The sequence below is a fragment of the Ambystoma mexicanum genome, chromosome 4p (assembly GCF_040938575.1).
Source record: "Ambystoma mexicanum isolate Mex_15411 chromosome 4p, UKY_AmexF1_1, whole genome shotgun sequence".
Classification (NCBI taxonomy): Eukaryota; Metazoa; Chordata; class Amphibia; order Caudata; family Ambystomatidae; genus Ambystoma; species Ambystoma mexicanum.
Window position 1 is genome coordinate 183,916,945 of NC_090927.1, and position 72,089 is coordinate 183,989,033.

Here is a 72,089-nt window from a genome sequence, read left to right on the forward strand (position 1 = left end):
GCAGTTGTAGGATTGTTTTGTTTGTTCCCTTGTCTGACCGTTTGTTTGTCAGCTTGGGATTGTAGTAGTGGTTCTAGGGTTCCCTGGTTCACTTGGATCACATGGTTCTCAGCCTTTGTGGCTATTTCAATGGCGTACCGGATGCCACTTGGGTAGGGGAAGAGGAAGTATTCTGGGGAGAGACAAGGAGCTCCATTTCTCCTCAACGGACTTGGACGATTCACTCATGATTGATGAGGAGCATCGAAACTTTGTGCTCTTTTTCATTGCCGGTTCACTGGTCTGGGCTGCAGAGCTCTGCATAACCCCTGCATCGGTGTGGGAGGTGGAGGCTTTGGGAGAGGTCTCAGGAATGGGAGAGGAGACCGTGTCAGTAACAATCACAGAGGTAGGGGAGGGAGGTCTCCACTGAGACAAAGGTGGAGCATGCAGGCTTCTCTGTCATGTGTTGGAGGGGATGTCTCCAGTCAGCATTCTGGAGGAGATTTTTGGATTGAGTGATGACTGGGTAGAGAGGCACAGACTAGTAAGTTTCATCTACCCAGCAGTACAAGGTTGTAGGTGTGGAGGAGGAGCAGGACTGCCAGGAGGAGCACAGGGGATGACCTGCCTGTGGAGGTGCCACAGTAGAAGGTGGAACCACCTGAGGTGAAGGAGGAGGAGGGGAAGAAGCGGCAGGTACAGGAATATGTGGTGAAAAATGAGTCTCCTCCTGCCATTGCAGAAGGGGGAAGCCAGGAGGAGCATCAAGGAGCAGTGTCCTCTGCCCCCCACGCACATCCAAAAGAGTCATGGGTGTGGGACTATTTGGCCCTACCACCAGGGAAGATTAACAGATGGAGCAGCCTGTGATCCTCTCCATGGTGGAGGACTGTGGGAAGTGGGTAAAGGGAGTGGAAGTAAGGAAATGGCAGGGGGGACATGCCCTAGGATCCCTGGCAATGAGGTACCATGTGTGCCGATGGCACAGGAAGGTGTATCAGGTGTACGTGTGACCATGAAGCGACCGCCACTGCCCCCTCCAGTGGCAATGAGGTGGAGGAGTAGGGTCTCGGCATGTCTCAGGTCTGGTGTGCAGCATAGACGCGAGATCAGGCACGTAACTGCCAAACCCCCACACCCATCTCGTCTGCCCAGTTGTCAGTAGCAGTGGCCACTAAGGCCAGTGGCCGGCCCCTTCTGTCGGCACCACCCCATAAAATGATTGGAGTGGAGCACCCCTATAGAGAGCATGAATCTTTGGACAGGATCCCCTGGATGAGATTGTGTGGCGCGGGGACACCTACTGCCTTTATTGCAGACTGTGGGTGAATGCTGGGGAGTTGGAATGTACAGTGGTGCTGGGCAACTGGAGGAGGCATTGGTAGCTCTACATCCCTTCAGTGCTGTATGGCTGTTTGGTCTGGTGCAGAGGGGCAGAATAAGAGAGGGACTTGTCTCATAGGTGGACTTCCTCAGCATGAGTAGCAGCAGTATGTGGGAGAGCCTTGGAACTTTAGGAAATGCTCTGTTGGGGAATTTTAAATCATTAGTGGGTGGCTGCACTCTGGGAAAACACGAAATAACCTTAAGCTAGAATTACTTGTAGAAATACCTGAAAACTTTAGAGGCCATCTCGGCCCTGTGAGAGAAAAACCCAAGATCCATAGGGGGCGCTGCAACCTGTGAAAATACCAGAGACGCCTGAGGTGTGACTGTGCACTGTAGAACATGAAAACGTTTGTAAAGTGTGTGATCAGGAGGAGGAAATTTTATGTGCTGCATAGTCAATGTGATGGAATGTGCAAGGCAGCAAGCGGTCACTACCCCAGCTCTGCATTTCCCATTCACACATGCCAGGAATAGGGGCAGACTGCCCTATCGGGAACTCTGAAGATTTCCTGGTAGGCCTATGTACACTGGACCACTTTTGTGCATTAACCTTTTGTATTTCCAAATGTTCCCATAGGAAAAAGGTTGGTCTTGCTGAAAATGTGTTATATGGGGCCACTCTTAAATATATTTCCATGGTCGCATAAAACAACATTATGAAGCAAAGAGTGGGGGGATACGTACCCAAGTGGCCAGGGCTCAAATTAAGAATCATAGCCTTTACAGATGACATCCTTTTAATGGATTACACCCCAGCCGGTCTGCAGCGCCAATTGAATGGGCTTTACACATATTCAGAGGGAACCTCTTTACAAATAAATACGGCAGAATCCTACATAATGGTGAGCTCTACTAAAAAGAAATACGCGAAGGAACTGAAAAACACCCCAATCGAACAAGTAGATTCAATAAGATCCCTTGGATACGACACGGCTGTAAATAAACAGACTGAAATGGACAAGGCCTGAATAGATGAGAAGATAGCCTCATCCCTGTGTTTGCTGAAAAGGGTAAAGAGTAAATTATGTGCCTACTCGGCATTACGGTTAATAGAGTTTTACAGAGCGAAGATCTCACCAATCGTTCTGTATGGGTGCAAACTCATGAACATTTCGAACAGGCAGTTATTTGATGTACTGGAAGGGAAAATCCTAAAAGAAGTATTGAGGCTCCCAGTCTCTACACCTATAAGAGCAATTAGACTGGAATTGGGTTTAACGTCTTGGTGGGCCCAGTACATCACTAGAACTATTTTGACGCTTAATAGCATAGCAAAATCAGACCAGAATTACTTAGGGCGCCATTTAAATATTAAAATAATGCAAAATGCTAACCCTTATTTAAGGAAGTTGAAAAAAAGATGCAATAGTTTTGCCACAATGACCGATCTTTATGGCTCAGAGTCAGAAATAACCCTAAAGAACAAAATCAAAAGATGGGACAAATCGATGGACTTGTCGAATCAAAGTCGACTAAAATGTTATGAAGGCAAGGAATTACTGTACCTCCCAGAGCCTAATTTAAGATCTTACTTAGCAAAATGTCCTAGTTCCCACTATAGTGAGTGGTACTTAAGATTTAGGTTAAACTGTTTGGCAACATTAGAAGTGGTTGGTCCTAAACTAGGAGTACCCCATGACCTGCAAAGGTGCAGAATGTGCGACTCATTTAAGACTGAGTTACTCTTCCACTTGGTAATGGAGAGCCCTACATTTCTGAGCCATAGGATAAAGCATCATGAGCGGTTTATCCACTCATCCTCCACGGTACTGTCAAATGATCTGTTGCATCGACTCATGACTACCTCACAGCTATCACTACTGCTATCTTTAGTAAAGCTGCTGTTTGACATTTTTTCAGCCATTGATAAGGTCACTGAGCAAGGCATTAGGGACTGGGCAATGGTCAGTTAATTTCTATATTGTACTGCAAAAAAGGAATGACTATTATCTTAGTTGCTATTTTAAAAACTCTATGTGAAGTTCTGGAATGTGGAAATTGGTTTTAGGGTATTTGGATTATGTTCATAGTTCCGGTTAATATGACAATCTGTAATCAGTTCATTGGTATGAGAATTTTAAAAATGCTTTTTGTGTAAAATGTACAATTTGTATAAAAGATACACAATAAAAATATCCAATAAAATCATGAAAATATTGAAATGATTGTGATATGTTGTAATAAAGAGTACACATTGAATTATTTTGACTCATCCCCATTTATAGATGTACATGGAAAGTACAACTGCATGGTTGATGAGACATCATGACCCCACAGTGATTGTTCTTACTAATTCTCACTTGGCATAGGCATTGTAATTAGAGGGTCTATACAGTGAGGTGTTACTCTAGATGCTTATCATCCAGCTCATGATCACTGTCTCATGATGAGATGACAGCGAAGCTAGAAACCTGAGACTCAGCCCATTCCCGCTCTTCAAGTGCTCTGCCTTTTGTCCTATGCTTAACTTGGTTAGGCAAGATATGCACACTTGCCCCTTGTGACCCGGGGATGCTGGAAGGGAATGAACGTGCACCCTCCCCTCTCAGTCTCATTGGATGGTCACTGTCTTGCTGCAATGCCTGGGTGTTTTCCTGGACTTGTGCCTGTATCCCTGGGTGACTTGTAAAAGGGGAGTGGATCGCGAGGTGGGTGATTCCCCGAATCCCCCACATTCACTTCTGCCCTCCCCAGTGCACACAGCAAGTGCTGCTCCGGGAGTGAAAAGACCACGCGCAGCATGTCTCCCAGTGCCTCTTACTCGTTTAGGTATGGCACAGTGTTTCACGTGGGTCCAACTGTGTGTGCCCTCCACCCTATTTCTCTGCTGCTCCCTTTTTGGTACATCAGGTGAGCTGAACTCGCCCAAAGCTGGCCTCAAGGATTCCTGACTCCTTTGCCCAGGTGTCACCCAATGGCACGTGCCTCTCCCACTTGCGTCAAGGGGAGGACACTGACTGGTGTGCCAGCCACCTCCCTGAATATCTGTCACTCCCTCCCAAGCAAATCGGGCAAGCAAGATGCTCCCTAAACTGCCCTCAGGGATTTAATGGCTATGATCATGGTTATCAGGGTCACATCTGGGCACATCTGCTCCCTTGGTCTTGGCGTATAGGAACAAGATGATGCCTGGACCCGCTAGCTGGGATACGTGTATCTTCTCACTGGTCAGACATGGTAGCACACGCGCCTCGAGACTGGCAATGTTAAAATACTTGGCTGCCATAGATTCAGTTAGTTGGGTCCCAAGCAGGACACACTCCTGGCTCTGTCTGGTTTCAGGTACCTGGTCCCCTGGGAGATGACTCTGATGCTGTGGGCTGAGAGCTCCTTCCAGATGGTGGAGTCGTCTGACTCTCATGGCGGAGTGTGAGACCTCCTGGAGACGGCATCAGCATCAATGGTAGTGCTCCCAGGTCAGTATTGGAAGTTGAGATGCTATGTAGAAGTGCTGTCGGTCATGTATGTCCTGTAGTGTCCAGTTTTGCGACTTCAATACTTAGGTCAAAGTATTGCATAAGTCATGGGCCTCGTCTTATCTTTGGCGTCTTGGTATAGGGCAACCCCCAAACCCTCCAAATCTGCGTGCAGGAGCAGGATGTAAGGCTTCTACGAATACGCAAGGGCTGCTGCTTTGGTGGAGGTTTGCTTTAGTGCGCCACCCCCCCCCACAGACCTCTCCCTCCCGAGCATACACCATGGTGTACTTCCAGATGACACTGCCCTGTTGCTAGAAGGCAATGTGGGCTCATTAGAGAACTTCAAAGCTAGCGGAGGCAGCCGAACAGCAACAGGTGCTCCAAGATGGATCCTGTGCCATCACACTGTAATGCAGACCCATCACACTGAGATGCAGGCCCATCACACTGAGATGCAGGCCCATCACACTGAGATGCAGGCTCATCACACTGAGATGCAGGCCAGCACACTGAGATGCAGGCCCATCACACTGAGATGCAGGTCCATCACACTGAGATGCAGGCCATCATACTGAGATGCAGGCCCATCTCACTGAGATGCAGGCCCATCATACTGAGATTCAGGCCATCTCACTGAGATGCAGGCCCATCACACTGAGATGCAGGCCCATCACACTGAGATGCAGGTCCATCATACTGAGATGCCGGCTCATCACACTGAGATGCAGGCCATCACACTGAGATGCAGGCCCATCACACTGAGATGCAGGTCCATCACACTGAGATGCAGGCCATCATACTGAGATGCAGGCCCATCTCACTGAGATGCAGGCCCATCACACTGAGATGCAGGCCCATCACACTGAGATGCAGGCCCATCATACTGTGATGCAGGCCCATCACACTTAGATGCAGGCCTCTGTGAGGCCCACCCTAGAAAGCAACATGCAGCACTAATGAGGCTAAATGAGCAAGCAAGGAAGAAGCACATGCATCCAATGGAATGCAGGAAAAGGATGCAGACGCAGAATGCCGCCCTTGCTTTCTCAAGCAGAGGTTTTACGTGTGCTGCCATATCTGCATTTGGCATCCGAGGACACTGTTTTCAGTTAAGAAAATCTGCTGTGCAGGCACGTGAGTGAACCTCCATGAGCCCTCGTGGGGTTAGTGGGCTGCCGTGGTGGAGATGCATATGAGCGGAGGCGCGCGGACGCCGCCTCTCCATGAGCCCTCGTGGGGCTAGTGGGCTGCCGTGGTGGAGATGCATATGAGCGGAGGCGCGCGGACGCCGCCTCTCCATGAGCCCTCGTGGGGCTAGAGGGCTGCCGTGGTGGAGATGCATATGAGCGGAGGCGCGCGGACGCCGCCTCTCCATGAGCCCTCGTGGGGCTAGAGGGCTGCCGTGGTGGAGATGCATATGAGCGGAGGCGCGCGGACGCCGCCTCTCCATGAGCCCTCGTGGGGCTAGAGGGCTGCCGTGGTGGAGATGCATATAAGCGGAGGCGTGCGGACGCCGCCTCTCCATGAGCCCTCGTGGGGCTAGAGGGCTGCCGTGGTGGAGATGCATATGAGCGGAGGCGCGCGGACGCCGCCTCTCCATGAGCCCTCGTGGGGCTAGAGGGCTGCCGTGGTGGAGATGCATATGAGCGGAGGCGCGCGGACGTCGCCTCTCCATGAGCCCTCGTGGAGTTAGTGGGCTGCCATGGTGGTGTTACACATGAGTGGATGTGCATGGACATTGGATCTTCATGGACATTGGATCTTCATGAGGTCTTGTGGGGCTAGAGGGCAGACATGATGGTGTTGCACATGAACGTATGCGCGCGGACATTGGATCTTCATGAGCTCCTGTGTAGCTAGTGTGCATGGACACTGGTCACTGCCACTGTGTGGTATTGAGAGGTATATTTTCCTGTATGCTGCTAATGCCTCGTCGAGTGATGTGAAGCACGGGCTGTCTAAAGTCACATGAGAGTGTAGTGTACAATATGCAGTGACCAATGAACATTTAGAGATGTGCACTGTGTGGCCTATGTCCCCTTACTACTGTGTGTGCCACTGAGTGTGCGCCCTGGCCGTGTCCTACATGGTGCACATGTTGAACTGGGGGGGCAGTCCTGCACCTTGGATAACCAGGTCATCGGTATGTATTAAACTCGCCTCTAAAAGTAATAACAAATTAATGCCAAAGCGCCTCCCCAGCTGTGTCCACTGCCACATCTTCATCACCATCACCGGCCCCATCTGCATCAGGTGGGAAGGTTATGCTCCTGTGCAAGGCCAAATAAGTGGTAAGATGCATCAGCGGTGTGCGATGCTGCATACCGTGCCAGGTGCACACACGAGCGCGAAGCTTGTACAGCTCAGGCACATTCCGGAGGTGTGCTCTATTGCACTGCGTGTCTTCACGTGCACTCTTCTGCGGGTTCGGCCTACTGGTGCTTTTGGGCTGTGCACAGGAGGCATGAGCCATTTTCTGCAGGGATCGGCTGCATCGCCTGCAGAAAATTACACACACGTAGAGTGTTCCTTGCCAGCGTGTAGCATGTTAATTGGCGTGACATCTGTACTACAGCTTGTCTTGTCAATACTCTTGCTAAGCAGCCATGTTCTCGGCTAGTCATGCTTCACATCGGATGTGTGCACTGCTCTTGTGCATTACCCTGGTGCCGTGCGTGGATCCTGGGAATGTGGCACGGATGTGCGTGAACAGCATGTTTGCATCACACGCGGCTTGCACGTTGATGCTGTTACTCGGGCGGGTAGGGTGGGGCGGGGGTTATTAAGGCCACGCGTGTGCCATAGATCACACAATATTGATATGACGTGGCATGTACGACGCGCCTGACAACAAGTGTTTCTAGGCGCGAATATCAGATAGGCCTGCCAGAGTGTAAACCTCGGTCGCATGTTGCTGGTAGTGGCGTGCTCTGTTAGCAAGTTATTGCATTTAATGACACGCATGAACATGGAGTCCAGCAGCTGTGATCGAATGGCGCAGAGTGCTGATTGGGAGAAGTCAGCAGTACTGACAACAGTGGCCTAAGGCGTCTGACTTTGGCAGTCATGCAGGACATTCGTCATCTTTAGCATTGGTAAGGGTGAGGTTATAATGTTAATCAGCGCCTCCTGTTCAAGTGAAATCCACGATGGTCCGCGGATCCAGGCGCTACATCCATACTCTCCATATCTGTAGACATGTCTTTAGTCGGTAGGTGGGCGGTCTGCATGTCTTCATGTCACGTGACCTGTAGTCAGGGCAGAACATATATCGGCCATGATAAATGTCGGATTAGCATCTCCCTCACAAAAGGAGACCCAGCCGGGGCTCGTGACAGTTTTCCAATCACATCCTCTAATTGGATTTGCCCGCCGGGGGCGGCGGATTAAAATGACCATCTACAACGTCACAACTGGAGGGGTGCTAAATGGCACCGATTAGTCCCAGTGTTGGACGCTCGTTCATTAAGTGATTGGTGAATGCAAGCATGGGTGGGGTCCTCAAATTCAGTAACCTGCACATGTGCAGAGCAGGTGTGCATGACAGGCTGGGCAGTGCCGCCGACATTGTACATACACTGGGAAGCACTTGCCTGGCCTGCTGTCTGCATGTCAACACCATTTACTCTGCATGTAGCTAATCTATCCTGCCTATACCCAACTGCCTGCATGCCACTGGGACCTGTAACAGCGCCTCATTGCCTGCGGGTTTGTGTGCGCTATGCAAATGTAAAAATAAATAAATAAACAAGTGGATCACTTACACCGCAAGGTGGTCGCGGGCAGTGATCCCCCAGAATAGGGATGGCAAAGGGTGTTCCCCTACCACCACCCGCCTTCCAGGCATCACAGATTCTAAAAGGATTCCCCCCACACATACGTGGCTGCGTGGTTGTGTTTGATTCCCTGAAAGAGGAGGGTCGGGGGGGGGGGGGGGGGGGTGGCTAGCCCCCCAACTCTTAGGGATGCCAGCCACCTCTTATTTTCACTTAACTGAGCAGCGGTGTCCGCAACTCGATTGGGCCCAAAGGAGGCAGGACGTAGATGAAGCTACTGTGAGTAGAGATGTCGCTCCTTGTATCTTGAAGGAAAAAAGTGGAAACTGTCAAGTGTGATCTGACTTGTCTTTAAAAATCGCTTCCGTTCCATTTGTACATATCTCACTTCTTCTCATGGACGTCATTTTAGGGGGGGGGCACGGGTGCTTGCCCCCCCGCCCCCAACTTTTGTGGCACATCATTTTGTCCCGCTCATTTGTCAGGGGCCGCGTCCATGCAGATGCTGTGTCCCCCCCCCCAACATTTTCAGCAAAGTCACTGCACTGCTTCTTTTATCAACCGAAACAAGCATCGCACCAACACATCACTCCGATATGTTGGCCCCGATGTATCCTCAATACACGAGCGATACAGCTTTGTGAGTCGCCAACCACCATGTATTCACTGGGTGTTTGATTGCTGTTCAGTAGGCATTGAATCACCCGTGCTTGCCTTTCGCGGCCACAAGCCACACAGACGCACCTTATTCCAGGGCATAGGCGTTCAGATGCGCATCATAGACTTGCGGAAAAGACTCACAGCTGTGGGCTGGGCACTGTTAATTCAGTTCTCCCGCCGGTGTGGACATTGTTATGTCTTCTCTGGATCATGGCAAAAAAAAATGTCACCCTGGTCAGATACATAAATGTTATTATTTTTTTTTTCACACGGACGCCTTCATGGCGCACTCACATTCTGCAACCTCACAGGGTATCAACTTGGTTCTCCATTTCTGTGCTCTTGGACGGCTGACGCAGTTTATATATATATATTTTTCCTAGGGGTCTAAAGTGCCTGCTTCATGTACTGCACAGGGCATGCATGTGACTATTTACAGTATCCAGTGATAAATTTCGCCGGGGAAATGGCCGCCAGGTGGCGACATTTACCTAAAAAGACATCCTCCAGACACTTTCCCAAAATATTCTAGCATTGGGGGCAACAATATATAATTATACCCCTCCTAGAATATTTGGGGAAAAATGTTTGGGAGTCAGGAAAAAAAAGTCATCCACCTGCCGACTTTTTCACAGCAACATTATCTCTTGGGACCCTATTTGCACAGCCATTTTGTTAGTAGTTGGGTATAAGGAAAAAAGCCCTTTCAAGCACGTAGGCATTGAGGGCGCTTCGATGGGTTGCATGCCTAGGAACCCCTCTATTAACTGGGGACAGGCACTGTTGGTTCAATCCTTCCCTGCCAGCTTGAACACTATTACATTTTTCCCCCAGGGTCCTCTATAAAATTATAGCAAACCGTAATGTTATTCTAAATGGTTTTTTCATACAGACATAAGCACAGTGCTTGAAGCCAGCGAATGCACCGTGGCAAACACTAGAATGTCTGCCTGCCACCCTCTTCTGCAGAACTGAGACCCCACGTAATGTAGTTTATAGAGTTTTATTCCGCCAGTGCTCAAGAATGCCAGTAAAGTCAAGAGGACAGGGTGTAAGGGCGATGGCTCCAAATGTCGGGGTATAATCTGAGAGAATGGCCAGAGAGTCTCAACAAAAGGGGTCAACAGAAAACAAATTGTCCCTTCTTGCGCGAAAGGGGTCTTTTTCCAGATGCTCAGTCTTTCAAAGTTCCAAAGGTCATGTGCAAAGCAATGTTTCCGTTGCTCAAAAACAACTAGAACGAGAAGTGCCCCCGATGTCGTCCCTCTTCAAGGAGGGCGTTCTTTTAGCGGTTCTATGTTCGTTCATTGCCAGTTTTTTTTTGCAGTACTTTTTGCTGAAAATGTTTTGCCAAAAAAAATCATCTATTTCTTTTAAATTTGGGAGTCACCCCAAATCTTCTCCTCCCCTATTATTTATTCCCTATACACCCCCTTCCCCATATTTTTTGATGTTAATTTTAGGAAAAACTTTTTTTTGGCAAAAAGTCCCCAGAAAACAAAAAACGGGCGATGAATGAACATCGTACTCTTTTCACTTCCCAGGGTCATGAAGAGAGAGAAAAGCATGTTCTCTGCCCTTCTAGCTGGGCCACAGGCTTGCTTCCGTGATTCTAGGACAGACAAGTGTTTCCGGGGTTACTGCTACCTCCCAAGGGTCTTCCACTGGTCTCTTTCCTAATGAACGTATGCCTACTTCTAAGCGGGGATAGTAATGCCCTTCCATTCCTTTACTCCCTCAGGATGAATCCTCAAAGTTCTTAATTTGTAGTAATCGGTGTGGTCCTGCAATGGAATTCCTCAATTCTCACACATCAGAAGATCCCAAGGATCAGATCTTGTCCACCTCCACCTGCTCATCAGAATTATTCGCAGTGATGGGAGATCAGCAGGTGCTACCGTGGAGACAAGGGCTTTTGGGGTGGGTGCTGTTGTCACAGTAGAAGTGTCGATGCTTTCGTCCGCAATTCCTTGAGATAAAGGGGCCACCTCCACCACGGCGGAGTTTTGTAAGTCCTGAAATAGATCAGTTAGCCATTGGCCAGACCATGTGGTCCTCAACATCGGATTGCCCTTGCGTGTATTTTTAGACATTCTCCTGCCTGCACCTGTAATGAAAATACACTAATGAACAGTCCAGAAGTGCACTTTCTGGAGATTCGTGCTGATGCACTCTTCACTGAGGAGATACCATGAGAAAGTCAGATCAATATCTGGTGCACTGGTGGCCCACTGGCAATAGCAAATACATGCATTCAGGGGCGTTGCTGGGGGGGGCTAAGGGGGTTATAGCCCCTGATCTTTTGGTTGTAGCCCCGGATAGAATCTCAGGAGCGACAGCCAAAAGACGAGCTAGCCCCCAGTCCCAACAGTTCCGACATCAGCGTAGCCCCGGGTCTTTCCCAGACCTAGCAACTCCCCTGCATGCATGCAATCCCGAAGGACCTTTGGACCTATCCTATTATCGCTCCTTGCCTGACCCGAAGAGCAGAACTTGGTATATTCTGCATGACGCAAAATTCCCTAGCAGAGTCGCTCAATCTACAAACATCGCAAGTGGTCTCACTTTGGAAAAATCAGTGGACAAGTTCTCTGAGTGTGGATCTGCAGTCAGTGAGTGAACTCTGTACATTGATATCTGTTACCCTGGCACACCACCACAGCAGCCTCTCTCTCTCTCTCTCTCTCTCTCTGTCTTTCTCTCTGTCTCTGTCTCTCTCTCTCTCTCTGTCTCTCTCTCTCTCTCTCTCTCTCTCTTTCTCTCTCTCTCTCTCTTCCTCTCTCTCTCCGTCTCTATACCATTGAATAGCAGCCTCTCTCTCTCTCTCTCTCTCTCTCTAACTCTCTCTCTCTCTCTCTCTCTCTCTCTCTCTTTCTCTCTCTCTCTCTCTCTCTTCCTCTCTCTCTCTCCGTCTCTATACCATTGAATAGCAGCCTCTCTCTCTCTCTCTCTCTCTCTCTATAACATTGAATAGGTGAAGGTCTTACACAGCTAGCCTGTGAAAATCATGACCTCATTCCAGTGGCAAGTTAGGACCATGGGGGCCCTTCAGTCGTGCTTGTAAAGGGCACAGATCGAGCCACTTAGCAAGCAGTCCCTTCTACACCGTTTGAATGGTTTCGGTGTGTGGGCTTTAATTCTGCACGGAATTCCAGGTGGATGCAAGGTTCCATACTGACCCGTGCACAAACACAAAAGCAATCTTAATATCTCTGCATTGCAGGGGGCATTTACATGAATCTCAGTGGATCCACCTTGTTTTTTCGATTGCAAAAACCAGGCAGAATTCCATTCAGATGCCTGCCTCTCCACCTGCATTAATATCAATGCGGGCAGAGATGCACGTGCATTTTCTGCATGCAGCTTCACAAACGTTGCATGCATCATAATTTACTGTCAGATTCGATTCCTCTGCCAGCAAATCACGATCATTAGTGTGTGGCTCAAAACGACCCCCATTGTAATACTGGAAGACACTAGCCAAGCTTGAGTGATCCGATTCCTGCATCTCCACCTGAATTTATATCAATGCGGGCACGGATGCACGTGAATTTTCTGCATGCAGCTTCACAAACGTTGCATGCATCATAATTTACTGTCAGATTCGATTCCTCTGCCAGCAAATCACGATCATTAGTGTGCGGCTCAAAACAACCCCCATTGTAATGCTGGGAGTTACTAGCCAAGCTTGACGGATCCGATTCCTGCATCTCCACCTGCATTAATATCAATGCGGGCGGGGATGCATGTGCATTTTCTGCATAAAGCTGCACAAAGTTGGATGCATAGTAATTTACTGGCAGAGTCGATTCCTCTTCAGCAAATCACGATCATCAGGGTGCGGCTCAAAACAACCCCCATTGTAATGCTGGGAGTTATTAGACAAGCTTGACGGATCCGATTCCTGTATCTCCACCTGCATTAATATCAATGCGGGCGGGGATGCATGTGCATTTTCTGCATAAAGCTGCACAAAGTTGGATGCATAGTAATTTACTGGCAGAGTCGATTCCTCTTCAGCAAATCACGATCATCAGGGTGCGGCTCAAAACAACCCCCATTGTAATGCTGGGAGTTACTAGCCAAGCTTGACGGATCCGATTCCTGTATCTCCACCTGCATTAATATCAATGCGGGCGGGGATGCATATGCATTTTCTGCATAAAGCTGCACAAAGTTGGATGCATAGTAATTTACTGGCAGAGTCGATTCCTCTTCAGCAAATCACGATCATCAGGGTGCGGCTCAAAACAACCCCCATTGTAATGCTGGGAGTTACTAGCCAAGCTTGACGGATCCGATTCCTGCATCTCCGCCTGCATTAATATCAATGCGGGCGGGGATGCATGTGCATTTTCTGCACGAAGCTGCACAAAAGTTGCATGCATAGTAATTTACTGATGGAATCGAGTTCTCTGTCAGCAAATTATGATCAGTAAGCGGCCCAAAACGACGCATATTTTAATAATGGAGGACGCCAGCCAAGCTTGATGGATTTCAGCAAAGCCCCCGCAACTGGTTCATCTAGCCGCGAGGCATGCCTGGCAGGGATGGAGGCTGAAGTATTACCACCTGGTACGTGGAAAGCTGGCAAGACAACAGGCCTTAGACACAACATACACAAGGAATTGTTAGCAAAGTATGTCTGAGACCAGAGTGGCTCACCCAATAGCTATAGTCCGAAGCCTTCTAAAGCAGTCCTGTGCAGCATTTCCTTGTGTGTGCACGCTTTGCAGTCTTGCAGTACACTCTGAATTTCGCGCAAATGCTCAGAAACTCTGGGCCCGATTCATGGATTTTTTGCACGGTTCATAGTGACTTTGCATTGCTGAAAAGTGACTTTGCAAAGCCGACACTTGCAACCCTGATTCATGGAACCGTGCAAAGCGTATTTTCGCAGGGCGAAGTCATTTTTGTAGTACAAAATAAGCTTTGCACTGCAAAAATACAGTTTGCACAGTTCCATGAATCAGGGTTTATGTCGGCAGTACAACGTCACTTTTCAGCAGTGCAAAGTCACTTTGAACTGTGCAAAAAATTCCATGAATCGGGTCCCTCTATCTTTTAGAGCAGGGGACTTCAACCTTTGGCTTTCCAGATGGTTTGGACTACAATTTCCATGATGCCTGGCTATTTACTATGCCACTTAGGGACGATGGGAGTTGTAGTCTAAAACATCTGGAGAGCCAAAGGTTGCAGACCCCTGTTTTAGAGGATTTGTCTGCACTGTGATACACCCACACTGTTTATTCACTCAAACAATAGCAGTAGAGCACAATAAAGCACTCCAAACTGTCCAGTTTGAGATGGCCGCACCAAGATGATATGCTTGCCAGATCTGACGGCTCCGTGCTTTGGAAGGCTCCGTGCTGAATTTGTATTACAATGTGTGCCGGCGCCTTGCATTTGTCATGGCGGCCCTGACGGAGAAGTGGAATAGGGAGTTTTTGCCACAGTAGAATTCGTCGAAGTAGATTCAGTCAAATTCTGTTCGTTGGATTTTGCTGCAAATATATGTGGGGGTGGGATTAGGAGAATAATGAGCGTAAGGGGATTGGCGAGGGGGTGCGGGGGTTTGCTGCAAAATTATCCTGCAAAATTATCCTGCAAAAAAAAAATGTTTTTCCACGAAATCTACTACGATGAAAAAGATTCGACCAGATTACATAGAACCATGAACAAGGGTATTGTCCCGAATGGCAGAAATTGAGTTTTTCTTTGGTTCTGGAACCTGCATCGAATTCTCAGCAGGTTAAACGTAGATGCATCATAATAAGTGCCCGGAAATGGGATACAAAATGGTGCATCGAAAAAGATTGTTGATCTCTGCAATTCAAGAAAACTGTCTACAACGTTCTGGAGACAATGCAATGCACGGTTCTTTATGTAACCCGGGTCTGGGCCACCGGGTGAACAAAACATCAGTGCCTCTGAGAAAGTTCCCTTTAACTCTTTCTTTCTCAGTGCGCATGTTTGGAAGGTTTGTGAGCGAACTTTTTTCGGGTGTACATGCAACTGAGGTAAGAGCCATGTTTGCGAGCAGGCAAAGCAAGCAAGCATCCAGAAATGTAAGAAGATCGGACCAAATTCTGCAGTTTGGAGCAACTTTTCCTTTGGCAAAATCGCTCCAGAACCGAAACACTTATGATATGATATGATATATTTTATTTGTATCACGCTCGTACACAAGTGCTTCATAGCGCGACTAGGCAAGGGGGGGGTGGGACAGGGAAGAACACAGCACAACATAAGAACGATCTTACTAGGCCCAGCAGGGGAAATCATGAAACAATCCAGTACTTTAAAATGTGGATCAGTAGCCAGCTTTCCTGTCACTGCGCCCACCATACGGAGCACTCTCCCGCCCCGCCCGCATCTGCAGGAAACCCTCATACACAATCTTCGGAAAGCTCGCCAAAACCTGGCTGTTCGACAAATATGACTAACTGCTATTCGGAGCACCGGGCAGGAGCCCTGACTTTGACCAAGTCAGCCTCTGCACCATCTTGATGCCCTATATGTTCCTTCCCCTCCATGATGTGTACAAACGCTGTGATACCTTAGGGTTTGGGCATTACATAAATAAATAAAGAGTCACAAAAATAGGAAAACATGTAATTGATTTACACATCAGAAGCCTTCTGGTCTGCGTTAGAAGGAGTTGCTTTGAAGCAGACCGCGTGGAATGGAGCAGCACGGCATAGAACAGTGTCAAGAGGGCCAGTGCTCGGCCTCTGTTACAAAATAAGTCCTGGTGCTGAGCACCTGACAGCCCTGGTACACATGAGACACTGTGGTATGTTCCCCAATAACGATCTATCTCTGGGATCGCACAGTGGAAGGCAGTGTTAAATTACACAACTGACAACCACATCATGCACACCTGTTCTGCATCTGCGCAAGGTACCGAATCTGGCAAACCCTTCCACGTGTCCATTCGCCAATCACTTAATAAACGCGCCTTGGGATCTGAGACTAATCGGTGCCATTTAGCACCCATCCAATTGTGACGTTGCAGATGTTCAATTTAACCTGCCGCCTCCGGCGTGTAAATCCAATTAGAGGATGTGATTGGAAAAATGTCATGAACCCCGGCTGGATCGCTTTTTGGGAGGGAGATGCTAATCCGCCATTTATAATGACTGCATAGAGTGCATGTCCGACCCCCAGTCACTGTTTACCGCTACATCGCTCCATTCTTTCCACAGAGCGTTTTCTTTCCATTCTACGTCAACCTCTCTCCACTTTCCTCCCCATCCCTCTCCTCCCACCCTCATGTAGACTCTCCCATATTCTTCTTGAAATGGTCTGTCCGGAAGGTCTTGTCTTGAATGCACCGCCCTGAACAAAGCTTGTCGACTGGTATAAAAGGACCTGTGCTCTTGGGGTAGGAGTTACGGAGAAACCAAGAGTGAAGCGAAGACAGAGAGACAGAGACTGAGAGAGACCACACTCCCACAACACCATCAGGTAAGGCAAATAACCTTGGGCTCTGTCTGCCATCGAAAGGACCCCTTGTTCCAGCCCGCTCTTTGTCGAGAACTGTTCAGGTGCAGTGACCTTTCCATGCTGACAATGTTTTGCGCGGATCAAAGTCTTTAAGGGGGCGACTTGTTGCTCGTGCTCTCCCATTCAAGCCTTGCAATGGTTGTCAGAAGTATGTTGCTTTCAGAACATCGCCTATTATGCGTAAAACCTTTCTTATTCTTGCACAGATCAGAACAACCTTGAGCGCTCATATAGCCCATAACGAGCAGAGAGACGAGATGCGTCGTCTTGGAAGCCGTATAAAATGTCCTCAAGTGCGTTAATGAAATGAGGCTTTGTTCTTAAATACACATGCTTTGGAAAAGCATGTCAGGTCTTGTTTGAGCTATAGGGCAGACTGGGTTTTGATAAATCGGAGACCGTCCATCAGATGACTTGCAAACTGTAGCCGGTTGCCTCTTCGTCTACTCGCCACAGTGACCTTGTCGATGGCGCGTTCCACGAAACAATCTCAAAACATTTGTCTAGGAAACACCTGCATACTGCTTGCAAATGTATCAGAATTGCATGCAGGTCTTTTGTTGCAAACGAGAGTCTCTGATCCCTCCCTGACGATGATGGCCAACCAGCGACCCCGATCGCCGAAAGCGACATTGTTGCAAACTCAGGTCTCCCTTGCTCACAAAAAAATGGCACAGCTAAAAACATAATTAACCACAGCCTCTTCTAAGAAGGCTATGACGGTAGAGTAACGATTTCAGGTAAAGAATGGAAGCTTTCATTGGATTCAGCTGGTATTTTTCCATACGTCTCGTGGATCTTGTCGACCGGGCATCTGCGCCATTTCCTATTATACTCACTGTTAAGTCTACCTTCTGACCCGCTACCAGATTCAGCTAATAAACTCCTTTTGTCTATGAAGGAGATTCATGTACAGCTCTTATGTCTCTAAACAATTGAAGAACATTATCTTGATGATAGTGTTTAATCGGTGGCTATGCGCCCTCAAGTACCAGCAATTTAGCGTCAAATAGATACAGGCAGGCCAATTGAGATCTCTCATGTGACCTCAGGTGCACCACAGTAAACGATCTCTATAGACGTAACCCTTGAGAGGCATTAGGCTTTGAGGAACACTTATGAACTGCGAGGGTTTGTAGCCAAGGAGACCAGGAGAGGTGGAAAGAAGGGATTTTGCGGGTGGGGATGCGTTATCACAGAAGTTGTACATCCATACATGAAGCGCACAAGCCAGATGGAGTATGCACAGGATCACACAGCATGTAAGGGGTGACCAAGGGCTAAAAGAACGGCTCACAATGCCAGGTCTATGGATTTAGCATCTGCACCATTACCGCATTACCAGCAGGAAAGGGACCCTGATGGTTTTGAGGCGTTGCCCTGCAGTGATATGATGTCATATGATACGGTCTTGGGAGGATAACTCCAGGGGCAACGCGCTTGCCTTGGAAGCAAGACAACACGTAGCAACACAGCTTCAATACCTGGGTCCGAGTTTAGAAACCTCTAGGTATTAAGCGCTTTATAAATAACCTATCATATCATATTTTATTTATAGCGCGCCCATACACAAGTGTTCCAGTGGTGCTCGGGTTGCCCATCCAACATAAAAAACCCATATATGATTCCTCGAAGTGGCCTAGGAGAACTTGGAGAAACTAGAGGGATTTTGGGATCAACGCTAGCAACCTTGTAAGAGGTGTTATTACACTCATTTGATAGGAACATGGACAAGAAATGTGTGCGTAGGATGCCTCCATGCCATCGCCATGGGTTTTATAGTGAGACATGCCAGCAATCACATGCCATGATTGAAAGGGAAGAGGAGTTGTGCTGAGGGCAAGCTGAGCCATGTGCTGGCGTGCAACAGGATCTCTGCTGGATGGAACCTTGCCTGCACAGGGAGGATCTCCCAGTCAGCCGGGTCTCTATGTTTCCTGGCGGAGGTCACAGCCTTCCAGGAAGTGGATCTCATGTGTTTCCGGTGCAGATTGTCACAATGTGCTCCATGGATTTGCCCTGTAGCAGACAGTGCCCACCCCTGTTCCTCTTCGCACATGTCTTAACATAACATACACAGGGTGCACCAGTGCAGGAGGCAACCGTCTCCAATAGCTTTAATGCAGATTCGTTTTGATTCTTGCGGGTTCTATAATTGGGGTGCGCACTGTTTTTTTTATTACTGTGGCAGTTTAGGGATTTGTTGGGAGCGCCTCATCGCAGCGGGGGTCATTTTTATTTTCTCTGTACTTTTTTAATTTTTAAAAATTTATTTACATGGTATCATTACTTTAAAGAAAAAAAGGTTTTTATCTTCCGTAAACACAACTTGGTACGTAGTTAATGATTCTATTACTTGTTAGAACCATATTCCAGTCCAAAGGGAGAAGAGGAAAAGATAGAATTAAGTACAAAAAGAACAATTTCCTGGCTCCCTGATTCCCCTGCATCGTCGGGGTCATTATCTTCCCATTAGCGTCGTTTCCACAATATGTTTTTCTTTGAACACTCCATCCAAGAAGTTCCGCAGAGCGATACATCATGGTGTCCTTTCACCTTGGAACTCTTCCGTACTGATTTTTTTGGGGTTCTGTGGATTTTGCCTGCATCCCCTTTTAGTGACTCATGGCTGCTCCATGGCAGAAGATTGGGATGGGATTACCCCGGAATAAGGGTAATGACGATTCACGCCTGTGAACCATTTGTGTCCAATTTGCCAATATCCGGAACACTCTTTCCTTCGTCCGCAAAGATAAAGAATACACGTCATAGGCACCGATTGGGTAGTCCAGGGGACCGCAACTTTTGGCTCGTCAGACATTTTGTAGTAGAACTCCCATCAACCCTTGCCAACATCGTCAATGATCAGGGGTCATGGGAATGGAAGGGCAAAATAACTGGAGAGCCAGTACTGGAGAGCCACTGGTGGCAGGCCCCTGGTGCAGCCTACGCATGTTCACTCAGCATGACCTGCCAGTACTGGAGAGCCACCGGTGGCAGACCCCTGGTGCAGCCTATGCATGTTACTCAGCATGACCTGCCAGTACAGGAGAGCCACTGGTGCAGCCTATGCATGTTACTCAGCATGACCTGCCAGTACCGGAGAGGCACCGGTGGCTGACCCCTGGTGCAGCATATGCATGTTCACTCAGCATGACCTGCCAGTACTGGAGAGCCACCGGTGGCAGACCCCTGGTGCAGCCTATGCATGTTACTCAGCATGACCTGCCAGTACAGGAGAGCCACTGGTGCAGCCTATGCATGTTACTCAGCATGACCTGCCAGTACCGGAGAGGCACCGGTGGCTGACCCCTGGTGCAGCATATGCATGTTCACTCAGCATGACCTGCCAGTACTGGAGAGCCACCGGTGGCAGACCCCTGGTGCAGCCTATGCATGTTACTCAGCATGACCTGCCAGTACAGGAGAGCCACTGGTGCAGCCTATGCATGTTACTCAGCATGACCTGCCAGTACCGGAGAGGCACCGGTGGCTGACCCCTGGTGCAGCATATGCATGTTCACTCAGCATGACCTGCCAGTACTGGAGAGCCACCGGTGGCAGACCCCTGGTGCAGCCTATGCATGTTACTCAGCATGACCTGCCAGTACAGGAGAGCCACTGGTGCAGCCTATGCATGTTACTCAGCATGACCTGCCAGTACCGGAGAGGCACCGGTGGCTGACCCCTGGTGCAGCATATGCATGTTCACTCAGCATATCCTGCCAGTACTGCAGAGCCACCTGTGGCAAGCCCCCGGTGCAGCCTATGCATGTTCACTCAGCATATCCTGCCAGTACTGGAGAGCCACCAGTGGCAGACCCCCGGTGCAGCCTATGCATGTTCACTCAACTTGACCTGCCAGTACTGCAGAGCCACTGGTGGCAGGCCCCTGGTGCAGCATATGCATGTTCACTCAGCATGACCTGCCAGTACTGGAGAGCCACCGGTGGCAGACCCCTGGTGCAGCCTATGCATGTTACTCAGCATGACCTGCCAGTACAGGAGAGCCACTGGTGCAGCCTATGCATGTTACTCAGCATGACCTGCCAGTACCGGAGAGGCACCGGTGGCTGACCCCTGGTGCAGCATATGCATGTTCACTCAGCATATCCTGCCAGTACTGCAGAGCCACCTGTGGCAAGCCCCCGGTGCAGCCTATGCATGTTCACTCAGCATATCCTGCCAGTACTGGAGAGCCACCAGTGGCAGACCCCCGGTGCAGCCTATGCATGTTCACTCAACTTGACCTGCCAGTACTGCAGAGCCACTGGTGGCAGGCCCCTGGTGCAGCCTATGCATGTTCACTCAACTTGACCTGCCAGTACTGCAGAGCCACTGGTTGCAGGCCCCTGGTGCAGCCTATGCATGTTCACTCAGCATATCCTGCCAGTACTGAAGAGCCATCGGTGGCAGACCCCCGGTGCAGCCTATGCATGTTACTCAGCATGACCTGCCAGTACTGAAGAGCCATCGGTGGCAGACCCCCGGTGCAGCCTATGCATGTTACTCAGCATGACCTGCCAGTACAGGAGAACCACTGGTGGCAGGCCCCTGGTGCAGCCTATGCATGTTACTCAGCATGACCTGCCAGTACCGGAGAGGCACCGGTGGCTGACCCCTGGTGCAGCATATGCATGTTCACTCAGCATGACCTGCCAGTACTGGAGAGCCACCGGTGGCAGACCCCTGGTGCAGCCTACGCATGTTCACTCAGCATATCCTGCCAGTACTGCTGAGCCACCTGTGGCAAGCCCCCAGTGCAGCCTATGCATGTTCACTCAGCATATCCTGCCAGTACTGGAGAGCCACCAGTGGCAGACCCCCGTGCAGCCTATGCATGTTCACTAAGCGTGTTCACTCAGCGTAATCTGACAGTACTGCAGAGCCACCGGTCCTGCCAGTACTGGAGGAGGCCTAACCATATTTTGCTCATTTGCAAACTAGCTCTCAGGTTATAACGTAAGGTCTGGACTTGCAATCTTAACGTATCTTCCTTGGCCATCACCCTGGTGCGATGTCTTCAGGTGATGAGGATGTGGGGTCACGCCCTATATAGTCCCTATGGTCCCTAATGTCCTTGCCAAGGGGGTGTACCCACAACTCCCATCACTGACCATCCAGGTTTACCCCGTCTCCCATACCTTATGTGTACCCTTATCTACCACCTGTATTTGCCTTGATGAGACAGCCGGTTCACAGCCCATTGGTCGCCTTCAGCCACTACTTGCCAGGGGCCTTAATTTATTCTTGTTCTCTGATTCTGGAGGCCTAGTCACAGACTGTTTTCCTTTATAAGGTCACCAGTAGCTGATGCCGTGTGAGCAGGAGCCTATAGCCGCATCCATACTGTGCCACTGAAACTTTACCTGTTTGCTTGTATTTGTAAACTCAACCTCTTGTCGCAGTTCTGCATTGTCAAGGCCTAACCTTCAGTACCTATGTTCTAGTAATGTCATTATGCAGCGAACTGTCACTCATCTAGCCTCGATGCCCTGCACTATATCCAACTCCCTCACAGTTTGTATAAAAGCAAGGGAAGCACATAACCCGTGGGCTATCCTCTGAGGCACCTGAGATGATAGCTCATGGGTTAAGCACTCCCCTCTGAAACTCCGGCACTTCATCCTTTCGAGGTCACCCCTGTTCATGCTTTTTTTCTTCCGAGCGACTAAGGTCTGGTTACCCCGTGCGAGGCACACTTAGCTTTGGACAAAGATTTGGTGCTTTGAAACTTCTACTGTGGTGATTTGGCACAGGTACAAAACGTAAGTGAGATAACATAATCCAGCATGCAGTGCAATAGGCTAATCTGATGTTATTATGACAGAACACGATAAAAAATAAATAAACAGATAGATGGACAGACAGATAAAAAGGTGGAAGGATAGACAGACACAAACAGATGGATATATGGATAGAAAGACAAACAGATAGATACACAGACAGACAGCTGGATCCATGGAGACATATGATTGGTTATGTATAACGTGCATAATAACCAGAGGTTTCTAAGCGCTGACTCGGGGATCGAACCTGTGGTGCTCTGTGTGGTCTTGCTTCCAAGACGAGCACGTTGCTCCTGAGCTATCCTCCCAAGAGCGTGGACTCGCCGTCTCCACCTTTTCTCACTAATATCCCCACCCCGCCTGCTACGTTCCCGTTTCTACTCTCCGCCTCTAAACCTCTCTGTACCTCCTCACGTTTCCACTCCTTCACTTTACTCGCTCTTTCCATTCTTCCCCCCTTTTTGCATTTTTCTAGTGAACCTCAAAACTCAGCGCCTATCTGCTCCCTCCAACAACGAATTGCATTTTTCCTTCTACTTCCTGCTCATTACTTCCAATGTTTTACTATGTTTAATTGCACCGTTTTTCACTAAATGTTTGCAGCGCTGAGGCAAAAGTGCCATAGGGATCAAATACAATACAAAATGTCCAGCTCTATTCTCAAGATCCTACTGCCAGATGCATGGATGCATGGACGCAAGCATGCATTGCGCGTCCACTCTGTATTATTTTATCATTCGATCTAATATAAAACCTTAAGAAAGTTGACAGCATGACATACAGCTCCCAGAAGCAATGACATTGCTCCTTACACATACCCCCTCATTTTGAACTACTCATCCACCCGGGCTACATAATTCATCAAGCCAAGGTTTCTTGGCAGAGCACTCAAGGCACACAGATGCACTTTTTAGAATGTGTTCTCCGCCAGCTAAGACGAGATATTTATTCATGTAACTTCCTGAGGGTTGTGAAGTCACAGCCCTTATGTGCATTGGCCTTGAGTCACCCCACAAATGGCAACCTGAATCCTGATGAGTTTAATAGCTGTCCAGATGCCCAACGCTGGCCTCACTCAGCCAACCCCTACTTCTGAGAGATTCCTATGCTTAGGCTTCACCATCAAAGCAGAACGGAAAGGAGGACCGGCCTCTGAGCAGAAATGTTCCAGGCAGGTAGACTGGCAAGTTCCTAAACAATTTGGAAGTCAGAAAAGGAGCTTCTTTCGGCATCAGCCACAACATGTTTTGTGGGATTTGTTACCGATGGTCCTCATACATCTTTGAATGTTAATTTGGGACGGCACTGCTAAATGGAAATGGTGGGCAAATATCCCACCTAGATTACACTTCAATTTGAAGCTGTGGAAAGTGCCTTGAATTTCCATTGCTGCACAGCATGCACTTAAATTCATTTATAGATTCAAGTACCACTTCCATAAACTGGTGGGAAGGCGAATTTCCATTACTGTACTGCATGCACTTATATTCGTTTATAGATTCAAGTACCACTACCATATATTGGTGGGAAGGCGAATTTCCATTGCTGCACAGCATGCATTTATATTCATTCATAGATTTGCAAAGGCAGAGAGACAATGAAGTGTTTTAAATGGGCTTGCTGCTTAGGGGGTCATTTTCTTATCTGTGTTAATTGCAGGGAGAGGACCGCTCACGCTAACACTTGCATGCTGCACCTCAATCAATCAACACTTTATTTTGGAAATGCACAACTTCCATCAAACCTATAAACAGGCACCATGTTGCTTGTTTAAAAAGGTGCATTTCAATGGTTGAATTTGTTCTTACTGAATAATATCACAAAATACCAAACGAAACAACGTTAAAATGTTTACACAATCACAAAGAACTAATTTCCATTGCTAAAAAACAGACATTTGTCAACTGCCAAAGAGACCAGTGGTTCATTAGGTAATAGCAGAAATCCAAATGCTGAGCAACAATATCTAAAACCATATTCCCTCAGAAGGATAACAACATACTCACAGGGCACTTTGGGCAAAATATCCTAAACTACAATACGTCTTCCGGGGATGGTCAACGCGCAAGTGCATAATGTCCATTCTTTTGACTATGCCTGTCAGAACAGCGTTTAGTGTCAGTAAATTAAAACATTAAATGAATTAATCTTTTGTAACGTACTTACGGCAGAGCTTGGTAAAAAGTGCACAAGAAACTGTGTACCTATTTACGAGGTACGGCTCCATACCTGGCGTAATTTTCAGGGTAGAAAATCGTCTTATGGAGTGTTTCTCCAGGCAGAACTCTTCTCTCCAATCTCGATCAAATGTAAGGTAGTTATCCCTGATCAGAGTTTTGTGATTCCTGGGAACCAAATCCAGATTTCTGAGCCAGCCTGTTTTCGTTCAGGTCTTTTTTGCCGTGAGTCAGCATGCTCTACCTGCTATTTGAGCTGTTGGACTATGAATTGCAAAAATAATGCATAGAATCCAGGGACTGACCCAGGCATGTGCGTGTTGTCTGCACTTTACAGCGCAAGCAGTGTAATTACCCCCTCCATGCATGTGTGTGTGTGGCAGGCATTTACATAGGGATGCAATGCATTTCTGGCAGCATCAAAATGAGACGTTGGCAAAAACGCATTTGTATTTGACAGGCTGAGTGCAGTGCCGGAAATGTAAATAATCTATTGGGGAATTGTCACCTCTTTGGAGGAGTGGGGTTGTGGGAAGGACCGGCCCGGGCCAAGGGACGTCACCCCCAGCCAGATTATGCAACACAGTGGGCCTCATTACGACCCTGCCAGTCTGGAAAGAACGGTGGCGGTAAAAAACGCAGCCACTGGTCTCTCCGTACCAGCTGATTCAGAGTCCTGCAAGTGGGAGGTGTCACTCCCACCTGGTCTGACCTGGCGGGAGTAACGCCACCTGCCTGCAGGCGCAAATGGAAACACCAGCTCCATCATAGACGGAACCAGTGTTGCCATTGTCCCCATCCCCATGGAGTCCTACGGGACTCCATGGGTATGGGGAATTACAGAATTCCGCCTCCGGAATTCCAGGGTCACCGCGGTTGTAATGCCCCGGTGATTCCAGGAATCAAGGAGGCAGAATGTTAATACGGGTCCGGTGGTAGCCTGCTGGTTTTTCCGGCACGGTTACCGCCGGACTCGTAATGAGACCCAGTATCTCTTCATAGAACCCAATCCTGGTGATTTGCATAACAGCAAAGAGCATTATGGGAACTTCATGATGTCCACAATTTTAAATGTTAAACATTTTTTATAGTGATTCAGTAAGAAACCCTTTTAAGCGAAAAATTGACTCTTCTGTTTTGATTGTTCACAATATTCACCCTAATAAAGAGATGTCTGTAAATTGCAGGACATATATACCAGTTTGGACAGACAGGGCGGTGGGAGGAGTTGTGAGTTTATGTGGGCTATGTGTTGATTGGTGGGTTGGTGCACATCATCCTATTGGATGGGGAAGCGCCTGCGTGGGTCCGCCCACACATTGGATAATTTAGAAGAAGAAGAAGACAGCTGCAATACTGAAAATGAGGCTTTGGCAGTTTTTGCATGCTGTATCCAGTGCTGCATATTCTGCAGAGCTGCAGTTATCTGTGGAGCTATGCATGAGCAACCTGCACTTCAAAAGCAGGCTGCTTTCAGAAGACCAGGCATAGCTCCCTCCTGAGTCTTTTGAAAGTGGTCTGCTCATTGAGGGAGAGTCATGGGAATAGTGTAATTAAGGGACTTCTTGGTAGGTGCCTTTAAGTTTTTGACATCTTCTTAAATCAGCTTTATAGGAACCGCTACTTAGAACAAACACTGGCACCCATCACCCGGACAGGGGCTTTCTAACTGCCGGGGCTGGGAACCCTCACCACAAACATTCTCTGATCCGCAACATAACATTCCACATGACATCCCATGCTTCTACATACACTTACAAGCGCATCAAAACCAATAGGTCTGGGGCAGGGGGGGCGGCACTCTGGCAAGATGGTTTTTACCAGAGCACTGCGCCGTCCTGTTTCGGCCCATTCAATGTGGGGCCGGGAAAGTCTGATATGTTCTGAGACCCTGTTCAACCTAACAACTACTTCACTTAAATTGGATATAATGGGCTTATGTAAAACTAGAGTAAAAGTAAAGCCCAGGTCTCCGGTAAGGTAAAACAGAGTTATCTGGGAAAGCCAATCTGATCTGAATGGGATGGTGCCATTATCTTAGGGGGTAGAGAAAGTCTCTTAGTTTAACCCTTTGAGTGCCAGCGTTCCATGCCTTCTCATGTTTCAGTAGCTTTCCGGGAGGCTGACATATTTTTACCCTCTTATACGCACACTTCCTTGCTGTACGCACAAGGAAGAGAAAAAAAACACCAGAATGTAAACTTGGGGCAATGTCAGCAGCATCTCTGAATAAGGGCGAGCAAGCCAGACTCCCTCCTCCAACCCCATTTTAAAGTAATGGGTTAAAATGGTACATTTCACAGCACAATTGTCAGAAGAAATTGACATAAGATTTACAGTAGCTCCTGTTGGTGTTACTTCATATGCTGGGTCGCCAAGAGTTCACAAAAGCATTTCCCCACCGCAAACCATTTATGTACTGATAATCAAACTGTGCGGCTGATAACAACACATGATGTAAAGTAGACAACTATTCATGACAATGATTCCGGGAAACATGGCATTCATTAATCACATCTCAGTAAAAATTGCACCAGTTCTTGATATTATGGCGACTTATACAGTGAGGAAGGATAGCTCATTATGTCAGAGTGTTGTCCAAATAATCCAGCTTGCTGCTAACGGCCTGCTTACTTACCAGTAACCCTCATGACATCAAATACGGGTCTTACTCGTCACAGTCCTTAACACCACCCATAGAGTAAGGACTGTGAGGAGGAAGATGGATGCAGAGGTAATGATATGATGCGCAATGTGCCAATCTGCCCAGTGTGCTGCTCAATACACTTTACAAAGGGCAGAATTCAGATCACACCGCCAGCCGTCTCGGGAAACATTTGCAAGCTAATGTCCACGCTGCCATGCCAGTTTCCAACTGCCCCCGTTCATCGCATACTACCAGGGCAGCATGAACAGTGCCAGCCATGCACAGGGTGTGGGGAGTTCACATGAGCTAGGTGGTAATAGTAAAATTAGGCAGCATTTCAAATGCCACCTACTTCTATCTACCATCCTAATTGTGGGTACATGAGGGCGCTTCCTCGCAGTATTTTAGGGACAATGCATGATTGGGAGTTGGAATTCCACATTGGACTCTGCCAGTTCTACGCCAGTAGGCACAAATATATTCTTGCGCACTTGTGACAGTGCAGGCGGGTGTGGGCTGTTCCCCCACCATTGCTGCCACCACCCACATCTGCTCCCCACAGCGTTGACACATTTGGTGTTAAACTACAGCTCACACCTGCTCATTGGGTTGATGGATGCTCTTCCTGTCATTACTTCCTAATCCATCTGAGTCTGAGACAGTAAGTGCCGGGGCTCAGAAATAAGTGCCAGGGCTGAGCTCCGGCAAACCCACCCCTGCCTAGACCTAAAAGGAGGTGGTAAAATAACCTTTTCTTCTTAAGTGACCGAGTGGTTCGAAGCATATCTACATTTTCGCCTCATATATTCATTATTCATGGTGAAAATCTATGTTCTAAATACAAACATAATATTACCCTATTTTTATACAGCACTTGATACCAAATTCCATCCACGTTTACTGCAATAATCAGTGTTTTTATTATCCAATGTAGTAGCATTTAATAGAGTATCCTTGAATTGAGTTCCAATAGCGACTGGAGGCATCTCTTCCACTTTACCACCAAACCTATAATTTGGTGGCTTGGCAAAATTGTAGTAATTTAATGACCAGCCTTTGACTGCCACTTTTTACTAGACTGCACAACTCGGAATGAGCCTGAAAGTCTTGACACGCCAGCAGGCAAAGTAAATCATTGTCCTCTTTTCTTTCCAGGGTCCTGTCTGAAAATGTGGAGAGCAGTTTGGAGCTGTCTTCTTGCAGCGCTGGGAGCCTTGTCATGTCACACAGTGGGGGCGCACAACCAGTGCTGGGAAAGCAATAAATGCAGAGAGCTCGCCACCGAGGCCAGTGTGCTGGTAGGTGCAAGTCTGGAAGATCCAATCCACCATTCCTGGACTGCTGTCATTTCCTGGATGAACATTAGACTCCACCCATTCATTCCATTCATTCATCCATTGGCACCCTGCAAGGGGTAGCTATAGCTTGCCGGCACATCTTCTCTATTCTGCTCTGAGTTTCAATAAATTAGCACGTTCCCTCAGTAGGACTTAGCACTGTGGTGCAAAATCTTGCCAGGTTCATGTTGGAGATGTCATTTCTTTTATTGGCAGCACTATCTCCAACATGTTGGGAAGGGTGGTGAAGTGGGGTTCCTTATGAATGAGGTCCTCACCACTGCCCCCACCCAGCCAGATATCACCTCCTCCTCTTTTGAATATGCCACTATTCAACTCCTCCCTCCTACTCCTTGCACTGTTTTAGCTCTCTATCAAACGCCTGCTCCGCTCAACTCATTTTTGAGTCACTTCCCACGTATGTACCTATTTATATGCTAAGGGACTTTAACCTTCCCAATCTCTCTGCAGACACCTGACTTGAACACAACTCTCCCCTAATCTCACCACAGCCTCTACCATTCTCCACAACCAGCCTACGCACTCTGGAGGGAACTCTCTTGGCCTTGTCTTCCTCTCCTCCTCTGAGCTCTCCATTGCTCCCTTTCCCTCTGATCACTCCATTGTTCACTTTAACATTTTGGTTCCTCCACCTTCTACTCCTCATCTCTCCTCTTCAATGAACAAGTGGACATTCAAGCAGGACTCTTTTGTCCCTTACCTCTTAGTGGGTTAATGTGCACTTTTTTTACACCCTCATAAACAAGCACACACTTGTTCTGATCTTTGTGCTATTATCCGAGACCATGCCCGGAAAAGCCTCCGCCATCTGTAAATGTGTTATTGAAACCCAGGTGCAGGGTGGCTGAGAGGCTGTGGAGGGCTTTGGGCGCATCCTCTGACAGACAGGCCTGCCGCCTGCTCCAAAGGCAATACAGACTCTCTGTCCTGTCCAAGAAAAGAGCACACATTCAAGCCTGTATCTCTGCAGCCTTTAACAACATGGCCAAACTCTTTAAAATCTGCAAGAAGCTCACCAATCCTATTGCAGTCTCCACCTCCCCTTTTCCCTCCCATGCCCTCTGTATGGCTCTGGCTTCTCATTTCACCATTAAAACTCAGGAGATCCTGTCCTTGATTTCCTCTTCCTCTCCCTCAAACTCTCTCAGGCCCCCTTTGGCCGCCTCTCCCCTCCTCTTCCTTTTCCCCCCTTCTCTCTGACACCTGGTGTTGTTTCTAGACAAGTCCGATCTATGAAAGTGTCGTCCAAACAGGTGCTCTCCTGCTCTTCCAGAACCATCAAGGACCACATTGACAACCTCGCTCCAGCCTTGGCTGATTTCTGCAATCACTCTTTCGCCACTGGATCTTTCCCCTCTCACCTCAAGCGCTCCCTTGTGCACCCCTCCTAAAAAAAGCCTTCTGCCGATCCTACCTGTCTGGCAAACTATCACCAATTTCTATAACTCCTTTCCTGGGCAAACTCCTGGAAAGGCTGGCCATCTACCAGCTTACTGTCCACACTGAATCTGTTGGTTAGCTCCATGACCATCGGTCTGGCTTCAGAGAAGCCAGAGTCACGGAAACTGCTCTCCTGAACACCCATGAAGATCTGCTCTCTATCCTCGACTCAAGCTCTCCCTCTGTCCTCATCCTCCTTGACCTTTCCTCTGCTTTTGACACGGTCAATCACGCCACCCTGATCAACCAATTCTGTGTGAACTGGGCATCACAGATCAGGTGCTGGCGTGGCTTGCCTCCTTCCTCCTGGACCGTCCCTCCCAGGTCCAACTTGGGTGTTTTCTCTCCACAACCTCTCTCTCCAATTGTGGTGTCCCCAGAGCTCTATCCTCTCACCCGGGTTCTTCAATGTCTAGCTGGCCCCTTTGTCGCACTTGATCTCCACCTTCTCTTCTAACTTTCAGTGTTATGCGGATGTCACTCATCTCTCATTCAGGCTTCCCTCAGCCACCTCTCCTCCCTCGCTTATTCCTGATGGTCTATCCATGATTCAGGATTGGTGTGCCTCAACGATCTTTGCCTTAATGCCAGTAAGTCGGAGATCCCTCTCATTGGGACCCCTGCTTCTGCTTTGCCTCTCTCACTCTGGCCGCTCTCCTTGGGACCTCTACTACACTGTTATGGACTCAAACCACGAGCATGGTATTTTCGCTGACATTTGTTGCATTCTAATTTGAACTAGCAGATAGTATCTAAGATATGCCACTTAGAACAACAGGTGCTATGTTTGTGGAATGATAGCAGCACAACCTATGAGAAGATAGACATGATTTGAAAATGTCTTTTGTTTCGGGATAAGAACAGTCGTGAGCAGAGTATATGAGGACAATTATGTCTGTGATAGTCAGCACGACTGATGAGCCTATCGATGGGTAGCCATCCTTGGGCTATGTATTAAGCCCTGGTGAAGACCTAGTGGAGGTCGAAACACATGTCGGCTTTGTGTTTCAAATGATTATTATCTATGAATAGTTGATGATAAAGTGCTTTGTACTTTTATCGATTTCCTCTGATTTGGAGTTCCATTAGTTGAAATTAGTAACTTCACGTTTGAGACAAGGTTACTGGTTGTTGATTTGGGGGAGAGAAAGAGCGCATGGAACACAGCTCAATTTTTGTAGCTTGCTTATGTATGGCCTTGGGCTTAGGCCAAATGGTTTAATCCATGGTTGCACCCTCCAACCAACCTAAGGTTTGAAACTAATGCAATTCGTCTACATAGAGATTGGGAGGTAGCTCGACCCCATAGCAGCCCACACAGTTTTCATTTGATCAATTGTGCAGCATTTTTGAAAATTCGATTTTTGATGCCAGAGCAAATTATAAATTGGATGGCCCGGTCAATGACAACTACAGGGTGTTGTGTCGGTTTTCTAAACTATTTATATCCATGAAGCTCTTTTACAAAAGCCCTGCATATAAATACACAAAGCAGGGCATCATTTAGCACCAATGAGCAAACTATTAGCAAAACGGGACTAGCATCAGGGACAGACATTCTTATGGGTATCTATGCAATAAAGGAAGGCTATGTACCTGCAACCAGCGGCTTTCCTGATGTTTTGGACAACTTCTATGAGCTCTTACCATTGACATTGCTGACTAGGGTTGATGGGAGCTTTAGTCTAAAACATTCAAGGCGTGCCAAAGATTATAGACCCCTGAAGAGTTGGAGAACAGCCAGAGAATTGTGTCCCAGAATTCAGGAACATTAGGGGGAAAAATGAGCATACACCTGAGGATTAAGATTTGGGAGGAAATACAAATTGTGCATTGCAGCCCAAACAGAGGTTTCAAGAGGATATATAATAATGTGTGTACTTACATAATACTACATGGTGGATTCCAGCTGCTACTGAGCACTGTAATAACAGGTGTTACTATACCCATTTGTTTTATAGCATTTGATTCATCAGCCTCGGAAGGAGGGACGGATAAATTGGCACCGGGATTCGAATTTGCAAATTTGAGGCTACCCACCCAGATACAGTACCTGGCGACATAGTGCCAAGAGGCATTAGAGTGTAGAGAGGGGGTGGTCAGGGCCAGGGCCAGTGCTGCATCTGCAGGCAGCTCAGAGCAAGCTGTATTTTAGAAGGACAGAAAGGGCACGCCAGCTCAAGGATAGGAGAAAGAAACCATGTACATCATTGAAGATTGATTAAAGAGGAGCAACATCTTGGGCTTCAAGATCAATGAATGTTAAGGGAGGAGAATTTGCCAAAGTGAGAACAAATAAGACTCAGAATTTAAGCAGCATGTAAGGAAAGGTCTAGTATGTATGCATGTCCTAAAGCTTGAAGAGGTGAGGACGAAAGGAAGTATGAGGCGGGAAAGGTACAGATGCGAGTCGGGAAAGGTTAGCACATGCCTTGGGAAAGGAAAGAATACTTGTTGGAAAAGGCAAGCGCGTCTCAGGAATAATGCTCTGTTAGAAGCAGAGGAAGACACCAGGCATTCCAGGGGGTGGCGGAAGGATTCTAGAGATGGGCAATCGGAGAGTGGGAGGCACCATAGAAGAGAATTGAATTTGCATCATGTTTGAATTGATGGAAGTGAGAGGACGGCCGGGAGCTGCGAGGTCACAGACAGTTATCAATGTTATGTCATCTGAAATCATGGAAGTGAGAGGACGCAAGAATCAACAGAGCTGTGAAGGAAATAGGAATAAGGGGGCCAGTGTAGAAGTGACTGAACAAGTGAAAATAAATCCTGATCGCTGCATGAGCTGTGGTACAAATGCTAGAGATAAGGGGAGCTAGGACTGAGTCTTGGGGGACACCACAGTGAAGCGGACAAGATGTAGAGCAACATCCAGGATTACTGAAGGGCCAGAAAGGGTAGAGAGAGCGTGAGGAAGAGCTGGGCTCGGGATGCTCTGATCAGAAAGGGTGTGCAGAATAATAGGGTTGCCACCAGTGTCCTGGTTTTATGTGGGGCAAAGGCCAACCTGGTGTTGGCGCCAGAAAGGTTTTAATTTCAGCCTCGGGGATGGCAAGGGACTTTAATGGGGCAGTACCCTAGCACGGCACAGCACTGAAACATAATGAATCATTTACATTCATCAGTGCCACACTGCTTATGAATCATTTCCATAGATCAGTGCTACACTGCTTATGAGTAATTTCCATATGCATCACCTGAAAAAGACCCTTTGTTTTGTTCAAAGTATCTTATTTTTATTTATTTATTTTATTTGTTTTTATTTATCTGATAAGAGAATATGGGCCTCGTCATGAGTTGGGCAGTATACCGGCGGTAATTGCGCTGGGATACCGCCCAACGCAATTAGCGTTACCTCAACTCGGTCCAGTGAAATTTGCGCCGGATCCCAGGTTGCGGTGGTGCCGTTAGTCCACATTTGTTATGAGTCCATAGGAATCTATGAGGTTTTTCAGTGCTATTAGCGGTAATAGCGACAGTGGTAATAGCTCTGAAAATGGGCAGAAAGCTGAACCTCCAGCTCAGAGGTGGAGGTAAATCTCCAGCTTCCCACCCAAACTCAGGATTTGCAGCGGTAAGAGTGTTACGCCGCATTTTTGCCACTCTGCCGAACCCCTGATGAGGTGGCTTTATCCGTTATTTTCATTACTGAGCAGCACACAGGTGACTATATTTTGCATGTTTTTTTAAGCTGGGACTGGACTAGTGAGGGCGTAGCCCCAGCTCTTCTGTCTTTCAGGTATAGCACTCTGTACCCTGCATGTTACACACTGTCTGATCGCTTGAGAAGGCTCAGTGACCCTTCACCCTATCTCACTGGGAGGCAGAATTCTGATCTGTGGGGGTACCCACTGTCTCTGCAGGTAGAACCTTAACACCCTGAGCAATCTTCGCGAGATTTTGATTTTCTTTAATTTGATATTCAAATTTAGTCGCTTCTGTGACCTACTGATTAATACATTTCACATTTCGCACAACGTTTTGGTAGCATTTTCTCCCTTTAAGGCCAGGTAAATAGTATTTTTTCACAGAGTGATGGAACGCTTGCACTCAGTTTGAGCATCAATCGTCATCATCCCCACCAATCCTTAACTAGGGGGGCTGTGGGGTGGATTTAAAGTAAAATATGTATGTAACTTGGAGAAAAGTAGTTGAAAAAAACAAAGATCTGGTCTGCTGGTAAAAATGGGTGCCTACTCAATATAGGATCTAAACACAGGTTCATACATTTTTGGGAGTAAAAAATGTCCTAATAGAAGCGGCCAGTTTCAAATGTTGACGACAGAACGAATAAGAGGGGCAATCTCTAAATGTTGTCATATCCCATATTACATTTTGTTATCTTACTGAACCGCACATAATAGAGTACACCTGATCCGCAGAAAGGGATTTCAGCTAAGATAGGTTTACTGTGACATTAATTGCTACAGTAGAAACAAAGGGCCACCATGACTAAATGCAGAGGAGTCTTAGGAGAACATTGAACATATATATGCCCATGTGTAGGTGCTAGATAACATTGTTAAGAGCTCGGGTACAGACGTTTCTGGGATAATTAGGACTACAACTGCTCAACCTACCGCAGCTTTTCTATCCCCTAAATGCCAGAATCCGGCCCACACTCCTTTCACGCCTGGTTTGACTCCTAGGGCCTCATTACGAGTTTGGAGGCAGCCATGGTGCTATTAGCACCATGGCTGCCTCCAAACTCGGGTCCGGGTTCCCTGAATGAGGAATTACCGGATCATTCCAACCTTGGAGGTAAACCCATTCCGCCCACCTTGAAATGAGGCCCTTAGTCTTTCCTAACCATATACTCACAGCAACACAAAAGAGTACCCTTCATAGCAATGTCTGTCATGTGACCTTCCGACTCCAATTAAGGGGTACCCTGAGGCCACGGCTCAACAACAACCAAGACCAATATCCTACCCTGAAAAACTGCTTGCACTTTCTTCATGCAGCACATCCAGAGTGATTGTTCCTTAAAGGCAAATGTAATATTAGACCAGCATTACCGTGCAGATGTGGCTTTCCTAAGCAACTAAGCCGTAAGCCTCGGGATCAGACTGATTTCATGGAACCGCCTTCCCGTCAACAGCAGACTCTCTCCCTAACTTCTGCACTTCAAGGAGGAGCCCAAGACCCTCCTCCTCAAGGTCTGACTCCTCCCTAACACTCATATCCGCATACCTTTCCCTCCCGACCTAACCTGAGACTGGGTGATCTGCTCCCCACTGGTTCCACCCCTAGTTACCTGTAGATCCCTTGCTACCAAATGGCCTGTCCCCCCTTCCCCTGTGGTTTGCTCCCAGCTCCCTTGTCTCTCTGCTTCCCTCTCTGTGTACTTCCCCCTATAACTCGCAAAGTGCCCCGGAGCTAGGTCCACGCAAATATGATAGTAACAATCGATCACAGTGGATATTCAGACTGAATGAGTGGTCAGTGCCCCGGCCACATCTTTGGGCTCCTCCAATATCAGATCCTCCCCAAACACATTGGCGTAGTCCTAAATATCATAAACTCATTACCCAACTGTGTTCTACTCCCAACTCCACCTACCTAAATTGTCAATCATCGATCCCAAGGTGGTCCAAAATGACAGAGCCAAGTTTTCACATAGAAAGAAATATTGGGACCCGGTCATCTCCGCCATGAGTGTACTCCATTAGCTGCCATTTAATTCTCAAGCAATGTTCAACCACAACCACACCCATGGGAAAGCGCCTGCATGCCTCAGCATGTAACAATAAAATGCACTGCTACAGCACTGTAAGGACCATCCACTCTACCAGGCTAAGCCTGCTCTCAGTGCGAATCACTGGACTCTTTAGCTCCATGATGCCCGCTATACAGAATCTCTCTGCTACCGTCTTCAAGGAAGCTGTCTGCTGTGGTGACAACAATGCTGAAAAAGGAGATTTTCTATTGGTTCTAGGTCATATCATCAACAGTCGTTTTTATGAAAGCATTTTGCCAAATAAAGTCATTGAAATTTGTTTATTTTTATTTTTGGGGGGTTCCCCCCCGGACCCTCACCCCCCAGCTATTTTTAACTCCCCCAATCCTTTATCTGCCCTTTCTCACCCCCCCAAAATGTTGTTGATGTTTTTTCAGCAAAGTGTTTTTGTAAAAACACCTGTAGAAAAAAACAACTGTTGATGAAACGACATTGTACTTTGCTCCTATAGTGGCATAGCGCACCAAATCAGAATATACTGAGGCAATAAGCCCCGAGACGGCGGTCCATTATCTCCCAAGGTAATGGCCCCGGGACCCATAGTTACATGCGGTAATGGTCCGCCACCGAGAGCCTTGTTACCATTAGTACCTCGGCACATTAGACCGGGGTACTAATGTTTTATTTCCCAGCTGCGAGACACGTTGCGTTTCACAGCCGGGAAAAGAAAAGTTTAAAAAAGTTACAAAAAAATGGCGTGGCAGCCATAGTAAAAAAAGAAAATGCCCGCCATGGAAGGGGAGAAGGGAGTATGCGTAGTCCCTCCTCCCTTTCCATGGCGGCCATTCACTTACATTGAAAAAAAAAGTAAACATACAAAATGGCCACCTTGGAAAAGGGAGAAGCGACTACGTGTGGTCCCTTCACCCTTTCCAAGGTCGCCTGAAAAAAAAAAGAAGACAGCGACCGGCGCATATCAACAGTGTTCACGGCATGCGATGCATGCAAATGCGTCCACAGAATTACACTGTGGTATGGCTTGAAACGAGCCAATCCACATGCAGTGTATCCCTTGGATCCGCCGCGCTGGGTACTAATGATTGGTAATGGCCTGGAGTCCTAGTTAAAGGCAAGAGCAAAGCAAGGGACATTAATACAGACCCTGGTGCCATTATGACTGTTATAGCCCTTTTTGTGTGAGTTAAGTATGCAGACATTTTGAAAAGTTTAGTTGGTGGGTTATATGTCTTGCAGCTAACCTTTGCAGTATGGCTAAATGCCTAGATTTGATAATCCTGTATGGTGGGGGAGGGGCCCAGGTCGCACAATACGCTACATTCCACCATACAATAGACAATGATGTAGGCCACACCTAGATTTGGGTGCCCTGGAAATTCGTGGAGAGGCCTAGGTTTCATAATACATTACGTTTAAGCATATAGTAGACAATGATGGAGGCTATACCTAGATTTGAGAGTCCTGTATAGTGGCAGAGAGGCTAAGGTTTCATAATACATTACGTTTCACCATACAATAGACAGAGATGGAACCTATACCTAGATTTGAGCGTCCTGTAAAGTGGGAGAAAGGCCTAGGTTTCATAATGCACTACGTTTCACCATACAATAGACAGAGATGGAAGCTATACCTAGATTTGAGAGTACTATAGAATGGGTGCGACGCAGGCTAATGTTCACAATTCTAACTAAATGTGGCACTTGCTAACATTCACAAATCTGTCTAGATGCAACGCAAGGCAACATTTACCATCCTGTCTAGATGTGACGCAGGTTATGGCACTGACCATATATTATGAAACCTACATATACTTTTACAGCACATCATCAATATCAAAAGCATAGGATAATCACGTGACATTTAAAATGTATCATGATGCACATTTTAACAATGGTGCTGTGTTTCTTGCAGGAATGCATCAGAGCTTGCAAAGTTGAGCTGTCGGCCGAGTCCCCCGTCTACCCAGGCAACGGCCACATGCAGCCACTGTCGGAGAACATCAGGAAATACGTCATGAGCCATTTCCGCTGGAACAAGTTTGGCCGAAGGAACAGCACGGGGGCCAGTGGGAACAGCGCAGGCAATAAGAGAGAGGAGATCTCGAGCAACCCCATGGCAAGCCTCTTCACCACGTCGGAAAGCCAGAGCAGCGGAGCCCTCGATGGCAGCAAGGAGGGAGACGCCATGGAAAGGCAAGACAACAAGCGCTCCTACTCCATGGAGCACTTCCGATGGGGGAAACCCGTCGGCAGGAAGAGGCGACCCATCAAGGTGTACCCCAACGGCGTGGAGGAGGAATCATCTGAGAGCGATCCACTGGAGCTCCGTAGAGACCTCCCTGTAGGCCTGGACTATCCAGACTACGACTCCCAAGAAGGTCTGGAAAACAACGAGGTGATGATGGGCCTGGCAGAGAAAAAAGATGGCAACTACAAGATGCATCACTTCCGGTGGGGCAGCCCACCCAAGGACAAGCGTTATGGTGGATTCATGACCCCTGAACGGAGTCAGACCCCTCTAATGACTCTTTTCAAGAACGCCATCAAGAATGCCCACAAAAAAGGCCAGTAGGGAACTTGGAAAGTGGTTCCCGGTGCCGAGCTAGCTTCAGGTACACTAGCGCACGCTTCACATCAATAGTTTCCTTGACCAGTTTTGTTAAATTATTGAGCAGTTTGCTGTTTCCGAAATCTAACTTTATGTTCTTAGTTTTGAGTGTATAATCCCCCAAAAATGTAATCAAAATAAATATGCGATGATGTACATAAGAAAAGGATAATACGCTTCTATGAGTGAACATCTACTTTGTGGTCGGCCAAATTATTTTCATATTCAACAGACTGTACAATACTGTAAATGAATGGAAGAAAATACATTTTTTTGCAAGCTAAACAAGTCTCTAAGATGTCCTTACTAGTCTGTTTTTGTTTTGTCTATTTCCTTGGAAGTCATGGTATGACTCGTAAATGATTGCACATGGCCACTGAGTAAGGTTGCAAGATGGCTCCATTTCACCGGGGACACCGTGCCCCAGTCCTTGGGCTTTTATTTCATGTCAATTGCATTCTGGGGGTTGTAGTCTTGGGTTAATTCAAATGTGAGAAATTGGCTGAAGCAAAGCCCAGGACTGGACTATGTGTCCCCGGCGACATGGAGTCCTCTGGTAACCTCTCCACTGGGTCACTGCCATTTTGGATGCACAGCAGGCATGGTTGTATTAATAGGAAGAGGAATATGGATCGTTTCAATATGCTCCATCCAAGCTAAGGCTGTCCCATTGGGGGGCGCGACTGGCCACTGAGGCCAGTGTTGCAAAGTTTTCTGGGCCAAATGGGACACTTTAAATACGTATTCCCGCAGCCCCTTGTTTGTCCAAAGCCACTGGCATATTGCCCTTTAAAATGCTCAATTTCCCGGAAATGTTGCAAAGAAATCGACCACCAACTACTCAAACATTTTTTTTCATGAAAAGTCATGACTAGTGATTTCTGAACTTGGGCCACATTTCTACGCCAAGTACTATTTTTTGTGCTATTTCAACCGTGGATAAAACTGCCAGTGATTTTGCCAATAAAACATGTCTTTATTGTTGGATTGAAAGCAGGTGGGAAGTTTCCCTAATTGGACTACATTTCCGATGAACACCAACCAGCACATGATTCTCCTCAACTTGCTAGCAGCTCTCAACGTAACCCTCAATATATAACGCTGAGTGTTTCCTCTGTTTCCATTGTTCAGGATTCTCAGTGCTAAGTTAGACAATCAAGTTCTTTCCATTTTTAGTTATCAATTTACACAACAGACAACTTTCTAATGGGTACTTTTAGGCCACAGATATTTCTATTTGCATTTCATATTTGTTTTCATTTGAAGAACAGGGATGTAAATTTTGATCTGAAACGACTTATAGCAACACATTTACAGATGGCGGAAACATTCCCATGAAGGGTTCGTGTACAATAGCACAAAGATGAGAACAAGTGTGAGTCTGTTTTGTAGGGTGCAAAAACGTGGGACACGTGCCAGGGATGAAACAAAACAAACAGAAACAAAATATGTATATGAGAAAACAGGTGACTTACAAAGGTAACTGTTAGGAGGGGCCCTTTTACAACACAGATGGAACCCGGAGGTTAGAATGTGTGGAAGTGAGGAAACGAGGAGAGAAGAAGGACATGGACATTGAGAGGTCATTGTAATGAAACAGAATGAAGAAAAACTTACATTTATACACCATTGTGTCAGAGTCATTAACATAACAGTAACCTTAAAAAACCAAATTGCATTTTTATGTCGCACTTCATGCCAGAGTCCAACCTGCTGTCAATTTTCATGTTTTTGAGGATAAGGGCTTGCCCCTGAGCTATCCCCCCAACCCAAAGGGAAAGTGGTTCAAACTAAAAAGGTGTTCTTTTTCAATATAAAAAATTACTTTATTAAGTATCACTGGAGGCATTGAGGGTATGGGACGGTGAGGTTGAGTGGAGAAGAGGATCGGAGGGAACAAGATGGTAAGTAAACTGAGATACAATCAGAAAGGTACTGAGGAGCAAGACCATTGATAGCTTTGAAGACTAAGAGAAGGAACTTGAAAAGAGACCGGATATGCATGAGGATCCAACCAAAATGTGGGCTTCAGGTACAAGGAACTGGCTAGGTTGTAGAGAGGGAGGGAAGCAAAGTTGGGACGTTGTCTAGATTGTGGAAAGAGGAGACAGGAAGGCAAAGGTGTAGACTTGAGCAGTAGTCAAGTTTTCAGGCAACAAGAGTGGGGATTACATTTTTTTAGAGTGGTAAGCAAAAGGGTGAATTTTCCAAATGTTGAGGAGGTTAGTACGAGCAGCAATGGTGGTGATGAATTGCTGAAATTGTTGATTTTCTAATAACATACAAGTGATCCAGAATCAATGTAAAAAGAGATGGGGGAATGCATTTCAGCTACTGTTAAACTAAGTTCCCTTTCGTGGACAACTGTAAAAACACCCAGAGATCGGTACAGCGCGGGAGAAAGTCCCTTAATGAAACAACCACATTGGCTGGATAAAAAGAGCTCCCATTTTATGCATTCTTGCCAGCTCATGTTAACATGTTTTTATACTGTGCCGTATCACCTCTGCAGCTGTATCAGAACAGCTAGGCCTGTCCATGGAGCGGTTTTCTGTGCCTTCACCAGGAGGATGCATAACTTAGTCTGCTGGAAGAAAGAAAATGAACATTGGAAGGATAAAAGGATTGGAAAGAAGGAAATAGATGCTCTAAAAAACAGGGAGGCAGAGATGCAGATGGCAGACTTTATTGTAACAAATGAAATGCAATTGGTCATTTCTCTCCTAAGGGTCAGCTGGGACGTCTAAAATGAGTCTTAAGATATGTAAACTTGTGTACCTCCATCCTGAAATCTTTGCCTGCGTGAGGCCATTTCTTCCCCACCCTTTCGATTAAGAGTGAGCCTTCGTACCTCGATCCTTCTGATTCCTGGCGGAAAACCCCTTTTCCATCGGACGTTTCATGCAAATCGTACAAACAGTTTGGCCCTGTTATAGGTGCATTTCTCAAGGCAATCATCTTGCTTAGGGTTTGGAGTGGAAACTTCATATTTGTGTTGACCTCTTTTGGTTACAGACTTATGTGCACCTGCAATATCAATGACGACCTACTTGTAATTAGTAGTTTACACTGCGGCCAGGTCTTCTATTTTTTGTGGTGTCAATTCAAAATGGAACCTCAGATTTTGGGGAAGAAAATGAGGTCTACCTCTTCAAGAATCACGTGCATTGTAATAGAAGAATTTGGTGTTTTATGTAGCGCCACATACCGGAAATTCCAGTTTCAGAGCACTTGGTAACAAGCGTTTCTAGTTGTCATCACTACTGCCCACATTTGAGGTGCTCAACTCACAACCTCGCAGGGATGAAGGCATGAGTCGGCCCAGAGGAGGATCGAACCGTTGTCCTGGTGGCAGTTTCTCCTCATCATTGAGGAGTACGCTCTGCGTAGGGGTGCTCAAACCCCTCATGGTTTGGCACGTGCGCAATAGCGTGGATCCCGAATTGGCTGGTGATCAATCACTTTTAAATCCATATCAGGAAAACAATACTGATTTCAAAGCTCCAAGTACCCGCAATTTTATAATGGGGAGAAAAATTAGCACATTTTCTGGAGTAGGCGATGCAAAATATTTGGTTTTTCGGTACTTAAATGAAACTACATCATTTAGAAAGATGCTCCCAAATATAAAGTAAAAAGAGAAAATGAGGATTCCCTTCAAAATGTTACACATTCCAGTAATGATATCCATTTTGGTTCTTTGTGGTTTCTTCCCCAGAAATGTGGAGGGGTACGTTTTATTGTGGCAATTTGAAATGTATTTATTTATTTATTTAACATACATTCAGCCAAGTGGCTTTGTATATACAACAATTGATACAAACAAAAAATACTCATTAACACATATTACATTAAGACGCATAAATATTATATGATAGGTTATTTATGACGTGCTTAGTACCCAGAGATTTCTAAGCGCAGACCCGGGGATAAAACCGGTGGTGGTCCATGTCGTCTTTCTTCCAAGGCGAGCACGTTACTCCTGAGCTATCCTCCCGAGAAATACATAGTTTCTAATTAAAATGACTGGGATAAAAAGTACAAATATAAATGTTTTTGCTTGTTAGTCATGAGAACTGGTCTACAACTCCTAAAGATATACATGATACATATTGGAAACATCATAAAACAGTAGAGCTATGGCTTTAAAAAATAAAAATAGTGAGTTTCGCCACTTATCACAACAATACACGCTGGGAGGTCAGGGATCAACGGCTACTAAATTCATTATTTCTACGCATTTCCAAAACAATCTTACAAGATTGAAATGTACCACCACGATGAAACTTACCAGGATCAAATGTATTACTTCCAGATTTGGGGAATTAAACCACTGAAGACGTTATTGTAGCTTGTATAAAGTTCTGTGCGGTCAAGCAACTCAGCATCAACCATATTATGCAAGCAATAATTTGGGGGCTTCCAGATGCCAAAGGTATGCTTTATCAAATGTGGACCAGGCAGGGTCAGAATGTTCTCAGAATGGGATGGTAAAGAGGTTAAGTCAAACCCCTGCTCGATATCATGGGAATCCTTCAGTTGATTAAAACCAAACCCCATTATACTTGGTCTTCCTCATCACAGGGCCTTTCTAATGGGAGTCATGTCCAGGACACCCTTCCACCTTCTCTGGTTTTGCCAATGATGCATAGTTGTGCAGGTAATACCCACGCAGTATATCAAGTGTTGAAGACACAGGTGGGAGATAGGGGTATAATCCGCGACTGTGACGAGGAATAATAGGACTCAGTGTAATGAAGCTCACAACTAGGTCACCTGAGCAATACCTCTTCCTCCTCCTCATTACCACAGTCCTCATCTTATTCAGAGGTTCTGAGCTTTTCCCAGTATTCAACCTCTCAGTAGCTGAAGGAGTCCTGCAACAACCATGACCCACTGAGGAAAGACAGTTCCCGCAGACAACTGGGCAGGTTAGTGACTGGTAGACCAATCCAGTGGTACAGAGCAACGTCTCTCCTAAACCACTACTGTGTGACCACAGCATTTCCGCCATCTGCCTGCTGCTGTCTCCTAGAATCCAAGCACCCAAAACACAACCAAAACACTAAATGAACATGAAGCACTTCAGTAGGTTAAAATGGATGCTGTGCCAAAACAACCTAGATATGACTCCCCAAACAGGCCCCACCCAATCAACCCTCACAGAAGGCATACAGGCATATACAGACACATTTATCATCCAAGCTACCACGGACTATCCTTGCTATTAAAGTAACAGAAAACAATACCCGAAAGCTTGGAGACCAACATATAGCATGCTAAAGAAACATATCAATCCACAGAACACATAGGGTATGAGACACAAAACAGATTACACAAGCAATCAGACAGCAGGAACAATAATCCCCATGAAAACCTAGGAGACACACATCTGTTAAACTCATGAAGACCACCAGGATAGGCGAGGATACACTGACAAGAGTGAAACAATAACCTTGCCATGGCAAAAACCCAGGGACGTCATTTCACCAAGCTGCCAGGGGAAGCGGAAGTGACATAACATGGCCCTTGACCTCCAATGACATCGCAGGAAGTGATGTCATGTGACCCTGACCCAAAGTGACCCTGACCCAATGGTTCTCCAAAGAACTTGCAGAACAGAAAAAGGACAAACGAAACAGAGAAAATGTATAGCTAAAAAATCCTTCATCAGCCAATAAAGCCTGCTGGAAGGAAAGCGAAATAAAATATAAACATATGATAACCGAGGCCAAAAAAAACTTCTATAATGAACAGATTTCTACAGCCACCAATTCCACCAGCAAACTATTCAATATCCTTAAATCCATAGAAAAACCCAAAGCCATTACCCCTCCTTTCCTACCCTCTCAAGAAGAATGCGATGCCACCCAGATCGCCTTCTTCAACAAAATTTCAAAAGCCAGGGACGCCATCATAAATTCCCTGACCAACAAAAAAACGACAGTTACTCTGCCAGCTGAGACTGCAACAGCAGGTATTGGAACTTTCAAGTTCACAGAGATCAACAACAGCGAAATGATCAAAGTACTGGCGACCATGAAACCCACGACCTGTGCAGAGAATATCATTCCACCTAAGATAATATTGGACAACATAGACATTTTCGCCCCATCCTGACAAAGATCATTAATTCCTCTTTTAGAGACCAGGAAGTCCCTAATGCCATCAAAAAAGTCACAGTAACCCCTCTGGTAAAAAAACCCAATCTCGACCAACGCGATCCGAATAATCTCAGACCCATAACAAACTGCAACTTCATCCTCAAAATCATGGATAAGATCGCCACCATGCAGCTCCAGGCACACGTAGAGGAATTTAATTCCCTCCACCCACAGCAGTCTGGTTTTCACCCCGCACACAGTACCGAGACGGCCATGTTAGATCTGCAGACCAAAATGCTCGGTATTATTGACAAGGGTAAGACAGGCCTCCTCGTTCTACTCGACCTCAGCGCCGCATTTGATCTCCTCAACCATAACCTACTCCAGAATGCGCTAAAAAAGACCACCAACTGCTCTGATGAAGCCATCAGATGGATAATGTCCTTACTAAAAAACAGAATATCCAGAGTGCACTGGGGGGACAAGTTCTCCCTCGAAAAAGAAATCCTCCGTGGAGTTCCCTAAGGGGCCAGTATGTCACCCCTACTGTTTAATCTTTACTTAAAGTACCTATGCCTTGTTCTAGACCACATAAACACCTATTTCACCAACTATGCTGACGACACGCAGCTTGTATTCGAACTAAGTGGCAATTATCAGAAAGATAGCGAGCAACTTACCACGATATACAACCACGTGGAGCAATGGATGGACTCCAATTGGATGTGCCTAAACGGAGAAAAAACGGAACTCATGATTTTCGGCTCATCCTCTGCTCATGCTAAACTACCCTCATCCTACACATCCTTCCACATTAAAGATACCCCCATTCCGGTCCTGAGCAAGGTTAAAACCCTAGGTATGCTGCTAGAAGCATCGTTGGGTGCGGACGCCCAAGTACAGTTCATCAAAAAAAACTGTGCCTACCACCTCCGTCTAATAAAAGCCATCAGACCTTTCATATCCGAGGAAAATTGTGCGACCATAGCAAGAGCCACCATCTTATCGCGCCTTGACTATGGCAACGCTCTAGTCCTGAGTGCCTCCAAGCAATGCCTACAAAGCTACCAATTTGTACAGAACAAAGCAGTAAGAATTGTCAAGCTCAAAACTAAAACAGAACATATCAGCAACTCCAGAAGGGAGCTTCATTGGCTGAAAATCAAAGATAGGGTGCATTTCAAAACCTTAACCATCGTTCACAGATGCATCTGCGGAAAGGCACCAAACTACTTAAAAACTAGGATCAAACCATACGTTCCTAATAGAACACTGAGATCATTCCAACTTGTTAAAATTGCTACGTCACCTCACAAACTCAAAAGTGTCTTAGGTAGAGCCTTTCCAACCCTTGCAGCCAACCTTTGGAACAACCTACCAGACCACCTTAGACTGGAAACCAACTACTCGCGTTTTCGCAAACAGGTAAAAACCCATATCTTCAAATAAACGGCCATCACGGCATATACCTCAGTTAGCTTAATTCTATGTGACTGTCCCGTCTGCTCTGTCTAATCACTATCTGTTCCGTCCGTTCTCGTGTCCCTGTTTCTGCGCACCGAGGCTCGCGAGCTACCGGTGCAGTATAAATATTAAATAAATAAATAAAATAAATAAAGTGACATCACAGGAAGTGATGGAACATGACATTCAGATGCGTATAACACTCGTATTTCCAGGCGCTCTCATTTCAGCTGTGTACTGTCTGTTTACCCAGGAGCAAAATGCTGCACGAGCAAGGCCTGTAAAGTAAATATTTCACCAGGATTTAATATCAACAAAATTCACTGGTTATAAATGTATCTATGAGTCAGCTGCCACTACGATAGAAGAAACATATTGTGTGGGTGTAAGCTGAAGACATCTGTCTCTGTGTGCATTTATATTTAAGTTATGTGACAAGCAACCACATGTTGCCCCCCACAACCCTGAGCAAAACATAACTCATTAATGTACTAGGTTTTGATACATCACTCATATTAATTTTTTTTTTAACGTGGTGAGATCTGGGGCAGGGGCTAGGGCTGCACTTCCCTTAAGAGAGAGGCTCAATGCATTTACGATTTTCCGAGCTCTATGTGGGAGGTGCGTTATTCAATGACGCCCACCTTCCAGACCGGCATGTGAATGAAGCTTCCACAAAGCCCTTTACAAGAAGGAGTTTGAGTGGCCAAGGGTGGGCCACTCCATGGCTCTCTCACTTCTGAGACTCTTTGTCCAATGCTTATTTTCTTAAACAGTGTTGCACCATAGCAGGTTCCTGGTCGAGTTTGCAGCCCCTCTCAAACATTCACATCACACTTGAATGTGTTGAAAGGTGAGCAGAGCCCAATCAGTGTCATAGCACAAAATTTGGAGGCCAACTGTGAGCCATGCCGAGTCCCCCCCAAATCTCCATAAGGAAGAAAAAGGGCACGCCACACCCCATTCCGGCCCGGACCACCACATGTGCGCAATGTCCATGATGATTATGCCGCTGCAGGCGAATGCACTACTGCAAGTGAAAGAGGCAAATGTGTTTTTTAATCAAGGCTTCAATGTTTCAGCTAGCGTAGAAAGAAGGGGGCAGTGCCTGGTCCCAAAATATACCATGCACCAGTGGTGGCTGGTGAGTTCTTTTGTTGGAGGGTGCAAATATCTTTCCACAAATATGCGATAGGGACCCAGCATAGCGAGGGGGGCTGAACTAATGAGAACGGGGTTGGGTGGGGTCAGGGCATTCTTCCCCCTCCCATGAAATTATTTTTGAATAATGGGTTAAAATGGTGCATTACACAGCACACTTTCTGTAAACATTTGGGTAGAAGTATAGACAGTTTGCAATTGGTTTTGTGAGGTTTAGGGTAACTCGTGGAAAAAAAGTACAATAGATGTAAGTCATCAAAAGTGCACAAGTGCATTTCCCAATGCAGTTTCATGCAGGTCCCTGCAATATAGGCCAGTATAAAAAAAAATGTTCATGCAGGCTGTGTCCATACATTTCCATGCTGGCTCCACCAACATATGCTAGTATTCCCTATATAAGAACATACTCATGTTCATTTTGAGATTTTTTTTACAGTATCATTACTGGCACTAGGCACAAAGCTGGCTCTGCCAATTTATGCCAGTACTCCTATGTAAAATATTACTCCTGTTGGTTTGGCCGTTAAAAGTGACATGTCACAATAAGAAAACATGGCCAAACTGGTTCCAATGCAAGCCATTCTAGACCCAAAAGAAAACTTATCATCCTTGCTCCATCATAGATGCTCAGTTAATAAAAAGTCAAGTAAGAAATATACAGGCTGCTACACCAAAACATCAGTCTAGCGAGGAAATACTACTTATCATGCTTGATTTTTCAAAGATGCCGAATAATAAATGTCAAGCCACAGTAAGCAATGGTTGGACTGGCTGGACCAAAATGCTAGTCTAGCCAGGTACTGACACACATGAACTTGGCTTTGCCGAAAATACCAGTAAAACATGAAAAATCAAGAAAGGATGCTTACAAAATGCTCCAGGGATCCCCATTGTCCCAGGGCTTTACTTACACACACACACACACACACACGCACGCACGCACGCACGCACACCCCCCCATTCACCCACCAGTTACTCACCCATATACCTTCTCTCACATACACTTAAACTGGCACTCGCCTCAATCAGCAAATTTACACACACACACACACACACATTCCTACTCACTCATCCACCATTCACTCACCTATAAACCTCTCATGTCCACTTGCACTGCATTCTCCACACAGGAACACACCCACCTACACAGAACATTCAAACACACACTATCACATTCCTACTCATTCACCCACCAATCACTGACCCATACAACTTCTCTCGCATCCACTCACACTGCATTGTCCAACACAGACACGTACCCATCCAAATCATTGATACACACTATCACAAATTCATTCTCATTCACCCAGCAGCCACTCCCTCATACACCTTCTCTTACATCCACTCTCACTGCATTCTCTACACAGTCACACATCCACCCACCCAGAACATTCAAACACACACTACCACATTCAAACTCATTCACCCACCAGTCACTCACTCATACACCTTCTATTATATCTACTACACAGGCACACACCCACACACCCAGAACATTTAAAGACACACACTATCACATCTCATTCACCCACCACTCATTGACCCATAGCACTTACATACATCTGACACGCACTTCATACATGCCAAATACACATCACATTTTCTTTTAAAAACCCTTCTTACCTGTTTTTCCAGCTTCGGTCCGTCACTCCAGGAGACCCCCGGCTCCTCTGTGCTGCTCACAAACAGGAACCAGGAAGCGTGGAGAGCTTCCTGGTTCCTGAATATGAGCCGCAAGGAAGCAGAGGGGAAGGAGATGGAACTGAACGTGGCATGTGACACGTGCCACATGTCACAGTCAGCTCCAACACCTACTGAGCGCTTCCTTCTCACTGTGCAATTCCCGGCTCAGCCTTCAGCCTAATTGGTGGAAATTGCACGAGGGCACCCCCAATCCTGGTGTGGCGGGGCCCCTGCACCCAAACAGGCTGCTGAAGCCCCCCGCTACTCCAAGGGGTAGCAAGAGAGATTGCAGGGGTAGCACGGGAGGACACAGGGGTCGCTGTTGCAACCCCTGTTGACCCCCACATGACTCCTACAATAACCACCCTGCCAAAACAGTCCGTGAGATGCAAAAGTATTTGGAGAAACTTCAGTGAACATACACCTAAATCAAAACTCAAAACAGCACAACCTACACAAACCAACGGAGGGGAAATGTAGACACAAGGTCCCACAACTGCCAAGCACAGAAACTCCTCAACAGCTTGCAACACCTGGCCCAAGTCTTCCAAAGCAGCCGGGGAGGGGAAATTGCAGTAGATGACAAGGTTGTACCACAAACCGGATCCTAGTAGTGTTTACAAATGCAATGACACCTGCGCCATTAAGGAGAACACAGGTATACAAGACGGAGAAACAAGACTGCAAGAGGTCAACTACAAATGCTACCGTGTCGGAGAATTGATTGATCAAGCTGCCAACAAGCCGACATCCTCAAATAAACATTCCAAAGAGAAGAACGGGCCGGATTTGTGACCTCAGAAATCATGCAGAGAGAGGTGCACAAAAGAAGAATGCATACAAATATATGTCAGTAGAAACCATAAGATGGGCCAAAGGAGAAATTAACCTTTTTACAACGCACTGGACTAATCCTGACTAGTGATTAGTTTCTGCATCAAAGCGATAATCTTACACCTCCTGATCCTTCACCGCCAATTATATCATACACCAATCACTGGGATCAAGGGACAGAGTTGCAGCACACAGGCTGTAGAGGCCAAGCAAGGATCCATCACATTTTTTTCAGAACTAAATAAGGACCCGTCACCCCAACCACACCCTTACCATGGATCCCTCCAGGTGTCATGCTGCCTGCCCTGAAAGGCCATGGTGCCAACCAAGAATACTGGTCACTTTCCTCTGCCCTCACGAAATCAAGCTGACCATATGGTAAAAAAAAGAGAATATAAAAATGTTCATCAAAAATGAAATTGGGGAAATTACTTACATTGCAAAACCAGGTACATCAGGGTCCAATCCCTCTGTAAAGAAGGCCTGGGGAGTATAAGAGGAGGAACTGATTTCTGTAAAAGCAAACAAGCCGCTGAAATACAACGACTGCCCGATGAGCTGCACGAAAGCAAATGTGATCTCGATATCCTGCTAAGGAACACGCTGCCGCCCTGGCAACCTGAAATACTGGCTTTGCTACACTCCTTCACTCCCCTCATCTCTCTAAAAATGGAAACACCTACCCCTCGGACGCCACTCCCTCAACCTTCGTCTGTCCTACTCCTCGCTCCCACCCCTCTTATTAATCTAATTTACCACTTCAACTGGTACCCTTATCCTCGTCTTCTCTAATCTTGATCTCTTCATTTGGAACAATCCCAGCTGGTATACCTACCAGAATAACCTCTCCAACATGGCCCCAGGACCATCAGCAACTTAATGCCAGCCTTTCTGACCACTCAGAAGCAACCCTTCACAGCTTTCTTAATGCCAGCCTTTCTGACCACTCAGAAGCAAGCCTTCACAGCATTCTTAATGCCAGCCTTTCTGACCACTCAGAAGCAAGCCTTCACAGCTTTCTTAATGCCAGCCTTTCTGACCACTCAGAAGCAAGCCTTCACAGCTTTCTTAATGCCAGCCTTTCTGACCACTCAGAAGCAAGCCTTCACAGCTTTCTTAATGCCAGCCTTTCTGACCACTCACTGATCCTCTTCACCATCTCCATTCCCCCCTCCCTCCTCTATCACCAAAACAAATGTAAGCCTATCCTCATTGTGCTCTATCACAAGCAAATCTAAGTCTCTCCTGCAATTGAAGACGTCTTTGCTGAATGTACTACCACACTGACTACCTCCTTGAGTGATCCCTACACTGCCTGCTCCGTCCGTCACTCACTCCCTCCCAACCAAACCCTTACCATGGATCCCTCCAGCTAACCAATGGCTGACTATCTCTGTGCCCCACTGTTCATGGGGTAACGCCTTCCTCGCCTTCCAAATGACTACAGCGACTCTCGTATGACCCCCACAACCTTCCTCACACTCCGCAAAAGATCTCACTTTTTTCACAGCTCTCCTTACTAAGCTCCATCCCATCCTGCACTCCTATTGATCCATTCGCACCCCAAACCTTGAAAGAGCTTCCATATATCGCCCCTGCGGACATCCCTAGCATTTTCAACCTCTCGCTCTACTGGCCTCTTCACAGCCAGTTACAAAGTAGCCACAGTAATAGCCGCCCGAAAATAAAACATTGCCAACCCAAACAATCCCTTACTCTAATTACCTGTCTCTTTCCTACCAAGTCATACCAAAATCCTGAACAGTGTGTATTTTAATCACACACAACTTTCTCAAGGAGCACTCACTCGCCACTCTGGATTCCCATCCAAACATTTCACGAAGACAGTTCTCAGCCCTGCCTCCCACTTCATAACCACTGCGCACCACCACTATCACATCTTCTCTATCCTCATCCTACTTGACCTCTCTACAGCCTCCAAGATACTGGATCTTCCCTCCTTCCTCTTCCCTCTCTCGGGTTTAAGGACAATGCATTTGATTTGGTGGCCTTCTATCTCTGTAAGCGCTCCTTCTCCATCTCATGGAAGTCCAACGGGTCCTCCCCCATGCTTCTCCCTGTGGGCATCTCCCAAGAGTCAACCCTATGTTCATTCCTCATCAACCTCCACACCACACCATTTTATCTGCTCTTTTCCTCCTTTGCCTTGAACTATTACTTCTTCACTGATGATTCACAGCTGATCTTCTCCTTCTCCTCAGCCACCCCTGCTTTCTCTGGAGGTATAACCATCTGCTTGACCACCTTTGACCATTGGGTGGCTCAGAGCCCCACCCACTCCCTTCTTTCTCTCTACTTCCTCCAGCCAAGTGAAATGCACTCCCCTGAACATTAAAGCCATTGCGAATGGTTTGAAATCAGGCTCAAACTCTATCAAGGGAGCGGGGAGGGAGCATCACGGAGCACCCCCCGCCCCACTAAATGCCCATCCTTTGTACCCCAACGCATCCCTTCTGATAACATCTCACAGGACCACACAATATCATTTTTAATCATGTTGATACAGACCCCAGACTCTGTATGCCAGTTTATTTAAGTTTTGCCCCCCTAGACCCTGGTCTAGTATTCATTTTACCTCCATTTATAAAACCGAGTGGGTCAATCAGGGTTCAAGCATGCTCTCAGATAAAAGCTATTTTTTATTCACACAAAAATTCTCCTTCTCAGGACAAACTCGAACACAAAAATGGTACATGAAAAATTGGTCTAATAACATGGATTCATGGCAAGATTAACAATATCGCGTGACATGCTTTCCCCTTCTTTACTGTACGGAATTACCAATTATATATTGTTGCTGAAAATGCATATTGGCTACATTGAAGGCACTTCTCTGCCCTTAAGAAATTAGACCAGTTAGGAATGCTCGTTTCAGCCCGCAAATTAGATTTGGCTCAATGTAATGAATGTACCTTGATCCGGCGAACACATTAATTTGTACCATTTCTATTTGTTGCTGTTCAGACTTTTTTGTAATGTTTTGAGACTTTGCAATCGACGTTTTGAGAAATGTAAGGTCAATTGTGTTGGCTTGGTTTCTTAAGTCACTTTACATCTTTCTATTGTAGAACGTGGGTGCAACTGTTTTGATCTCAAACTCATATAGGTATGTGAAAATTGGAGTGAAATCCACACTTGTATTACATCGTTTGTCTTTTTGTGAAGGTGTGTTTACCTTGTGGGTTGTCTTCTTCTTTGGAGAGACAAGTACTTATTCAACTCGCAGTAGTGGCTAGAATTGTACTTGGCTCTTTCATACAGTGAATTACACAGCCGTACTGGAGGTCCTCAATGGACCACCTGAGAGCGAGACGCTCAAGCTCCAAAGTAGCATAGTTCATTTTGTGGGGATGTGGCTCCTGGCGAATAAAAACAAGGGTCTTTTCCTTGCTGTTTCTAACTTGAGAAGGTTCAGCGCCTAAAGGCTTTCAGGAAGAAGCAGTTTTCAGGATAATTGGATCATTAACGTTAGCCATTAAAAAGAGGGGGAGGGGTCGGGAACAAGATGGCCTTCAACATTTTACAGGTCTTCCCTGTACTTAGTCCACAATTACATTTTGAAAATCTTAGTTTTACCACAACCCACAATAGGTGAAAAGTTTAGAATGAATGGACTGGAGTACCTCAGAAAACTCATAGGTGTCTAAGGGCTAGTCATGGGGATGGGCAGTGTCTCCCTCTCTGTCATGGGGATGGGCAGTGCCACCCCAATCTAGGCATGACTCCACCGCAGACTGACACTAGAGATCGCTAACTCCTACTATCTAAAAGCTATTTTCCTTCTCGTCATGGTCTAAAAGCAAATGGGTTATCTATCTAGAATTCCTCTGGGATCAATCTAGTGGTTCCTACTCAACGACCTCCCAAGTATGTGATTCAAGTTTTGTACCTTTCAGACACTCAGATCTCACTCTTTATTCTCATTTAGTTCCCAGGTGTTCCTTTCCATATATCTCTCTTTCCCCTCCCCCATCCTCTGCCTGCTCTCATCTCTCCTCTTCAGCCCACTGCTTCTCCTCCCTCTCCCTGGTACTTCTTCCTCTGCCCGTCTGCTGTTCCTCTCTCTACTATCTACCTCCATCCTCTGATCTTACTCCCTGCAACTATCTCCTTTCTCCCTTCTCCAAATTACCACTTCCCCTCTCCACCTTACTACTGCGCTTCCCACACTGCTACTACTCTACTCTCCTTCTCACCAACTCCATACTCTCCTCTATCACACCACTTGCACACGCACATACAATCTCACATACCAACTCCTCTTCCCAACCAATACTTCACCTACCACACTGCCTAAACACTCCTCTTCCATGCACCACGGCACCACCCTTCTTCCTAATGGTCTGTTGGCCTACCTCCGGCTCCTCTGACCGCAGCCAAACAACCCAAAAACTGCTCCCTGTCTTTCTTTTTATCTCCCTACAATCTGATTGGCGGCCTGTCCCTGGCCAATCTGCCCCCATTTTTCCCACCCAAGATAGATGCTTTGTTTGCAGATTTTTCTATGCGGGTCTGCCACGTAACAACAATGGTGGCCCAAACGGGGAAGTATTCAAGTTCATCTTTGGTGGCTTGTTTTTCTCCATACAGATGGTAAAATCTCTCGGCATGGGGGTTTCTAAGCCCAGTTTTAGACCCTGGTGGTCTAAGGTGTAGAACGCCACTGCCACTGAGTCTCGCTCAGTGTCAGTGCGTGGGTAAGCTGGTCACTGTATTGGTGGCCGGCTCCACCAGAGCTCCTCCTCCATGCCGGCTTGAGCCGCCGGCTTGCGCATGTCTAGAGGGTTGCTTCTTGTATGGGGAGTCTCCATCCCCTGCAACCTGGGAAGCACATATAGTGCTGGAAAAGGTCTTGTTCTCTTCAGTTGTGGCTCTCCCTAGACGGTACAGTCACTGTGCCTGAAATAAATAGAAAATGGCTGGCAAGCATTTGTTGTTGGAGGCATGTGGTGTGACTAGTGTGTACTGCATAGGAACAGGCTGGATCAAGGTGAGACAGGTGTGGGGGCCCTCTCAACTGCCACCACCCACCTCAGGGGTAGGACTGGCTCTGGGTTTCTCCCTGGTAGGCTTCCCACCCCCAACTGAGGGGGGATGCCATACCCTGTTAACAAGGCTGCCCTGTCCCATTTGACTGGGGAACTGTTCGGCGGCTCCGTAACAGGTGACTGTAATGTCTTAAGTCAGTTTGAGGCTTTCCACATATGCACTGGCCTTTCATCTGTTCTGTTGTGCTGCCTGCTTAGAGGATTCCCTTCTGGACATTGCTTGCTCTGGTGCCTAGATACCCGGCCACAAAGAGGGACGTCTGTGCCCAAAAGAACTTCTACAGGTGGTCCCAGAAAGACTATCATTGGCTTTGTTACTCTTTTGTTTAAGATCTGGATGGTTATGGTGGCCTAAGGATAAAAATCGCCATCTTTGTGGCCACAAATGATCTGTGAGAGGGACCCTGGGAGAACCTCTAAGGGACTGATTATGGCCCGAATAGCTATCTGTCGAACACCAAACTTTAGCAGACCTCTCACTGACACCCCTTGTACCCTTCATGGGAAGGTGCCATTTCCTGACAGACTCCCCTGTAGAATATACTGTCCAGGGGGATGATTCCAGCTCCTCCTCTTCGTCAGGAAACTGGTCAGCGAGATACTCTGGATCGACCTGTTCTTCAGGCCAGTTAGGTGTGATCTTGCCCAGATGAGTTTGGACCCCTGGTTTCATACGCCCGATTTCCATCTGGTTTTCTTTGGTTCTTTCCGGACAAATGCAACCAATCTGTCCAGGTTTGACAGAAACATAGCACCTTATTATTTCTGGCTGAGGACTTGCCCAGGGTTTTCTCATGACGGTTGGAAGGGGAGACCGAGTCTTTGTTTCAGTAACTGGTGGAGCAGAACTAGGTTTCCTCGGACTCGGGCCCTCTTCTCTTCTGAGATCCCCGGTTTTTAGTTCTCTCATTTTCTTAGGCCCCAGGACCAATTCTCGTGAATACATGACCATTTGGTGAGCAGTAGCAGTTTAAATTGCTTCTTCCCAACTGGATTTATGCAATTGCCAGGTGTCTTTTTGTAGATATAGAGAAAGGGAGTCAAACTGCTCAAGAATCAGCATCTCTTTGACTGCGTTGTACATTCTGTTGGCTAACCATTTATTTAGCTGGCCCCCATTTATTTAGAGTTCCCCCTGCCGTCAATCTCTCAGGCTGCTCATAAGGTGTTCTCCTACCAGGGTTAAAGGAACTTAAGACCTGCTGAACTTCCCCTGTTTGTAGTGCAGTGATTCGGTTGGCCCAGTGAACCTGATGCTAACATGCAGTCTTTCACAGTTTACAAAGAAGGCAGCTGGGTGCTTCCCACGGCCTATCTTTAGAAAGATAGCCGCCGGCACAGTGGGGTGTTCGCTTCTCTCGGCGGTAGCTCAGTTTAAGGCCGTCAGAGTTTCTTGATGACTGATGACCAACTAGCTGTCCACTAGAGCTCACAATAGATCCTCCATGTGGTCAGGTGCAGAACCATCTTCTTTGGTTCTGGCGTTTATGTTGAGGGGAGCAGCTGTAATTTCTGCCTCTTCATCGGACTCTGTGGGCATCCTCCACTACTGGAATGGAGAGCTGCTCAAAGTGCTCAAGAGTTTGCTTCCACTGGCTTGTACTTGTCTCAACTTACTAGTTCTCTCTCAAGCCTCTCATATCTTTTCTAATAGCGTTTTCTTCTGGACCTCCGCCAGGTCGCCGGATTCTTCATGGAGGTCACTTCTGGCTCGAGAACTGTCTGACCCGGCTGACTCCCAGGAGTCTTCTTATTCATCCAGTTGGGGATCAAGTCTAAGAAATACCAGTTCAACCCCTGACTCACAGAGTTCCCAGACGAAGGGCTTAGTGCTCCCAGTCACCCAGGAATCTCCCGCTTTCTCATCATTGTCTCATATGGAGATTCCCTGTATCAGGGCATGATGAATCCCACAATGACATCGGTGTCATAGCATGCCCAAGAATACACCAACTCCCAGACATAAGTCAAGGAAAAGGTGCTTTCTCTAAGGCTGGTCTTCCGCTAGGGACTCAACATTATACAGTCTTTGTACTGTTAGGATTGCAATCCATGCATCTTCTTAAGTGCTCATTGTCGCGTCTACCTGGAGTGGGTGGGATGAAAGCAAGGTCCCCCCTAAATGTACACAAATAATAAAGAAAAAACTCTCCTGGAGACTTGCGCCAAATTTGGTAGTTCAACAAATTGTTTAATAGTCACAATTATGAACTGCCGTATTATAGGGTCAAATTATTACTTCATCATAATTTCCCATTTAGCCCTTTTCAAGATGACACGTGTTTCGGCTATGTAAGCCTTTTTCAAATATAGGGCAAATAATATCATTAAGTTCATGTTCAATCAGTGTGGCCCAAAATTGTTCCGTATAAGTATTCCTGGGGTTAATCCCTGTACAGCGTATTAACTCGGTTGGATCCACGTCTCAATCCAGACATAAGTCAATGGTCTTTATCTTTTTATTTGCAGACAAGGCCTCTAGGGAACATCCCTCTTTCTCTAGCCTAGAGGTGGACAGCCCCACCCAAACCTAGCTGTCTCTCAACCCCATACTGGTCCTAGAGATCTGTAAAACCTACTACGTAAAAGCTACCTGCCTTCTCGTGTTGGACTAAATGCAACCCCCTTATCTATCTAGATATCTTCAGGGAACAATTTAGGGGTTCCTACCAGAGGCATTGCTAGGGTGGGGGATGAGAGAGCTATACCCCCAAGTCATACACGCTCAGGGACTACAACACAAAGGCTAGCTATCCCTGTGTCCCGACATTAGCATAGCCCCTGATCTTTTTCAGACCTAGGAACACCCCTGGTTCCTACTCAAAGACATCCCAAGCTTGTAATTCAGGGGTTGTCCCTTCCCAACACTGAGATCCCACTCTTTCTTGTCATTTCACACCCTGATGTTCCTTTCTCACTATCTCTTTGTCCCTCCCCCTTCATCTTCCTACTCTCCTTTTCCACCCACAGCTCTCTACTCTCTCCCTGGATCTTCCTCCTCCATCTCTCTGCTTGTTCACTCTCTACCAACCTCCACCCTCCAATCTCACACTCTGCTGATGTTTTCCTTTCCTACTCACGTCACTACTACTAATACTCTCCCCTCATACCACTACATATGCATGATCTGGTCATATAATGCATTGATCCCTTTTAGAATACCGGTTAAATCGGTCTACTCTGCCTCTAACAGGGAGTTCTGTATGTAAATCTGTATGCAAATGGAGCGATGTCTCTAAAGATTCTTTTCAAAGGAAAACAAGGTTCTTGAGAATTCTTTTTCCTCTGATCCTCCCCCTTCTTTATCGCACTTCTACGAAAAACTTTGATCATTGAATGAAAATGCCAATGTTACCTGAGAAAGTAAAATATCCTTGATATAATGAGGAAATTAGAAAAACAAAGCATTTAATATGATGACTCTAACAAAGCTGGTGTGAACACAGAACTCCGCCATGGATATAAAAAGGTGATGGAACAATTTAAAAGAAAGGTACTACGTGGAATGAATATCCTCAAGTCCCAACAGCACTAAGGCATTTATTTAATTTCTACACAAGATACGCTCCACAAAAGCTGCTGGATCCTCTATTACGCCCTGCCAATCCTTTTGTGATGAGTTGGCTGGCTTTTTGGAGTCAAGAATTATCAATATCAGTGCCCAACTGCTGGTTACCTCCCCAGCAAGTGACCTCGATGCATTTATCACATCTGATCCGGGAAGCCTGGAGCATGTGAACATCTTTGACATATTCACCAAATTGACAAGAACACTTTACTTTGACTTATGACTGATTGCAGACCATTGAGCTCACATCTGGTCTTCTTAAAATGCTATGCTCTTGCATCTCAGGTGATATTTGTTATACTATCAATCCTTGTCTTCAGGAGTGGTACCTGTGAGAAACCAAAGGGTGTCTCACTATCTAGACCCCAGGGATCTCCTGCTCAGGGGGCGAAGGCATGGCCATCGCCTTTGGATGCAGACCCTGGGGGTGGACAAGTGCGAGAGGATCACCTGGGTGAGGGGTCCTCTGGGATTGGGGGTGAGACTTCTGATGGCAAGACGCGCTACCCCCCTCTTCACAACACACCCCTACCCAACATTTCCTCCACCTGTATAGGTTGTTGTAAGTCTTGTCCCGCTGCCAACTCCCCAATTCTAACAGGTACCCATATCAAAGGGAGATGTAGGCAAACAAACATAACACCCTATATCTCACAACAACAAAGTTGTTCCCCTTCTTCTCACAATATTTTTACCACTTCTTGAAAAAAACAACTCCCACAATTCCTACCTTCACTCTTAAATTCCCATTTACCAAACCACTGGGACGAAGAAGAGGCGAGAGGGAGCTGTGAAGATAACCTATAGGAACCAATGCACCAGGGATTTCTATGGACCATCGCCATTTTTTTCCGGTAATGAGACCATGCAAGGTCAAGCCTACCTTTATATTCATTCCCACTTGAAACCTGTTAACTCTCCCAGGAGGTATATAAGGCAGAGCATACAGGCACACTCTGAGCAAGCAGGGGATGCTGGATGGTGCACAGCGGCTAAGAGGAGAGAATTTCAGCTGGAGAGACCCATGGAAGTCCTCGAGGAAGAAAGACTGCCTAACTGCTGGGTCTGTGATTATAGGGGAGTCTGCAGTTTGGAGAGGGAGTTCTAACTACCAGGGAGCCAAACCAGGGGCAGCTGGGGGTTATCTTGCAGTGCCCACACCAGAGCTCCTCCTCTGGGCAAAACAAGAAAGCCCAGGCCTTTGAGGGTAAGATGGCGACACCCTGACCTCAACAAATTATCCCCTTTACCTCCTGCAGCTCCCAAAACACCAGAATGCTGTATAGGGGAGCTGACAAAGTGGGAGCGAAGTAAGAAAAGTGCTGTCTGGGACATGACGTCCAAAGACTTTAAAACTTCAATCAATCAAAAGGGGTCCTGTCAAATGAGAAATGATATCGTCCCTCCTATTGCAATGAATATATGTATATTGGCCTACGCTAAGCTGCTTCTAAGTCGCTTGCGAAGAAATCCGTGTTGCAAGGTCCTGATCTTAAAATCAACCTAAGCTGCCATTTTAGGTCAATCCGCCATTTCAGGTTCGCTTTGTAAAGTCACCCTCTGAGTTAAAATGGTGCCCGATGTCATTCCGAAATACAACATGGCCGTCTTGACCTCTGTATGTAGCTAATATGTAACTTGCCTGCAGGACACCTGTTGAGGTCGTGAACTGAGACCTTGTCCTTCGTTGACCTGTGTGTAAAGGATTGCTCGTGCAATGAAACTAATCCACAAGCATATGTTAAGAACAATATATTCAAATACTGAACGTAGAACACTTGTTTAACTACATTGCATTAATGTTTGAGAAGACCTGCATGGAAAATCCCAGAATACACAGTTGCTGTATAGGCTTGTTGATATATGTATTAAAAGCAAACCAGTTACATGTGGATATGCAAGACTCGGCATGAACCCTAGATCGGTGATGTATTAGCGGAATATTAACCCGAAGTAGGGTTGGACATCGTGTTCGCAAATAGTATAAAAGAACCATGAATTCTAATGTACAGCGTCTCTCACTGAAAACACTGAACCACGCTGGAGTTCGTTGTGTTGCACTGAGGGCCGATAGCCATCTAATTTTTGCTCTGTTCTTCGTAACTGAATTCAGTATAAAATAAAGTACTTTGTATGTTCCATTGTAACCCGTGTTCGATGTATTTTCTTTTGGGGTACTCAGCCTCGATATTTTGATTTTGTTTTCACAGTTGGCGCCCGAATAGGGACCCTCAAGATTGATGCCGGATTATCAAAGGTTGACCCTCGCTATCAGACCGGGATCGGACGGTGTGACAAAAAGGGGGCCCCACTGAACGAGACGTCACATCTCAGCAGTGCTGCACGACCCGATCCCTGGACGATTAGCTTGTGGTCCGAGACGGCATCTTGACGAGGGTCCACTTATCGAGGCAGGCAGATTTGCCAAAATCACCATACACGAGGTGAGATTAGTTAGGTAAGATTCTTTGAAATCTGATCGGACCTCCTTAGGCTTGATCAGGTGAGTCGTGACCCGACTCTTAATTTAATCCAGATAATTTTATTTTGGCGTATTGTATCTGCAGACACAATTATTGACCAGGCAACACCAATAATTTGATATGCCTGGGAAATTGTCTACCTGCTTCAGGGCGTTGTTCGGAAGCGATAGACAATCTTTGGAATTTAGCTGTCCCGCACCACAGGAGGGGTCGCTGGCGTGTACTATGTACTGTAAGCATGGCATTGGAAGTATAGTATTTAATGACATTTGGTACAGAAAACCAGACATGCCTCCGAACTTCAGTGGCCAATCAATGGTAGTTTTGAAATCCCTCGTATTTAATATTTAGAGTCGATTCTATTAAAGAAAAAGGCTAGACCTGCAGCATTTGATGTTTTGCAGAATTCGAAAAAAGAAGCGTTACAGCAACTTAAAAGTAGAGAAAAACATGCGCGCCGTCATAAGACGAATGCCAAAAAAGCATTATTGTATGACCAAGATAAACATTCTGAATCGACTAGGAATATGGATAGGGCTTTCTCACTTGGAATTCAGAAAATCTATCCTTCTAAAGACCTTCATGTTTCTGACGAATTCATAGACAAATTGTTAAATGAACGAAGGCCTGGTGCCTCTGCGCCACCTCCGTATGTTCCTCTTCCTGCTGCTTTGCCTCTTCCTCCTGCTATTCCTGCTCTACCTGCTGTTGTTCCCGTTGTTCCTGCTCCTCCTAATGTTCCTCTTCCTCCAGCTCCTCCACCTCTTCTTATCGCACCAGTAACAGTACCTCCATTGAATTTGCCTGCTCTCTCTCTTCCAAGTGGTCTTCTGCCGCTTGTAGCCAATCAGGGTGCAGGGTCGAAGGTTGTCACTCGAAATACTGTACCACCAGAGAAGAAATGTGATTTGATTGCATGGGTTAAGCATTGTATGGAGAGGGATGATCAAGCTAATGTTTTTGCCACACTTTGTAATATGGACAATTTTCCTGAGAAAAATATTTTTATTGAAGGTTTAGGGATTCATTTATGTGTAATGTGGGGTAAATTAAATAATGCAGATCTCCCTCAAGATTTAAGGGATCTAAATACTTTAGTGTTTTTTAGAGACACTGTGGAGAAAGTAAATGAGCATGTCGAGAGGTTATTTGGGTATAGAAAGGAGTTGGAAAGGTTACAGAATGAGGATGACGAGGGGGAAAGTATGTATGTACAGAAACGGTTTCTTCCTTGTCGTAAATCGATATCTGAGGAAACACAAATTTGTACGAAGGACGCACTTAGGTGGATCTCAGATAAGTCGATAACTCCAGTTGAAGTATATGACACATATAGTCAGTATACGCCAGAAATGCGAGGAAAGTGATACAGGTAATGATCGAGTACCTACAGGATGATTGTGTAAAAAGAAAGATTAGTTGTCCCACAGAGTTATTGAGTATTCATAAGATAGCTTTTTCACTTGACACTCCTTCGACTGCTTTAGCACTCGACTTAGCTCTGTTGCTTAGTAAGCGTTCGGAGTCACCTACTTCTCAGTTGCCTATGAGAGAGGTCCTTCCGACATTTGTCCCAAAGGTTGAGATTGTGACCGATGCTCCATGGGGTATAGTCGCTGTGGACATTCCTGCACATTATGTATCGCAGTTTGTCCACGTCCCATTCTCAAGACAGGAAGTGAATACTATTAGACAATCTATTCCTGATATTAGGAAAAATCTGACAGGATTCTATAAAGAAATAGAGTGCGTCTTGCAGTCTTCAGTGTTCACCTTAGGCGATATTGATTTGTTATTTCCTGTACTCCTGCCCATAGATTTGTGGAAACAAGTTAGAACTATAGACGACGTGCCAGGGTTGGGAGATACATGGGTGAATATAACTAGACTCGATGGAGAAAGGCCAGCTGGTGAAAGACCGGCTCAAGTGATACTAACTTTGCCTTATAGAATCATTGCAAAATTGAAAACTATAATTCCAGAGAAAAGAATTATTTGGGACAAACTTACGGCCTGTGTCCAAGGGAATTCTGAGGGTGCTACCGAGTTCTTTAATCGGTTCGAACAGGTATTCTCGGATTTCAGCGGACAAGATCTAGGCACAGAGTCTGGGAAAAGGTTATTTGTGGACACATTTGTGCGTGGATTGCTGCCTGACATCCAGTCACAAATTATGTCTTCTGAGAGCTCTTGGCAGGCGAAGTCCCAATCAGAAGTACTGCATATGGCTCAGTACTACGAGAATCATGTCAATAATGAAAAAGATAGAGTTGAAAAACGAAAAGGTGATTTAAAGACTAAAGTGCTATTACAGCAAATTGTTAGAGGCCCCAGAGGGGGTAGTTCGCAGATTAGCGGTCAGTATGTCCCGCAAGGGAATGTGCCCTTGGGTCCTGTGAACATTAACCAGTGCGCCTATTGTCGTCAAGAGGGTCATTGGCGTGCATAATGCCAAGTCCTTCGACAAAGGTCGAATAACACCTTTGGGAATATGGGTAGACGATCCAGAGGTCGCTCGGGTGTAGGGGGCCCTGGTAGAGGTCAGTTTATACAGGATCCTCAGCAACCTTTTTCACAGGATAATCAGACTCCGAGTGTGGATACTAGGAAAATATTTGATCATCCTTCTGCTGTATATTTATCTGAAGAGCTTCCTTTTGATGACATTCTGTTTCATTAGGATTGCCCGAAGCAGGGTTTGGAACCTACACCTATTCCCGTCAATCAGATAGGTCCCTACGTTGAAATGGTGGTGGGAAATAGGAAAATCAGTTTTTGATAGACACTGGAGCACAGAAGTGTTCCATTGATCATTTGCGGGTTCCAAACATTCCACTGTCAGGGCAAACCAAAGTTTCTGTAGGGTTTTCTGGCACACCAGTTGTTTGTCCAGTTTCTTCACTGGGACCCATTTCTTTGGGTCCCTTTACGGACCACTGTCCATTTCTGTTGACTTCGAATTGTGGAGAGAAATTGCTGGGGTTGAACCTGTTAAAAGAATTAAATGCAGTGATTTATTGTTCTTCTGATGGAGTGCGCTTGACGATTTCATCAGAGCAATTTTCTGTCTCGCAATTCTTGACTAGACCTTTGCCGCCAGAATTCATTAATGTACCAGAGAGTTTATGGGCTGTGGACGACAATGATGTTGGTGTTTTACAGATTGAACCTGGTAAGATAGTTTAGAAACATGGAATTGAGCTGCCACACATTCCCCAGTATAAGATTTCAGTTGAGGGTGAGCAAGCTTTGAAATGCATTGTTTCCGACTTTGTGCATCGCGGGGTGATTGAAGAAATTTCAGGAAGTTTGTGTAATAGTCCGATTTTACCCGTGTACGAGAAAGGCGATAATGCAATTCCATTCCGTTTCATAATTGATTTATGCGCCATTAATAAAGTCGTCGCTCCACAATTTCCAATTGTGCCTGATGTGACGACAATATTGACCATGATTCCAGCTACAGCTACTTACTTTAGTCTTGTGGATCTAAAGAATGATTTCTTTAGTATTCCTATACACAAGGATAGTAGATACTTGTTCGCGTTCACCTTAGGGGGACGCTCGTTCACATTTACTCGTGCACCTCAAGGGTACACAGAGAGTCCTAGCATCTATAGTAGGGCTTTAAAATAACAGCTTGATACCCTTGAATTGCCCTCTCTTGTACATTGCTTCATTATGTTGATGACTTGCTTTTAGCTGCTGACTCAGAGTGCCTGTAAGGAGGGCACTGTGTTATTGCTTATCCATCTAGCTAAGCATGGTCACAAAGCTTCGCTTAAAAAGTTTCAATATTGTTGCCAGGAGGCTCCCTATTTAGGCTATCTCCTGTCAAAGGAGGGAAGAAGATTGACACCTGAAAGAACAAAACACATTTCTGGCATGTCTGTCCCAAATACACAGAAGGAAGTTAGAGCTTTGATAGGTATGGCTTCTTACTTTAGGTTGTGGATCCCAAATTTTCCACTAGTGATCAAACCGATGTTGGCTTTGACAAAGAAGGGCATTTCTTCGCCATTGCCATGGAACGCAGAACACCAGCAATCACTTGACTTGCTCAAGACTGCATTATGCTCTGCACCAGTTTTGGGCACACCAAACTATGAAAAGGCCTTTGTGTTGTTTGTGCATGAATGTGATGGATGTGCTTTGGCTGTATTAACACAGGAACATGGAGGGAAGAATAGACCGTGCGGTTACGTTTCTTCCGCCCTTGATCCTGTAGCATGCGCTTTGCCAAGAAGTTCGTGAGCTGTCGCTGCTGCTGCTGCGTCTGTAAACAGAGTGAGGGAATGGTCCTAGGCCATGATCTAACCCCGATGGTGCCTCACTCTGTAGATGTTCTACTGAACCGAACCCAAACGCAACACCTCACTTCCGCACGGTTGACGAGATATGAATTGATCTTGTTTTCTCCTCACATTCAAATTAGGAGGTGTTGTGTTCTTAATCCGGCTGAACTCCTACCTTTCCCGCAAGATACTACTTGCGGCGATGAAGTGTCACATGACTGTATACTACCGAACAAGAGACAAAGGGTAGAATTGATTTGAAAGACATTCCTTTGGATACTCCGCAAGGAGAGCTGTTTTGTGATGGCTCCTGGTTCAAACTTCCGGATGGTACATCTGCAGCTGCTTATGCAATCACCACATTAAGCACGGTCATGGAGACCAAGAGAATCACGCATAACTCTGCGCAGACCGCAGAGATTATAGCATTGACCCGAGCTTGTGAACTTTCTGAAGGGCTTACAGTAAACATATATACTGATAGTCAGTATGCCTTTGGGGTGGTTCACAACTTTGGGAGACTTTGGTCAGAGAGAGGGTTCTTAACTTCACATGGCACCAAGATCCAACATGGCTCCCTCATAGTACAACTGCTCTCAGCGCTTGCGCTCCCTACTCAGTTAGCTGTTATGAAATGCGCAGCACATCGAAAGATTACAGATGACATTGGGAAAGAGAATGCTTTCGCTGATCAGATAGCTAGACAAACTGCTACCGATCCCCTTACGGAGATGTATGTTACAAGGGAGACTGTAAATGCTTATGCAATAGATGAGGGTGTTGGGTCTGTACAGGATATCCAAGCTGATGCCACGTTAGAGGAATCCAAGAGGTGGGCGGAAGGCTTGATGACGGGTGTTGGGTGGACATAGTTGAAGGGAAATGGCTACTCCCTGCTGATGCGTATATAATGATGATGGTCATCATGGCCCATTGTCCTACGCATGTATGTGCCCAGAAAGTGACAAAAATGTTAGAGAAAGTTTGGGCAAATTACAACATTTTCAAAATTGCCCAGCGCTATGTCCAGGATTGCATGATTTGCCTACAACACAATGTTTGAAAGGGGACAGCAACTCCAAAGGGAAGTTTTGGGCCATCCTCTGTCCCCTTTGAAGTTATCCACTTTGATTTTATTGAAATGGAGCGGTGCAACAATATGAAATACGTGCTGATGGTCATCTGTGCTTTTAGCTAATGGGTTGAGGCTTTCCCCGTCAAAGATGCTACAGCCATGACTACTGGGAAAACCATGTTAAAGGAATATTTTCCTCGGTTCGGGCTACCAAGCGTTATCTGGTCGGACAATGGTCCACATTTTGTCGCTGCTGTAATTCTGCAAATATGTGCGGCATTACAGATCGACAAACGGTTCCATTCGGCCAGACATGCTCAGAGTGCCGGACTAGTAGAAAAACACAACGGTATCATCAAGAACAAGCTCGCTAAGACGTGTGCCGGCACTAACTTGAAATGGCCGGACGCCTTAACGATCGTGTTATTATCCATGCGTACAACCCCTCAAACTAAGACTGGGCTCTCTCCATTTGAGGGGGTAATGGGGAGACCTGCCAATATCTGGAACCTTCCTAAATGTAGCTCTTTAAGAAACGTTGACAATGTATTACTTTCAGATTATTGCAGCCAGTTGACTAAAAACCTGTATTTGATTTATCACCAGGTACGAGAGGCTTTACCTGTGCGATACGAGGGCCCGGGCCACAGCATACGGCCTGGAAGCTGGGTGCTCATCAATGCGTTTGAGCGCTCTTCCTGCCTTGCACTTCGCTGGCGGGGCCCGTTCCAAGTCCTGTTGGTCACCCAAACAGCGGTGCAGGTTTCTGGAAGAAAGAATTGGATCCACGCATCGCACGTCAAGAAACTTCCTCACTCTGTGCCTGTAACGCTCACCTGTTCCCACGGGGGCGCTGGTCTAGTCTGGATTGCTGTGGCCTCTTCTAGCGTGATGCGCAGGACCCGGAACACCGATTGGACAGGACCTCCAAATCGTGCTTGCCTGGCCCGTAGGAATATCCTTCTGCAGATGAGAAAGGGGATTAACAGTCTGCAGAATAGTGTGCTAGTTCCCCCCTTTCCCCTTCGTTCCTCTCTGACTTCCTCCAAACCCCGGTTTAAGCTCACCTTATGGTTTGGAAGGATGAACTCTCCATCCTGCTTCTGGTGCAGGGGCGCGCGTTCGTCCAGTTACTTTACTGGTTTTCAGAATGGCGCTGGCAAAATCCACTTGACTTTCCTGAGCGATGCGCCGTAAGTATGAAAGTTCAAAGTTCAAGTGAGGCCCCCTTTATGTTGTCTTTCTAACCTGTGATCTGTCCTTTATTTCAGGTGCAGAATGAAGGCGATGCGTCGAGGGGTTAAACTGCCGAGGTGAGTAGTGATGAGGGCGATCCCTCTAAATGTCCTTATCATTCCCCAGAAATGTCTCTTGTCCTTTCCCCATAGGGGCCGGGGTACGGTACCTGCCAACGGGGCGGCGCCGACCCGAAATGTGGAAGAAAAGCCGGTAAGTATTATGGCTGTTAATCAGGCTTTCCTTCTGTGTTCCTTCTGCTCAGCTTTTGTTTGTTCCTCTCTCCCCTAGGTGGAGAAATATGGCGTCCGATGCTGACAGCCGCGATGGAGCCGGGAGATGTCTCGAGGACAGGTGAGCGAAGCGTGGCGCTGCAGCGAGCAACGCAATGCTTTTAAATGGAAGTCTTTCTTCAGGGATGCTGGCGAGGAGATTCCGGATGCAGCTAAGAAGTTTGAAATAGTCTTTGGTTTTCACCTTTCTCTTCTCTTCCTTCCTTGCAGGTCTTCCAGGTTCGAGGCGGCGTGGCTGGAGTCCAGGAGCAGGAGCAGACACGGTGAGCATTAAGCTGCAGGAAGCAGAACAACGCGAAGCATGAGCTGCTGTCTGGGCGTGGCTTAAATAGCCTCCAAAGAAGTCCCAGGTATGTATCCTTCCCCAACTAGATATGTATCCTTCCCTGGCCACGCCCGAGTGAAAAAATAGTCCCTATGAAAAAATAGTCCCTTTCAGGTCTCAGGGAGGCCTGAAGCGTGCAGCATGGTCTGCATCAGGTAAGTGCACAAAACGCCTCCCTTTATGAGCCTGGCAACTATGGCGCCAGGACTGATGTCCAACATGAGCCTGGTGCCAAAGGCGCCAGGACTGATTCCAAAGAGCCCCTATAAGGGGCCGCTGGGTTTTTACCCGAGGGCATGATGCCTGCTTCCGGGGGTGCTGGGCCTGGCCTGGTGCTCCGGGGGTAGGCATCATGACAGCACTCCCCCCCAAGGCCCCTCCCAAGGTCGTTCCTTCTGGAGGTTTCGGTTTGTTTGGGAAATTCCGATGGAACCTTTTTACCAGCCGAGGTGCATGTACGTGATCACTGGGTTCCCAAGACCTTTCCTGAGGCCCATACCCTTTCCAATCAATTAGATAGAAAAGTTTTGATTTTGAGATCTTAGAATCCAAAATGTTCTTCACCTCGAAATTAGGCTCCCCATCTATCTGAATCGGTTCTGGTGGCTTTGTTAATCTGGTTTCTGGGTGCACTGGTTTCAAAAGTGACACATGAAAAACGGGGTGAATCCGCATGTTAGCTGGTAGATCGAGCTTGACTGCCACTGGGTTGATTATAGCTTTGATCGAGTAAGGGCCTAAATACCTTGGATTAAAAGTTCGAGGCCCCTTGAGTGATAGGTGTTTGGTAGCCAACCATACTTGATCCCCTATTTGGTATGGAGGCGCCTCTCTTCGATGCAGATCCGCATTCTTTTTGTATTTCCCTTTCGCATGTTGCAAATGTGCAGTTGCATCCTTGAAGGCTTGAGTAATCGTAGAATGCAAATGGTCCACTGCGGGCATTTCAAGGCTCAGAGGTGAGTCCAAGTCTCAAGTACGAGGGTGATGTCCATATAGGGTATAAAATGGGCTCTTACCAGTTCCAGAGTGTATCGAGTTATTGTATGCATATTCTGCCACCCATAAAATGTCCTTCCAATTACCCTCCGATTGGTGCAGCATACATCGTAGATATTGTTCAAGGGTCTGGTTCGTTCTCTCCGTCTGACCGTCGGTCTGTGGGTGGTGGCTGGTCGAGAGTCTTACGTCGATTTGTGCCAGTTGACAACACTTTTTCCAAAAATGAGAAATAAACTGGCTTCCCCGATCGGAGACTAGTATGGACGGGAATCCATGCAAACGGATGATATTTTCGAGGAATTCTTTGGCAAGAACAAAGGCTGAAGGTAATCCTTTCAACGGAATAAAGTGGGCCATTTTGGAAAATAAATCCACCACGACCAGAATAGTATTGTAACCATTACAAGAGGGCAGGTCCGTGATAAAATCTAGTGACAGGGTGTACCAAGGTGCTGGTGGAATGTTTAAGGGCTGAAGAAGACCGGCGGGTCTTGTCTTTTGACCTTTGTTTTGGGCACAAACTCCACAGGACACCACGAAAGATTTAATATCCTTTCGCCAGGAAGGCCACCAGAATTGTCGTTTAACCTTTTCCTCTGTTTTGGCAATGCCAGGATGTCCTTCCATCAGGGTATCATGATGACGGGAAATAACTAGTTCTTGCAATTCCTTTTCTGGCAAAAGTAAGCGTCCTTGGAAGTAAGGTAAGCCATCCTTGACTGAAAAGTTAGACCCCCTTTTGATCCAATTCTGCAAGGCTGAAGAGTCCAGGAATTGTTTCACTCGTGCTTGAATGTCTTCAAGGGTTTGTAAAGTGGTTATCCCCAAAATTCTTTGTTCGGGAATTATCGGCACAGGTTCTGAGTTTGTGTCTATTTCTTCCATTCCAATTCGGGATAGAGCATCCGCCTTACCATTCTTATAGCCGGGGCGGTAGGTGATTACAAAATCAAACTCAGCAAAGAACAAAGCCCATCGGAGCTGTCGAGACGATTGAGCCTTGGCAGTTTTTAAATATTGTAAATTTCGGTGATCAGTGATCACGGTGATGGTATGCCGGGCGTCGAGGAGATAATGCCGCCAAGCCTTGAAGGTGAACTTAATGGCTAATAGTTCCTTATCGGTGATCCCATAATTTATCTCCGGCGGCGAGAACTTTCTGGACCAAAATGCTACGGGGTGCAGTTGGTTGGTTTCAGGGTCTCTCTGAGACAGGACAGCTCCCATGGCTAAGCTGGACGCGTCGGTTTCGACAATATATGGGAGATCGGGACGCGGGTGCTTCAAAATAGGTGCGGACGTGAACTTAGCTTTCAACTCCTGAAAGGCCTGTTTGGCTTCCTCGGTCCATTCAAAACGTTTATTTTTTCGCAAGAGTGCAGTGATGGGTTGCACCACACGTGAAAACTCCGGGATAAACCTGTGATAAAAGTTGGCAAAACCAAGCATGCTTTGGACACCTTTCACCGAACTAGGTGATGGCCATTTGAGGATGGCATCCACTTTCCGTGAATCCATTCGGACCCCTTTAGGTGTCAGGATGAATCCGAGAAACTCAACCTCGGTGGTATGGAAAACACATTTTTCCAGCTTGGCAAACAGTTTGTGCTGGCGCAGTTTCTCTAGGACGGCCCTGACATGCTTTCTGTGATCAGATTCCGAAGAGGAGTACACAAGAATGTCATCGATATACACGACAACACAGACATTGATGAGTTCCTGAAGGACATCGTTCATGAAGAATTGGAAGGCTGCAGGCGCGTTGCACAACCCGAAAGGCATCACCTGGTATTCGAATAGTCCATATTTTGTACGGAAGACCGTTTTCCATTCGTCGCCTTCTTTTACTCGTACCAGATGATAAACCCCCCGGAGATCTAACTTGGTATATACGCAAGCGTCCTTCACCTGGTCAAGGAGTTAGGGATCAGAGGCAGAGGGTAACGATTTTTAACAGTTATCTGGTTCAATGCGCGGTAATCGATACAAGTTCTAAGGTCGCCTTCTTTTTTAGGCACGAAGAACAAAGCTGAGGATGCCGGGGACTTTGACGGGCGAATGAAACCATTGGCGAGGTATTGATCTAAATATTGTCTCAAATGCAGATTCTCTGGTTGAGTAAGGGGGTAAATCCTGCTACAAGGGGGTTGTGCACCGGGCACCAGATCGATTTGGCAATCGTACGATCTGTGGGGAGGTAACGTGTTGGCCTGTTCCTTTTGGAAGACGTCCTGAAAGTCTTGGTACTCTGGAGGTAGTTGAATGGAGACAAAGGTTACTGATGCTAGATTAATCTTTGGATTTTCTGGGTAGCAGGTTTGTGCACAATCCAGGAAGGTTATTCTCTTCGCTCGCCAATCAATTCGAGGATTATGTGTCTCTAACCAAGGGATTCCGAGAATAAGCTGAAACTGTGGAGCCTTGATTACATCAAACACAACTGCCTCCCGATGGCCATCCGGACCTAAAAGTGTCACCTCAGCTGTGGAATGTGTTACCGGTCCAGAGGCAATTTCGGTTCCATCTACTGTGGTGATGACATCTTTGTTGGTTTTAGGACGCAGAGGGAGGTTTATCCTAGAGACCAATTCTCGATCCACATAGTTTCCTATAGCCCCGCTATCGATGTATGCCTTTATAGCATGCAACCGTTTAGGCTGTTCCGGATCTACGAGGACCATTGGCACAATGAAATGCAAGGTCTGAGAGTTAGTTTTCAAGCTCGGCAAGCGGACCCCTACGCTTGCCGGGCGTGGTCGTTTCCCGATACAGAGTTTCCATGGATTTTATCAGCGGCTCCTACCACCTTCTTGGGCGGCTTAACCGGGCAATCTCTTAGAAAGTGTCCAGAGGACCCACAATAAAGGCATAATTGCATCTGTCGTCTTCTTTCCCGTTCTTTTTGAGTTAGGGGTCCTTTAACACCTCCGATTTGCATAGGCTCTGAGGCATCAGCCCCCTTGGGGTTAGCGTGGGTCTTGGCCAACACCTGGGTTTCAAACTTGGACCGATCTGCTTTTCTGTTTTGCAGCCTGTGATCCAA

General features: G+C 46.6%; 1 protein-coding gene across 1 annotated transcript; it reads left to right on the forward strand.

Annotated features, from left to right (window-relative positions):
• The first annotated feature begins 16,622 nt into the window (after nt 1-16,622).
• POMC (proopiomelanocortin) lies at nt 16,623-38,734 on the forward strand. The gene is made up of 3 exons (XM_069604997.1): nt 16,623-16,696; nt 28,504-28,646; nt 37,759-38,734. Exons 2-3 carry the CDS (start codon nt 28,518-28,520, stop codon nt 38,416-38,418), a joined length of 789 nt encoding a protein of 262 aa, XP_069461098.1. The 5' UTR covers nt 16,623-16,696; nt 28,504-28,517; the 3' UTR covers nt 38,419-38,734.
• The last annotated feature ends 33,355 nt before the right edge of the window (nt 38,735-72,089 follow it).

Coding starts and splice junctions, on each gene's coding strand:
- POMC (XM_069604997.1), top strand. CDS start 28,518: ATGTGGAGAGCAGTTTGGAGCTGTCTTCTTGCAGCGCTGGGAGCCTTG. Junction 28,647..37,758: donor CCACCGAGGCCAGTGTGCTG/GTAGGTGCAAGT, acceptor TGTTTCTTGCAG/GAATGCATCAGAGCTTGCAA.